General features: G+C 41.7%; 1 protein-coding gene across 3 annotated transcripts; it reads left to right on the top strand.

Annotated features, from left to right (window-relative positions):
• The first annotated feature begins 19,690 nt into the window (after positions 1-19,690).
• Positions 19,691-42,360, top strand: Upp1 (uridine phosphorylase 1). 3 transcript variants are annotated; one of them, XM_047561580.1, is made up of 9 exons: positions 19,691-19,942; positions 20,749-20,859; positions 28,837-28,907; positions 33,054-33,171; positions 35,265-35,423; positions 36,988-37,102; positions 40,685-40,894; positions 41,169-41,315; positions 42,079-42,360. In XM_047561580.1, the coding sequence occupies exons 3-9, from the start codon at positions 28,861-28,863 to the stop codon at positions 42,216-42,218; spliced, it is 936 nt and encodes a 311-aa protein (XP_047417536.1). In that variant the 5' UTR covers positions 19,691-19,942; positions 20,749-20,859; positions 28,837-28,860; the 3' UTR covers positions 42,219-42,360. The 3 variants fall into 3 exon arrangements, with proteins under 3 accessions (XP_047417536.1, XP_047417538.1, XP_047417539.1); XM_047561582.1 differs by lacking the exons at positions 19,691-19,942; positions 20,749-20,859 and adding an exon at positions 28,440-28,555; XM_047561583.1 differs by lacking the exons at positions 19,691-19,942; positions 20,749-20,859 and adding an exon at positions 28,448-28,551.
• Positions 42,361-72,089: the final 29,729 nt, after the last annotated feature.

A 72,089-nucleotide genomic window follows, 5' to 3' on the forward strand; every position in this document is an offset into this window, starting at 1 on the left:
AGAAGAACTAAATAAATGGAGAGATATTCCACACTCATGGATAGGAAGACTGAATATATATTAGGTGTTCTCAACTTGGTCTACAGATTCTACACAATCTCAGTAAAATTCCCAGCAAGTTATTTTGTGCATATTGACAAACTGATTGAGGAGAGGCAAGAGATCTGTTATGGTTTGGTTGTGAGGTGTCCCGCAAAAGCTCACATGTGAGACAATGCATGAAGGTTCAGAGGACTGGGTTGTAAGTGTCTTAATCCAATCAGTGATTTAACCAAGTGGTAACTTAAGTGGTAGGTTGTGGCTGGAGATAGTGGGAATTGGGACTTAGCTTTGGGGTGTATATTTGTATCTGACAAGTGAAGATGTATCTCTTTGCTTTCTGATCATGATATGAGCCACTTCCCTTCACCATGATGTTCTGCCTCACCTTGAGCCCTAAGGAATGTAACCTGCTGTCTATGGCTTGAGACCTTTGAAACTGTGGGCCCTCAAATAAATTTTTCCTCCTCTATAATTGTGCTGATAAAATCCTTTTAGTCACAGCAGTGAAAAAGCTGACTAAAACAAGATCCTATATAGGCAACACAATATTGAAGGAGAAGGTAAAGTCAGAGGACTGACACTACCCATTATAAAGCTATAGTAATCATGACAATGTGTTATTGGAAAAAGAACAATCCATCAATGGAACAAGTTGGAAAGCCCAGAAATGGACCATGCAAATATAATCAACTGATTTTTGACATAGGAGAAAAGGCAATTAATGAAGAAATGACAAACTTTTTCAACAATTTGTACTGGAATAGTTGACATTCATTTGCAAAGAGAAAAAAAAATCTAGACACAAAACTTACACTGTACACAAAAATTTATTCAAAAAGGATCATAGACCTAAATGTGAAATGCAAACCTATGCAACTCCTGCAAAATAGCAGAAAAAAATCCAAGTCACATTAGTGATGACATTTTAGATATAACACCAAAGGTGTGACCCATGAAAGAAAGAATTGATAAGCTGAACTTCAATAAAATTAAAAACTTCTGCTTCATCAAAGACACTGTGATGGTTAATCTGAATTTCAACTTGATTGGATTAAGAGATGCCAAAGATTAATAGTCTTCTAGGTGTCTCAATGAGGGTGTTCCTAGGAATGATTGGCATGTGGGATATCAGACTGAAGCAGAGACCACTCTAAGTGTGTGCAGCACTGTCCAATAGGTTGGAGCCTTGGATGGAACAAAAAGTTGGAAGAATAAGGAAGCAGCAGGAGGTGCAAGCTCTATTCTTCTTCAGCAGGTTCTTGATTGCTGCTGCGATTGCCTGAGGACATCAGATTCTAGCTCCTTCAGTCTTCCAAAGCAGACTCTTCCCAATGACTCTCCAGGGAGTTTCTAGGTTTTCAATCTGGGGCCACACCATTGATTCCTCTTGTTCTGAGACTTCAGTTTCTTGGACTGAGAAGTTACTGGTTCCTCCAGCTTTCCAGCCTGCAGATGACCACTGTGGTACTATCCAACTTCTGGTTGTATAAGCCAATCTAATAAACTCCCTTTCTATAATCATATATATATATATACATATATATACATACATATATATGCACAAATATATGATACTGTTGACTTTGTGTGTGTGTGTGTATATATATACACATACAGTACACACACACACACACACACACACACACACACACACAGTGTTATTTTGTTCCTCTAGAGAATCCTAATACACATGCCAAGAGAGTGAACAAAAAGGCCACAAGGTACAAGAAAATATTTTCAAAAGAGATATCTGATAAAAGACTATTATCTAAAATATATGAAGAACTCTTAAAACTTAACAGAAAAAAAACTAACAACTCAGTATAAAAATGAGTTGAAGACCTTAACAGACACCTCACTAAAAAAGATAGACAATTGGAAAGTAAACATCTGAAAAAATCCTCCATATCATATGTCATCAGGTAAGTGCAAAATAAAACAACCACCAGATATAATCATATACCACTGTATACCTATTAGACTGGCCAAAATCCAGACCACTGATGACACAAAACACTGGTGAAAATGTGGAGCAACAACAGGAATTCTTTTTTTTTACACAAAGGAGTTGAAAATTTTTCTATACAAAAATCTGCATACGGATGTTTACAGTAGATTTATCCATAATTACCAATATTTGAAAACAACCAAGACCTCCTTTGGTAATGGATAAATAAGCCACGGTACATCTAGATAATGGAATATTATAAAGAGCTAAACGAATGATCTAGCCCTGAAAAGGCATATGTATTCCTTAGTGAAAGAAACCAATCTGAAAAGGCTACAGTCTGTGTGACTCCAACTATATTTATAAATTTGGTTCAGGATGTTAAGAGTAAGGAGAGGCTGTGTCTATTTGGGAGTGGGGAGTATATGTAAACTATTCATACTTTTCATTTAATTAATCAGGCCCACCAACGTTATCCAGGATAATCTTTACAAAAAGTCAAGTGATTATGGATTAATCACATTACATCTCCCAAAGACCTTCAGAGAAATATCTAGATTAATGTTTGGTTGAATGATTACACTCTAGAATAACTGCCCTGGCCAAGCTGACACACAAACTGACAGTCACAAATAGTAAGTGGTCCTTTAAAAAAATGTTTGAGGGTTTTGTTTTCTATCTTTTCACTTTTTACATTTAGAAAATAACACATACAAAATAGCACATATTGAATAGCATCTAACCCATAAATGTTCAAATCAATAAATATTTACAAGTTAAACTCCCCTGCAATTGCCATTAAGGTCCAAAAATAGAATAGTGTAGCCCCCCAGGAGCCCTCCCATCCCTATACTCCTTAGTGACCATCCGCCCCTCCTGACCCTGACCCCAGGAACCACTCTTGATTTTTAGAAACTCACCTTCTGCTCTTCTTTATAGTTAGCCTCTTTATTATGACTGTTAGACAACATATTTTCTTTTTGTTTTGTTTTTCAATTTTAAAAAATTATAGTATGTGTTCATGTCTATCTTTTTCACCAACATTACATGTTATTACACATATTGGCTAGATATTCATTTCTTCTTTTCTTTCTTTCTTTTTTTTTTATGGTACTGGGGATTGAACTCAAGGGCGCTCAACCACTGAGTCACATCCCCAGTCCTATTCTGTATTTTATTTAGAGACAGGATCTCACTGAGTTGTTTAGCACCTCGCTTTTGCTGAGGTTAGCTTTGAACTTGCAATCCTCCTGCCTCAGCCTCCCAAGCCACTGGGATTACATTTATGTTCCACTGCACCTGGCTTGTTCCATTTTGTTATTTAAATGTACATTATTTTATTAGATGAATGAATCCTATCTTATCTGTTCTGTTTTTTTCAGCTAGTGGTTTGAGTCAATAAATCTTTTAAAATACTTTGAACTTTTTGAAAAATTGCAAAGATAATTTTACCATAAAAATGTTTTAAATCTTAGGATTGGAATTGCTAGGTCATGAGATATAGATATTGTTAATTTTACCAGGTAATGTTTATTTTTCAAAGTGGTACAACATTTTATTTTCCTACTGGCAATATAAGAGAGTTGGTCCTCATCTTGGTCAAAACTCAGTTTCTTCACAATGTTTGCCAATCTCTTATTACAAACATTAAAAAGGAAGAAAGAAATCAAATATAAAAATGTCAGCAGCCTTAAATATAGTCTTCTCAATATCATTTAATGATCAGTAAATGTCTTAAAGGATGCTCAGTATCATTAGCCATTCAGGGAAATCTAAATCAAAATTAAAATCACAATGAGCTACTCCTATTCACACACCAGAAAGCCTAACATTAAAAACCCAAACAAAATTGACAGTACTTAGTGACTATGATGTTCTTGTAATATTCCAGAACTACTGGAAGCCCCAAACTGCGCAAGCTGAAGTCCACCGTTTTGTAAAATATTTGATACCCTGAGGCCAATGTGCTTTGGAAAAGAAGGGATAAAGCCCCCACGTTTACTGAATGCCTTCTCAGTCTTGCCCTGTTCTACTTCCTTTATTCACTTTACTCCTTGAATGTGCACTACTATCTAGTGAGTCAGGCATGTTATGATGATCTAATTAAACCTCTGTTGAATAGTTATTAAATGGTCTGTCTTACTCAAAATATATTTACATGTATTTATTTAGCAGCATAGTTTGAGTCACTAGATAGATATACAGTAGCAATTAAAACAAAGTTCTTACCCTCATGGAGTTTGTATTATAGCCTAAGTGATAGACATATACATAAATAATGTAAATTCTTTACGAAAAATTCTCCATCAATATCAAAATGGTACACTTTCATTTAGACAAGATGGCATATAAGCATTTTTTCTATTCTTTCCCAATAAGTATGACTGTAGAGCTTGGAAATGTAGGCTTGCATGGTTTTGGTCAGTGATGGATTGGTTTTAGATCAAATCACATATACAATAGTGGTCCTATTAGATCATATAACCTGGTGATGCTGTAGCTGTATTAGTTCACACAACAAAACTGTGTAATGATGCAGTTCGAAGAACAGATCCTTGTGGCTAGGTAATGGGGTACCCCATAACTCAAGAAACAGTCGAACAGAATCTGAAAGACAGTATAAAGGTGGTGAGCTGGGGTGGGGCCCCGGAATGGAGGAAAGACACTATGGTGAGTATAATATAAAGCTGCTCCCCTGCCCTTTACAGCGGCAGTCATTTCCCAGCCTCCCAACTTCTTGTTAGTCTGTGAACATCCTAGCTAGCTATTGGTTCATCAGTCAGCTTGCAAGTATCCTTCTCCGTTATTGGTACCCTGTTAACCCGTGGAATTCAACTGCTTAAGGATAGCTCCCCCGCCATTTTTTTCATGCTCTCTCCTCCATTTCTCTCTCTCTCTCTCTTGTGTGCGTGCCCCCTCTCTTTTCCTCTCATTTTGTATCTTACCCTGCAGGGAGACACTCTGTTTGCTTAATAAACTCTCTTTTGTGAGTTCCCCTGTCCAGAGTGATTTCTGGGTTCTTACAGTGAGACATCTCAGTTCTCCCCATTCACTAGGAGAAGAAATATAAGACCGTAAGGTTTCTGATTCCCAAACTAGCAACAGAAGGCAGCTGAGGCAGGCAATATTACCCCTGTACTAAAGGTGAGCTCCACAGGTGAGAAGCGGAAGAGGGCTAATAAGGAGTTCCAACAACCACAAATAGCCAGAGGGTGTGGTCTCCTTTTCTCCCTAGCCTGAGGCCCTCCTTCCCAAGGACAGCTGCTGAGGCAGAGAGCAAGTAACCTTAAGGAAGGAAAGAGAAACAGAGGAGTGAGACATACACTGCAAACAGAATAGAAATAGTCAAATGGTTAATTAATCATTTACATTGATAATTAAACATAAGTGGTACATATATACTGACCAAAAACAAACAACAACAACAACAACAAAAACAGATTGGCAAAGAGGATTAAAAAAGGGAAAAAACCCAAAAACTAAAAAATCCTATAACCTTAATATATGCTATTTATGAGAGACTCATTTTAAATTCAATGTGAAAATTGTAATACATCCAAGTCTGTGAGATGCAGCTAAAGCAGTGCTGAAAAGGGGATTTATAGCATTAAAATGCCTACATTAAAAATAAGGAAAGGTCTCAAGCTTTTTATCTTGAGAAAAATTAATCCAGAGGAAGCAGAAGGAAGGAAGCAAAGATTGGAAATAAAGTGAAATCACAGAGGAAATCAAGGAAACAAACGCTTGTCTTTAAAAAAAAAAAATCAAAATTAGCAAGCTTCTAGAAAGACTAAGATAAAGAACAAGAAGATAGCCAGGTGCGGTGGCACATGCCTGTAATCCCAGCAGTTTGGGAGGCTGAGGCAGGAGGATCTTGAGTTCAAAGCCAGCCTCAGCAATTTAGCGAGGCCCTAAACAACTCAGTGAGACCCTGTCTCAAAATTAAATATTAAAAAGGGCTGGGGATGTGGCTCAGTGGTTAAGTGCCCCTGAGTTTAATCCTTGGTACCAAAAAAAAAAAGAACAAGAAGATATTCATCACCAATATAAGAATGAAATGGGGAATATCATGACAGACCCTGCAAGTCTATTCAAAAGGTAATAAGGAAATATTAAGAATGACTTTAGCTTCATAAATTTAACAATAAGAAATAGACCAATTTCTCAAAGGTTGCAAACTACCAAAACTCAACTAAGGTGAAGTAGACAGCTTGAATAGTTCTATAACCATTAAAGAAATTGAATTTATAACTCAAAAGCTCTTTAAAGAGCAATCTCCAGGCCCAGATGGTTTTAGTGGAGAATTCTAACAAATGTTTAAAGAATTAACACATTCTTGTATATTCACTTTTAGAAATAAAGATGAGTGAATACTTCCCAACTCATTTTCATCTCATTTTATGAGGTCGATATTATTTATCATGCAACCCTTTAGGGCTCACTGATTCTAGGCATTCACTTATTCTGAGACAAAGACAAAATAAAAAGAGAAAATTACTGACCAATATTTCCCATTAATTCAGATAAAAAACTCTTTAACTAATTCAAACAAAACCCAACAATTATATACGATTATAAATATATTCTACAATATATTACTATATTGTATTATGTAGTTATATAATATGTATTTGGTACATATTACAAGTGGAATATACTGCAAGTCTGGTCCAACATTAAAAAGTTAATCAATGTAATTCACCACACAATCATCCTAAAGAAGAAAAATTATCTTTCTATGAAATGACACAGAGCATTGGACAAAATTTAACATCTATTTATGATTTTTTAAAAATTCACATCAAATTAGAAATAGAGGGAGAATACCTTAACTTGATAAAGAACATTTAAAAAAAAAAAAACCTAGTTAACATTATTCTTCATGGTGAAAGATCGAATACTATATTCCTTCAATGATCAAAAGCAAGGCAAAGATTATCACTCTCACCAGTCTTATTTGGCATAGAGAGAGAGCCAAGACAGCCAGACTTACATTATAGCAACCTATTCTTGGGAAAACTAATGAGCTCTGTGGAGCAGCATTAATCCCTTCCAAGGGCATTGCTTTCAGGATCTGATTATCACCTACCAGGCCCCAACTCTTAAAGGTTCCACCACCTCAACATTGCTACATGGGGGACCAAGTTTCCAGAACATGAATCTTTTGGGGACAGACTCATACAATTTTGAAACAATAACACCAACTTTGCAGGCTTCTTGCTATAAATTGACTAAGTTGGTAAAGACTCTGGACTAACGATAGGTGAGAACCCAGTCAGAGAGAGGACTCAGAGCAACATCTGTTTAAAAGAGAGAGTTTGGGCATCGCCCAGATTGATCTATAGGTTTAATGCAATCCCTATTAAAAAGCCAACCACGGTTTTGTATAAACAGACAAGTTTATTCCAAAATTTATATGGAGCCAGGCACAGTGGGGCACACCTGCAATTTCAGTTACTCAAGAGACTGAGGCAGAAAGGTTGCAAGTTCGAGGTCAGCTTGGACAATTTAGCCAGACTCTGTCTCAAAATAAAAATAAAAATTGGTTGGGGATGGAGCTCAGTGGTAAAAGTAATAAAGCTCTTGTCTAACACCCAAGCCTTTGGGTTCAATTTCCAGTACTGCAAAAGTAAATGAATGAATGAATAAATAAATAAATAAATAAATAAATAAATGTATATGGAGAAACTCAGATCTTAGAAAAGCTAGAACAATCTTAATAAAGAAGAATGAGAAAATCACTCTATCCAATATTTTTTTTTTTTTTTTTTTTTTTTTTGGGTGCTGGGGATCGAACTCAGGGCCTTGTGCTTACAAGGCAAGCACTCTACCAACTGAGCTATCTCCCCAGCCCCCCAATATTTTTTGATTCCTGACATAGTGTTAGTAATCAAAAGTACTACATTGAGAAAGGAGAGATAGTCACATTGATGAGTGGAACAGAAAGGAAAACCCAGAAATAGACACACACTAATATGCTAAACTAAATCCTAACTAAGGTAAAAACCACAGTGAGAAGTCACTGAACACTTATAGGAATGATAAAAATAAAAAATAAGACAACTGGATTTCTCATACATTGCCTATGGGAATGGAAATACTACATCAATTTTGGAAATGTTTGACACCTTCTCATAAAACTAAACTAACAATTACCATAAACCCAGCATTATACTCTGGGCATTTATAAAAGAGAAATAGAAAGCATACTCATTCAAAAATAGGGACATGGAATTTCATGCCAACTTTATTCTTAATAGTCTTAAACCAAAAGCAGCTTAGATGTCTTTCATCAGGTGATGGAATACTGCTTAGCAGTAAAAAGTAACGTTAAGCACAATAACACTGGCGAATCTCCAAGCAATTACACTGAATGGGGAAAAAAAACCCAACCAATTCTATCACCTTAGATGCTGTGTATTTCCATGTTTGTAACATTTCAAAGTGATGAGATCTTAGGACTCAAAAACAGATTCACGGATTTAGGGGTTAGGAGTGGGTGTAGGGGAAACTGAAGGAAGATGGGTATGAGATATCAAAGGGCAACATGAGGGATCCCTTGGTGATGGAGTTGTTTACTGTCTTGACTGATGGCATCACACATGGGGCAAAACCTTCTAGAATGAAATCCAATATGAAAATGAGTATAGGAAAAACTCAGGAAATCTGGATTATGTTAATATAATATCCTGGGTATGATGCTTTCCTAGTTTTGCAAGATGCCACCACTGGGGTGAAACAGGTAAACCTACGAGGGTTTACTCTGCATTATTCCTTACTTCATAATCTACAATGACTTCAATCAAAATTCTTTTAAAAATCCAACTGGGGCAATGAGGGCGCGGTAATGAGTGTACTGGGAACAAGGAAGGCTCTCTGGGAGATGACCTTGAGATCCAAATGGGGAAGGAAGAGACAGCCTCTGTGGAGTAAGTTAGCCCCACATGGATAGTCCCTGAGCAGGAGCTTGGTCATTCAGAAGACCGGAACAGATGGAAGGGGGTGGTTGGAGGGTGCCTGAAAGAATCTGTGTGTGACATTTTGTCACAGGTTGCTTGGCTATTTCCCAACCAAGTACTATGCTGGTTTCCAGCACTTCCAGAACATGATCAGCAAATCCCTTAGTTTATACCAACACTCTTGAGGATTATCTGTGACAACATAGTATTGCATTAAATAATCTGAATTATTTTTTTAAAAAAGTAACCATAAAGCAGGCATGTCTGTATTCTCAGCAACTTGGGAAACTCAGGCAGGAGGCCAGCCTCAGTGATTTAGCAAGAACCTAAGCAACTAAGTGAGACCCTGTCTCAAAATAAAAAAAATGAAAAGGGTTGAGAACTTAGCATAGTGGTAAAGCACCTGTGGGGTTCAATCCCTAATATCAACAAAACAAAACAAAAACCTCAGTTACAAAGGAGGCATCTCAAGGTACTGACTCGTTCTGAATAATGAGTGAGTTAACAGGAAGGAGTAATGTGACAAGAATCTGTCCACACATTTTTTTTTGTTGTAAACAAATGGGATACATGTTGTTCTTCTGTTTGTACATGGTGTTAAGGTGTACCATTTGTGTAATCATACATTTACATAGGGTAATGCTGTTTGATTCATTCTGTTATTTTTTCCCTTCCCTCCCACCCCTCCCACCCCTCTTTTCCCTCTATACAGTCCTTCCTTCCTCCATTCTTGCCCCCCTCCCTAACCCTAACTCTAACCCTAACACTAACCCCTCCCACCCCCCATTATGTGTCCTCATCCACTTATTAGCGATATCATTCGTCCTTTGGTTTTTTGAGATTGGCTTATCTCACTTAGCATGATATTCTCCAATTTCATCCATTTGCCTGCAAATGCCATAATTTTATCATTTGTTATGGCTGAGTAATATTCCATTGTATATATATACCACAGTTTCTTTATCCATTCATCAATTGAAGGACATCTAGGTTGGTTCCACAATCTGGCTATTGTGAACTGAGCAGCTATGAACATTGATGTGGCTGTATCTCTGTAATATGCTGATTTTAAGTCCTTTGGGTATAGGCCAAGGAGTGGGATAGCTGGGTCAAATGGTGGTTCCATTCCAAGTTTTCTAAGGAGTCTCCACACTGCTTTCCAGAGTGGCTGCACTAGTTTGCAGCCCCACCAGAAATGTATGGGTGTCCACACATTTTTGTACTGCATCTGACTGTTGGCTGTCCCGCAGAGCAACATTATTCCCTTTTTCTTAGACTGGGTGGCTCAGTTTCATTAATTTAAGTCATCAAAATGCAACTTGGCTAAGGACACCAATGTCATCTCGTATAAGGGAAAGGTCTCCAATCTGAAATGATCTCTCATTACTCCTAGGTGGAATTTGTGGAGACTGTCAGGCTGAGAAAGTGTTTAGAATAGAAATGCTCAGCTAGAAGAGTGTGTGGAAACCCAGAAGGCAGAGTCATGTGGCAGCAAAGGGTGAAAGGAGGTGAGGGTGCGACTGGCTTCCCAGGCTGGACAGTACCCAGAGGCCCTGAGTGAGAAATGCTGCATCCTGACAGTTCCTCTTCCAAAGGTGAATACCCAGAGGCAAGAAGACATCAGCCCTCAGCTGACGTCCTGGGTGGACGTTTTTTGCTGAAAATTCCATTGCTTCTTCCTTTGCTGTAAACATGAAGATGCGATGCTTGTGCACATATTTCCTTTAGGTTCAAATGTGCAGGCCTAATCATGGGAAATCCTCCCATGCAAACAAGGAATTTGATGCTTTATCATGAAGTAGGAGAGAAGAATTTTTTTTTTTTTTTTAAATTAGGTAGAAAGGAGACGAAAGGAAGAGCAAGTAAATATAATTTAATTTGTTTCCACAAAAAGAAGGTATCGGGGCGATCCAAGATGGCGGCCTAGAGGGAGACTGCACCTCCGGTCGCTCCACAACCCAGGAGTTAAGAAGGGGAGGCATTGAGAGACTCGGACTGAAGTGGAGCCACGGGTGAGTCTGCCCACTGGGTAAAGCTCGGCCCGGGTGGCAGGCCCAGATAGAGGTGGCTTATCGGAGCCGGGCAGGGCAGCTAGAGTCATCCACAGGCAGTCCTGCGCACTCCGGCGGTGGGCCCCGCCCACACAGCCAGCTTCTCCAGGTTCTCGGAACGGAACTGGCCCCCTAGTGAGAGCCTGTCTGAACAGAGCACGCTCCGAGTCCCGGAGCCCCTGCAGTGCAGTGTACTCCTGCAAAGAACCAGCGGAGAGCCTCGATCTGCAGTCAGCCTCAGGGATAAGAGCAGAGCAGCCGGAGACCTCTTCAGGCGGCTCCGCCCACTCCGGCTGCGGGCTCTCTTCACGGGGCGATCCAAGATGGCGGCCTAGAGGGAGACTGCACCTCCGGTCGCTCCACAACCCAGGAGTTAAGAAGGGGAGGCATTGAGAGACTCGGACTGAAGTGGAGCCACGGGTGAGTCTGCCCACTGGGTAAAGCTCGGCCCGGGTGGCAGGCCCAGATAGAGGTGGCTTATCGGAGCCGGGCAGGGCAGCTAGAGTCATCCACAGGCAGTCCTGCGCACTCCGGCGGTGGGCCCCGCCCACACAGCCAGCTTCTCCAGGTTCTCGGAACGGAACTGGCCCCCTAGTGAGAGCCTGTCTGAACAGAGCACGCTCCGAGTCCCGGAGCCCCTGCAGTGCAGTGTACTCCTGCAAAGAACCAGCGGAGAGCCTCGATCTGCAGTCAGCCTCAGGGATAAGGGCAGGGCAGCCGGAGACCTCTTCAGGCGGCTCTGCCCACTCCGGCTGCGGGCTCTCTTCACGGGGCGATCCAAGATGGCGGCCTAGAGGGAGACTGCACCTCCGGTCGCTCCACAACCCAGGAGTTAAGAAGGGGAGGCATTGAGAGACTTGGACTGAAGTGGAGCCACGGGTGAGTCTGCCCACTGGGTAAAGCTCAGCCCGGGTGGCAGGCCCAGATAGAGGTGGCTTAGCAGAGCCGGGCAGGGCAGCTTGAGTCTTCCCAAGGTAGTCTTCCACACTCCGGCAGTGGGCTCTTCCCACACGGCCAGCTACACGGTGCAGGCCCACAGTGAGAGCATTTCCGCACAGAGCCAGTTCCAAAACGTGGAACCAGTAGGAGGCTAGGGGCAGTATTCTTCGAATGAGCTGCTTTATCAGATTCCTCCAAGATATCAGGCTACTGAAGGCTGGGAGGTGATACACTGGAAATCTACTGGGACACTATAAGCCAATAGTGGAAAACTGCAACATCTCAGGGTCCCACTGACAACTGACCATTATGAGAAAACAAGGGAAGAAAATGTCCCAAACAAACCTAGATACTACATCAATAAAACCCAATGACAGCACAGCAGAAGAAATGTCAGAAAGGGAGTTCAGAATGTACGTAATTAAAACGATCAGGGAAGCTAATGAGGAGATGAAAGAGCAAATGCAGGCATTGAAGGAGGAGATGAAAGAGCAAATGCAGGCATTAAATGATCGCACCAATCAACAGTTAAAAGACCAAATACGGGAAGCAAGAGATCATTTCAATAAAGAGTTAGAGATACTGAAAAAAAACCAAACTGAAATCCTTGAAATGAAGGAAACAATAAACCAAGTTAAAAACTCCATAGAAAGCATAACCAATAGGATAGAACACCTGGAAGACAGAACCTCAGACATTGAAGACAAAATATTTAACCTTGAAAACAAAGTGGAACAAACAGAGAAGATGGTAAGAAATCATGAACAGAATCTCCAAGAACTATGGGATATCATGAAAAGGCCAAATTTGAGAATTATTGGGATTGAGGAAGGCTTAGAGAAACAAACCAAAGGAATGAACAATCTATTCAATGAAATAATAACAGAAAATTTCCCAAATCTGAAGAACGAAATGGAAAACCAAGTACAAGAGGCTTATAGAACTCCAAACATACAAAATTACAACAGACCCACACCAAGGCACATTATTATGAAAATACCTAACATACAAAATAAAGACAGAATTTTAAAGGCCGCGAGAGAAAAGAATCAAATTACATTCAGAGGGAAACCAATAAGAATATCAGCAGATTTTTCAATCCAGACCCTAAAAGCTAGAAGGGCCTGGAACAACATATACCAAGCCCTGAAAGAAAATGGATGCCAACCAAGAATCTTATACCCAGCAAAACTTACCTTCAAATTTGACGATGAAATAAGATCCTTCCATGATAAACAAAAGCTAAAGGAATTTACAAAAAGAAAGCCAGCATTACAGAACATTCTCAGCAAAATATTCCATGAGGAAGAGATGAAAAACAACGATGCAAATCAGCAACAGGAGGCGCTAGCCTAAAGGAATAGCCAAATAAAGGAGAAACCAAATCATGTCAAAAACAAATATGAGTCAATTGACTGGGAATACAAATCATATCACAATAATAACCCTGAATGTTAATGGCCTGAATTCATCAATCAAAAGACACAGACTGGCAGATTGGATTAAAAAGAAAAATCCAACAATATGCTGCCTGCAAGAGACACATCTCATAGAAAAAGACACCCATAGACTAAAGGTGAAAGGATGGGGAAAAACATACCATGCACACGGACACAGCAAAAAAGCTGGAGTATCCATCCTCATCTCAGATAATGTGGACTTCAAACCAAAACTAGTCAGAAGGGATAAAGAAGGACATTACATGCTGCTTAAGGGAAGCATAAATCAGCAAGACATAACAATCATAAATATCTATGCCCCGAACATTGGCTCATCCACGTACGTCAAACAAATCCTTCTCAATTCCAGAAATCAAATAGACCACAACACAATAATACTAGGCGATTTTAACACACCTCTCTCATCACTGGATAGATCGTCCAAACAAAAATTGAATAAAGAAACTATAGATCTCAACAACACAATCAGCAATTTAGACTTAACGGACATATATAGAATATACCATCCAACAAAGAATGAATACACTTTCTTCTCAGCAGCACATGGATCCTTCTCTAAAATAGACCATATTTTATGCCACAAAGCTACTGTTAGTAAATACAAGAAGATAGAGATACTACCTTGTACTCTATCAGATCATAATGGATTGAAATTAGAAATAAATGACAGAATAAAAAACAGAAACTTCTCCAATACCTGGAGACTAAATAATACACTATTATATGATGAATGGATAACAGAAGACATCAGGAGGGAAATAAAAAAATTCTTAGAAGTAAACGAGAACAAAGACACATCATATCAAAATCTCTGGGACACTATGAAAGCAGTACTTAGAGGAAGATTTATTTCATGGGGTGCATTCAAAAAAAGAAGTAGAAATCAACAAATAAACGAGTTAACACTACAGCTCAAAGCACTAGAAAAAGAAGAGCAGACCAATACCAAAAGTAGTAGAAGACAGGAAATAGTTAAAATCAGAGCCGAAATCAACGAAATCGAAACAAAAGAAACAATCGGAAAAATTAATAAAATAAATAGTTGGTTCTTTGAAAAAATAAATAAAATTGATAAACCCTTAGCCACACTAACAAAGAGAAAGAGGGAGAAAACTCAAATTACTAAAATTCGGAATGAACAAGGAAACATCACAACAGACACGAGTGAAATACAAAACATAATTAGAAGCTATTTCGAAAATCTATACTCCAACAAAACAGAAAACCTTGAAGACATCAACAAATTTCTAGAGACATATGAACTACCTAAACTGAACGAGGAGGACATACACAACTTAAATAAACCAATTTCAAGCAATGAAATAGAAGAGGTCATCAAAAGCCTACCAACAAAGAAAAGTCCAGGACCAGATGGGTTCTCAGCCGAGTTCTATAAAACCTTTAAAGAAGAGCTCATTCCAATACTCCTCAAACTATTCCATGAGATAGAAGAGGAGGGAACCCTACCAAACTCGTTCTATGAAGCCAATATCACCCTGATACCTAAACCAGACAGAGACACATCAAGGAAAGAAAATTTCAGACCAATATCCTTAATGAACATCGATGCAAAAATTCTCAACAAAATTTTAGCAAATCGCATACAAATATATATTAAAAAGATAGTGCACCACGATCAAGTGGGTTTTATCCCAGGGATGCAAGGTTGGTTCAACATTCGGAAATCAATAAATGTCATTCACCATATCAACAGACTTAAAGTTAAGAATCACATGATTATTTCAATAGATGCAGAAAAAGCATTTGATAAAATACAGCATCCCTTCATGCTCAAAACACTAGAAAAAATTGGGGTAATGGGAACATTCCTAAACATTATAAAGGCCATCTACGCTAAGCCCATGGCTAATATCATTCTAAATGGTGAAAAACTGAAAGCGTTCCCCCTAAAAACTGGAACAAGGCAGGGATGCCCTCTTTCACCGCTTCTATTCAACATCGTCCTTGAGACTCTAGCCAGAGCAATTAGACAAACCAAAGAAATTAAAGGGATACGAATAGGAAAAGAAGAACTCAAACTATCCCTGTTCGCTGATGACATGATTATATATTTAGAGGAACCTGGAAATTCCACCAGAAAACTTTTAGAACTCATAAGTGAATTCAGTAAAGTAGCAGGTTACAAGATCAATGCTCATAAATCCAACGCATTTTTATACATAAGTGATGAATCTTCAGAAAGAGAAATTAGGAAAACTACTCCATTCACAATAGCATCGAAAAAAATAAAATACTTGGGAATCAATCTCACAAAAGAGGTGAAAGACCTCTACAATGAGAACTACAGAACACTAAAGAAAGAAATTCAAGAAAACCTTAGAAGATGGAAAGATCTCCCATGTTCCTGGATAGGCAGAATTAATATCATCAAAATGGCTATACTACCTAAAATTCTATACAGATTCAATGCAATTCCAATTAAAATCCCAATGATGTACCTCGCAGAAATAGAGCAAGCAATTATGAAATTCATCTGGAAGAATAAAAAACCTAGAATAGCTAAAGCAATCCTCAGTAGCAAGAGCGAAGCAGGGGGTATTGCAATACCAGATCTTCAACTCTACTACAAAGCAATAGTAACAAAAACGGCATGGTATTGGTACCAAAATAGACAGGTAGATCAATGGTACAGAATAGAGGACATGGACACAAACCCAAATAAATACAATTTTCTCATACTAGACAAAGGTTCCAACAATATGCAATGGAGAAAAGATAGCCTCTTCAACAAATGGTGCTGGGAAAACTGGAAAACTATATGCAATAGAATGAAACTAAACCCCTATCTCTCACCCTACACAAAACTCAACTCAAAATGGATCAAGGACCTCGGAATCAGACCAGAGACCCTGCATCTTATAGAAGAAAAAGTAGGTCCAAATCTTCAACTTGTTGGCTCAGGATCAGATTTCCTTAACAGGACTCCCATAGCACAAGAAATAAAAGCAAGAATAAACAACTGGGATAGATTCAAACTAAAAAGCTTTCTCTCAGCAAAGGAAACTATCAGAAATGTGAAGAGAGAGCCTACAGAGTGGGAGAATATCTTTGCCAACCATACCTCAGATAGAGCGCTAATTTCCAGAATCTATAAAGAACTCAAAAAACTCTACACGAAGAATACAAATAATCCAATCAACAAATGGGCTAAGGAAATGAACAGACACTTCACAGAAGAAGATGTACAAGTAATCACCAGATATATGAAAAAATGTTCAACATCCCTAGTAATAAGGGAAATGCAAATCAAAACTACCCTAAGATTTCATCTCACCCCAATTAGAATGGCGATTATCAAGAATACAAGCAACAATAGGTGTTGGCGAGGATGTGGTGAAAAAGGAACACTCATACATTGCTGGTGGGGTTGCAAATTAGTGCAACCACTCTGGAAAGCAGTGTGGAGATTCCTCAGAAAGCTTGGAATGGAAACACCATTTGACCCAGCTATCCCACTCCTTGGCCTATACCCAAAGGACTTAAAAGCAGCATACTACAGAGATACAGCCACATCAATGTTCATTGCTGCTCAATTCACCATAGCCAGATTGTGGAACCAACCTAGATGTCCTTCGGTTGATGAATGGATAAAGAAACTGTGGCATATTTATACAATGGAATATTACTCCGCAATGAAGAATGATAAAATTATGGCATTTGTAGGCAAATGGTCGAAATTGGAGAATATCATGCTAAGTGAGATAAGCCAATCTCAAAAAACTAAAGGACGAATGATCTCGCTGATAAGCGGATGAGGACATATAATGGGGGGTGGGAGGGGCTAGCATTAGGTTTAGGGTTAGGTTTAGAGTTAGGCTAAGGAGAGCAGTAAGAATGAAGGAAAGAAGGACTGTGTAGAGGGAAAAGAGGGGTGGGAGGGGTGGGAGGGGTGGGAGGGGTGGGGGGGAGGGGAAAAAATATAATAAACATCATTACCCTATGTAAACGTAAAAAAAAAAAAAAAAAAAAAAAGAAGGTATCACTCCCACCCGCAGTCAGTATCCCTCCCAGGTCTGTCATTTCTACATTACTGGGCAATCTGCAAATCTTAGAGTCACCTTAAATTTACTTATTTATAACAATTACCTTGTGCACTGTTAAGTAGTTGTATAATAAATACATTAAGCAAGAGATAGATGATGTTTTAAGCAGCTTATAATTTAGGGGACTCTCCAGTGTTGTCTACCAGACCAGATCATGGAGAACATGTCAGCCGAAGGATCCTGAGAATGACCACCACCCCTCACCAAGATTCCTTTGAAAAAAGAGCCTGAGAACCCAAAGTGTCTCTCACTCTCCAGATGGCCGGCATTCTCCCTTGAATGTGTATTCCGTGCTTTATCCCAAGGCATTTCTCTCTTGAGATTGTCCCCACTCTCCCTTGAATGTGCATCTGCTTTCCGAAACAAACCTCTGTGTCTCTGAGTGGCAGAGTGCTGAAATGAATTCTTTTCCCTCACGTGTACCAAGTATCTCCTGTTGACAATCTGATTGGCTACGTGTCTCCGGGAACATGCCTGTCACTGTGAGCCTCTCTGAACTGGGGTGTGGGCCCAGGCTGTGGCGTTGAGTAATACGGTAAATGTCCATGGTCCCCGAGGAGTGAGCCTCTGAGCTGGGGTTTCTGTTCCTGATGTGTGCCGTCTGAGTAATGCTGTGTATGACAAAAAGGTACGTGCCCTTCTGCATGCAAAGCAGATGGAGGTTTGTCACTCCATTCGATCTCATGGACAATAAAACTGCTGGCTGTGACTCGCCTACTCAGTGGTTTCATGACCTACTACTGAGACCAGTCGACTGTTTAAAAATCACTGTTCTTCAGTCTGTACTCAAGGAGTATGTTCTAGAAACCTTGTTCTTGGGGCTTTCTGCCCTCTCTGAGGGGTGTTCTAGAAAGCTGTATAGTCTCTGGGATGCAAAGGGAAAGTGTCTGGCACCAGGAATTGCCAAGAAAGACCATGTAGGGGAGAAGAAATCTCAGTATCTCTAAAACTGTCATCTGTGGGAGAATTTTAAGTAGTTTGAAATGACTGTCAGGTTTTGTTTTACCTAACAGGCAGTGGGGTGTCATTTACTGGTATACTCAGGGCTTCAATAAGACCTCTACCTCTTAGCTCTCTGTAAATGTCAGAGCTCACAGATGGTGTCCAAAGACCCTAGCAATGTGTAGGCCTAGAGCCTAGGTTTCCCCTAGGCTTTCTGTCTTCAGCAGCTGTTGCCAAGTGGTCTTCCTGTGAGCTGGGTTTGCTCTTGCTGTATGTGGCTGACATAGGGTTTGGGGACAAGGTTTGGAAATGGCCAGATTCCATCTGCAAGGTTATAACTTGGCAAGCAAGTCTTTGGTACTTCTTTGATTTCTGGGTCCCTTGCAGACTCTTGAAAATGAAAGAAAAAGAGCCCTTCATCTCCCCAGGAGGAGGAGACTTTCAGATTCCAAGGACCTCAGTTCCCTATGGGAAGAAAATAATGGTTGTGCTGGGCTACCCTCAGTCCCCTCTTCTTCCCCAGGCTTTTTGTCCTCTTACTTGTTAAGGAAGCAGATAAGGAAATCTCCCAATCTCCCCCCCCCCCCCCCGTGTGTGTGTGTGTGTGTGTGTGTGTGTGTGTGTGTAGTGTGTAGTGTGGGAGGAAGTCTGCAGAGGGGCAGGCTGGCTCACGGGGCTGCCTAGGGTTTGAAGTACAGTTTTGCCACATTAGTTTGTGACTCTGAATGAATGAATCACTTCCCTTTATTAAACAAGCTCTCTCCTGGCTTTCCCTCAACTACCAACTACTGGGGAACTCCCAGGATCAGGAAAAGCCCAGAAAAAACAAACTGGTCTGAGTGTGTACACACAGCTAAAAATGGCCCAGCCACACATTCCTGACCACCAACCCTAGGCAGTTCCACATAGTCATTCCTCTCTGGCATTTTCTCTCAGTTAGTCCCGGCTGGTGGGGGCCACCTCTGGGTAGATACAGTCCCTGGCATTAGTCTGTGACAATGGGTAAGCACAGAGCCGATTCTAGCCAAGTTTCCTCAGGGCTGCAAAACAGGTACAACGACAGTTGGTGAGATTTTATCTGTAGTACATGAGTGACTTAATGAGTAATAGGGATGGCTCCTGGTAACCTAAAACTTCCCAAACGCCCCAAAGAGGAAAACAATAGCAGGCGGAGGTGCCAGGACAACCTTTCCGGTCCTGGGGTGGGGGGTGGGGGAGTTCATTAAGGTGGGGGCGGGGCGTGTTTTGTAGGGCGGGTCGGGGGCGCGGTCAGCCGAGCCCGCCATCTGCACGGGCGGATTGGGTCAGAACCCGACCTTGACCCCCCAGGCGGCACTTGCGGGTGACTGCCGCGAGTAGGGGATCTCGTGGACTGTGAGCTGAGATTCGTCTTGCTTGTCGTTCCCTTCTTTAAGCGGTCGGGCACATAGCCCCTCACCCATGGTCTGAGAGCCTTGTGCCACTGGAGCGAGGTCTTTGTCGCTCACGTTGCTCTGCAAGGATGGCGCAGCATGAGTAGCGGACCCAGGACAGACCGGTGAGTATTCCGCCACTGGGTTCTGCATTCTGTTGCGGCTTTACAAGATACTTTCTCGTCCCGGGTCTTGGTAATTTACCTGTAGGCGAGGTGACTTGAGGCTTGCGGCGACTCGGGCGATCAGTTGCGAAGAATGCGAAGGGAGCCGGGCTGGGGAGGGTGCGCGGTGCAAATGTGCAGAGAGGTGGGCGCGCGCAGAAGAGGGCGTCCCCGGAGGAAGCGCCTGCTGGTGTCTACCCTCTGTCTCTCCCTGGTCAAGGCCACCCGCTGCTCGGTAAGAGCGTGTGAACCCCCGGGTGAGGATTCCACTTCGTTTGGCCGCTGAGAGGGTGGACGCACAGCTCCAGGTTTGGGTCCCGAAGGGCGCCAGCAGGTGCTTCTCTACAGCTGGAACCTAGGCGGGAAGGGAGTGCGAGAACTCTAGAACTACTGGGCAGAAGAAAAAAAGAGTTGATGTTATCAGTCACGAAGTGATGTTGTGTTCCCCAACTACTTTTCATGGGAGCAAAAGAATAACTTTTCATTTCGTAGATTGAACCTTCGTTTTCACATGGATTCAAGTATACATTGATTCAACATTTACTAGAATGTTAACGCATAAACTGTTGGCATCGAGTTGTCTGGCGGCTCCACAGAGAAACTCTACAGTCATACGTGTTAAATGACACATTAATTTGCATAGGGGAGTGCGCCCCTTTGTAATTCCTTTATATGGCAACCTAAGACCTGGTAGGGCCCAGAGAGGGGGAAGGATCTCCACAGTCTCTTTGGCTGTCAGCTGATCTCCTGTCCCTTTCCTCTTCAAGGTTTGACCCCTTGACTTGAGGTCGTGGGTGACACATCGGAAGACTTTGCGGCAGACCTCAGTGCTTGTTTTCCTGCCTCCCTTTGCAGAGTTCTGTCTACAACCAGCTGAGGTGAGTTACAGACAAACACTGTCTGGAATCCCGGCTAGAAAAGAGGCATTTCCCCTGAAGGCATTGGAGGCTATCTTCAGGAGTTTGAAAGACATTCATCTCTCCTTTTGTTTCATTTCTTCCATCTTACCCCACCACTTCTTTCCTCATTTCCCCCTTGCTGATGCCTTCTGGGTTATAAAGACCACTGGTTCCATTCCTAGGCTGTGACCTCCTCTTTTGAAAACCTTGGTGACTTCTTGAATAGAAGGAATGCCTTAAGCTGGGTCTTTGCAAGCCCTGCTGGACCATTCCCAGGGTGTGCCATTGTCTGTCCTGCCTTTCAATTTGTTCAATTTGTGCTCCAACTGTGTTTTGGCCCAAACTTTCCCCACTTCTCAGCCAATCTTCCATTATTTCTTTCCCTTCTTCAGAGGCCAAATTGGCCTCTGGTCCTCCACATAAGCCTCATTATTCCAAATATCTTTAATTCAGCACAAATTTATGGAGCCCAAATTGTATTCTTGTTTCTAGTACTTTCAGCACTGGTGGGCATGAAATAGTTTTAGCCAAACATAAATTTGTTCTTATATACATTGGCTTTTTGTTAAAGTGCACATTTTTGTTGTACTTACCAAACATGAAATTAGTATAAACTTATTGTAAAAAGAACAAAAACAAAACCTATATATGTAACCAAAAGTGAAACTTGGGGATTTTCCTACTCCCTAGAAATAAACACTGAACACTTACTTTCCTTCCCCCCATCTCTTCTTCATTTCCTCTTCCTTCTCTTGCTCCTTTCTCTCTCTCTTTCTCTCTCTCTCTCTCACACACACACACACACACACTTTTAAAGTAAATTCATTCCAAAGAAGTATTATAAACGTTTATATACTAAGCTATTTATATAAGTAGACCACCAATCTGATCTTAGTTTAATGGATTAAAATTAAAAAGAACCTAAAAAAAAAAAAAAGCTTAATAAGTTGGGCCTGACCACAGGTAAGGGAGCCCAGGTGGTCATAGAAAGGGTCCTCCCTGAGGAGACCAAAAGCCATGTGATTGAGTCTGTTACTGAAAGCTTGGTCTTGTGCCTGATGCCAATCCAATAACGAGGACACAGTTTTGAGAAAAAGGGAAAAAGTTTTATTGCTTTGCAAGCAAGGAGAAGCACAGGAGACTACTGACCCAGAGGCTGTGATTCTGCCATAAGGGGGAACAGGGGGCTTTTAAAGAGGTGATTCAAAGGCTACATTCCACCTGTTCTGTCTGGAGTTGTTAATTTGGGAGATTTCTGAGATCTTATGGTACCATCCCCAAAGTCTGAATTACTTCCTTCCTATGATGGGTGTGTGCTGAAGGACAGATAACTCTGCCTAGGTTGGGGAAGAAAAGTAATCTTGTTTCCCTTGAGACAAGGGAGGGGAGGAGATTAGGGAGGAGAAGGGAGAGAGGAAGAGAAAGAAACATGTCTGTTTTAAAAATAAGTCACACACACACACACACACACACAAAAAAGCCAAAGGACGAATGATCTCGCTGATAAGTGGATGATGACACATAATGGGGGGTGGGAGGAGGCAAGAATGGAGGAAGGAGGGACAGTATAGAGGGAAAAGAGGGGTGGGAGGGGTGGGGGGGAAGGGAAAAAATAACAGAATGAATCAAACACCATTACCCTATGTAAATGTATAATTACACAAATGGTATGCTCTACGTCATGTACAGAGAAACAAGATGTATCCCATTTGTTTACAATAAAAATAAATTTTTAAAAATCTACTCACAAAAAAAAATAAATAAAATAAAATAAAAATAAGTCACCCTGGCAGAGCAACAAGAGCTATATTCAAAATGTAAGGTGGATCACTGTTACAAGTCCTCTGGGGGCAGATCTTACCGGTCCAGGGAAATTAGCAGGCTCTGCTTGTGTAGAGAACAGTTTTGGGCCCTGGATGACTGGAGAAGACTTGTTTAGAAGAAATGGGAGGTTTCCCTCCCTCTGTGAAGTTGGAAGTTGAGAGTATCACGACATAATGTTAGAAGAAATGTTTCTGAAGTCCACCCCAGTCTGACATCTTCATGAAGCACTAAGGTTAAATTAACCTACAGAACCTGCGGCTTTGGAAAAGTGACCAACCCGTTCTCCAGGAGGGCTCTTAATGCTTTGGATAAAGGGAGCAGGTCTGTCAGTACCTCCATTCAGGTGACCTGGGATTGTTCTCTGGTTAGACCATATTTTTAAAATGTTGCTCTGTGGTGTCAGGACCCTGCTCTGACTATTGTCTTCCCTTGTTGATCCTCTGTGGTCTTAGTCCTGGTCTTCCCTTCATTGTTGATTCCCTGGACCCCTAATTTTCACCTGCCCTGTTAATTGTTATCTAACAAGTGTTTGCTGCCTGGTATGCATGGAAGATACTACTATGACCTGGTTTTTGTAAAAAGAAAAATCTTTATCACATGGCAACTGGCAAAGAGGTCAGGAGTCTGCCTGTTCCATTGGTTGATCATGGGGGAATTTATCTGAAGGGAGGGATTAGACAAGAAGAGGGGTGCATGTTTGTTTTAGGTGTAGTTGTGTTTTTGTAAAAAGAAAAATCTTTATCACATGGCAACTGGCAAAGAGGTCAGGAGTCTGCCTGCTCCATGGGTTGATCATGGGGGAATTATCTGAAGGGAGGGATTAGACAAGAAGAGGGGTGCATGTTTATTTTAGGTGTAGTTGTGTTCTATGCAGGGAATTTTGAGCTTGTGACATTATTGACTGGAAGACCTGGTTTCTTCTCCTCAGGTCCATTCTAGAAAATTGGGGTTTAGTTTGTAAAAATCATTAGTAAAAGACTACTTGACTCTTCCTGGGGGTGGGGAGGGGAAACTTAATTTAAGGAATTTATATCTGGGTATGTCCAGACCTTCGCTAATTTTGTGTTTTCCCGTGGCCAGATTCTCTACTGTTTCAAACCTGCTTTGTGATAGCCTCAGTTCCTCCCCAGGCTTCAGTTCCTCAGTGGGGTGCTGCCCATAGGTACTTGTTCCAGAATCATGGTACTTCAAATGAAGTTCTGTTAGCATGTTATCTCAAAAACAGCACTGTCTTTTCCAATCATCCCAGCTAGGAATGAAGGTGACCTAAAGCCTGGTTCAGTTAGCCCTTAGGATTTTGTCCCTTAGCACCTTGTCCTACTTGGGTTTTCATTTCTCCTTTCAGTTGTTGGCCATTTTGGCATCCCTGTTTATGCTCTGTGCCCCTCAAATCCAACTGTGCTGGAATTACCTGTGGGGGGAGAAAAGAACTTTCTATACCCTCTTAAGTTATGTTCTGGGAAGCCTGTAAATTAAACTGACAAAAAACAGATTAGCAAAAGAAATCACAGATTTTTATTAATATAGATATGCAGAGTTTATAGAAAAAAAGTGACTCATGGAAATGATTAGAATTTGGGGCTCACATACTATCTTAATAGTGAACAAGGGCAGAAGCGCACTACTGGGGAGAATAAATGACTTTTGGGAAAACAAAATGAATTTTTTTTGAAAAATACATGGGAACTCCAGAGAATAGATAGGAGATATTCTTTTGATAGCTTTTTGAAAATGCATGTTTGGGTGTGTTGTGAATTTTCTCCTAGAATTGCTCCCATGACAATTAAGTTGTTTCAGGGATGGGGTGGGGGGGAGTGGGGTTTGTTTTCAGGCAAAGAAGAGATTTCAGAAACTCAGGTGCCTTCTGCTCAAAGTCATTTCTATGCCCTGTGTTAGTCAGCTTTCTATCACTGTGACAAATATCTTAGATAAATCAATTTGAGGGAGAAAAGGTTTTTTTCAGTCTAGTGTGTCACATGTTCCAGTCTATGTGTTTCTTTGGGTCTGTGGTTAGTATGTCATGACTGGAGAGCCAGGTGGAGGGGGTCTGTTTACCGCGTGGTGTCTGGGAAGAAAGAGAAAGAAAGGAAGGGTCTGGGATACCAATATTCCCTTCAAGGACTTGCCCCAGTGGTGCTTCCACTAGGTCCTGCTTCTTAAAAATTCCATTGCCTCCCCATAATGCCACAGGCCAGTGACCAAGGCCTCAATACGTGGGCCTTTGGGGGTCACTTCCAAACCATAGCAGCCACAGTGATTTATCTGGACCCCTTCATGTGGATCTAACCTGCAAACCTCTGACTTATTTTCTGTTTAAAATATTTCAAGAACCCACAGACACCTCCAGGGCAATGTTCAGGGTTTTTATGAGGCTATAGAACTGCCTGGGGGGACTTGGCTTCCACCTCTCTTGTTGCTTCTCTCCATACTGAGCTGTTGCTGGAGGGATTTCTTTCCTCCCATCTCATGGGTTCCCTGTCTCCATGCCATTGTTTCCTGCCTGGGAGAGCCTCTCTCTATTGCCTCTTCTCCAGGCTGACTCTCAGTCAGGAATTATTCATCACTGCCTCCCAGGAGCATGCTGGGTTTACATTTGTTCTCTTCTGCTCTCTCCTTCCTGGATAAAGCATGAACCTCCCATGGCATTGACACCTTCACTTGGCTGTCCCTGTAGTGGCCTGTGTTGGAGTTAACTCCTGACTTGCTAGTATTGTTACACACCCCAGCACCAGATTCCATGTCCTAGGTCTTCCTCAACCCTCAGTAGGTCACACAGATTGTAGGGGGTGCAGGGAAATCTCCCTTAATGCCTCTCAACATTCACTTTTTTAAAATTTAGTTTTCATTCCCGATAATTAAACAGGAGAAGGGCATTACAAATTTATTAATGCTCCCAAGAAACCACAGCACTTGGGGTAAGAGGAGCAATTTTTCTCTAGAGCAAATTGCCCATGCTAAAATGCACTATTGTTCTGAGACCCATAAGTACCAAGACATACTCTAAACTCTGCAGACACACAACGAGGGTCCAGGGCATGACCTGTCAATCTCTCATTATTTCATAGGAGATTTCAGATTCCTTCAGTGACTAAAGCAGGCAATGTTTAGTGCTTTCTGGTGTCTTCTACTTAATAATGCCATTTCTAATTGTGCTACCAGAAGTATACGGGCAAGCACTGGAATTCACCCTGCTATTGAAATAATAGCTGTAGCTTTTAGCAGAGTGGGGCAGGAGAGCCAAATCACACTTTTCGTGAGCAGGAAGTGGCTGCGGTGGGCTAATTCAGTGAGGACATTTGACAAGATGGCTTTTGCCAGCCAAGCAGCAAACAGGAAGTAGAAGACTGCCCAGGGGTCAGATCTGGGAGAGTGAAAAAAAAAAAGACTAGAAGTGTGTACTGTAAATGCTGATATATCTCATTTGGGAATAAATCATCCGTGTTATCTGTTGGAGGATAAATGTCCAGGATGCACGATAATTGTAATGCAGTAAAACAATTTAAAAGCAATCATCAGAAATAGTCCCTAAAATTGTGTGAATAAAGTTTGCTAGATTAAAACAAGATGTAAAGTTCATCTATACAGAAGGTAATACTTGAAAATGCCTGTCAGCATGTCCCTAGCTGCAGAAGCCTGGCCACTTCCAGCCTTTGTGGGGATGTGGCTGAGGCAAGTTCCCAAAGGGGTTTCTTCCTGTGCCCCTAATTTGTTATTACCTCATTCTCACTCAACATGAGGGTCTCCTCAGAATGAACCCTTTTCACTACTCACTGGGTGACCTTTGGGACCAGATGAGTAATGCATACCCCCGAGGGTGTGTCAGCTCTTGGTTCTTGTCCTATGAGACTCTAAGTGGAGACTGGGACCTCTTCCCTCATCTCTTCTGGTCTTCAACCTTTTTGTGCATGGTGGGATGACCACAGAGTTTATCTTTCACACCCAGGCCCTTTGGTAGTGAAACAGACTTCTGATAATTAACCTGGGTAAACCCTAACACCCCTGGCAAACCTTCATTGTGTCCACCCAACTTCAGTTACTTAGCAGGGAACTTTCCAGAGGAGCATTACAGAGGCCCTAGCTCACCACCTGTGCAGCTGGTTAAACAAAACCTCCCTGAGCGCGGGCTAAGGGGTGGAGAGATTAGTCTGGGAAGTCAGTAAGAGGAGCCTACAAGTGCCAAGATCTTCATGGGAAGCAGGGAGCAGACAGCAGATGTAGGAAAGAGTCAGCAGAGTCAAGAACTGGATGAGGAAACTGATTCTTTGACTGATTTGTCTTGTCTGACAGAAATTGGCCCTGGGGATTCTGAATCTCTGCATAACCCCAAAACTCAGTGAATAAGTTGGTGCTTGTTAGGAGGGCTGTGGGCTAATCAGAATATGCAACCCACTTTGTGTGACCATAAATGGACTGGGAGAGGTAGATTCCAGAGAGAAGTTCAGGTCATCTGACTGCTATTGATGGTACCATTCCAAAGTGCTCTTTTCTGGAAGCCAGATGTGTACAGAAGTCAGGTTGTCTGTAAATCTATTTAATGGTTGCTGTAGAAAGTCTGAAATCATGACCAGACTTCTGTAACCTAGGATCTTTTTCTGAGGGGCAGCATGGTGGGCCATTGCCATCACTACATGATATGGAAAGCCACCTGTTCCTCTCTTCTGCTCATTCATAATGGTCTTTCCCTGCATGGTGCTGGACGTTTGGTTCCTGGTGATACAGGGTGAGGGGTGGTACCTTTTTAAAAACTCATTCCTGGCTGGGGATGTAGCTAGTGGCAGTATTTGCCTAGCATTTTCAAGATCCCCAGCATCACAAAAACAAACATACAAAAACAGAAAAGAAAAGGAAAGGAAAGAAATGCCAAACCCAAAACAACACATTCCTTTTTTTAGCTCCCCTTTGCTGGACTGCAGTAGGTTGGGATTGCCAAAGAAGAGTTTGGCAAATGCCAAGGTAGAACAAAACTAGATGGGGAAAAAAGATGGGTGACAATTGCAGGGACTTATTTTTGCTCCAGATCCAGCTACTATAATTTTCTCCAGTTTTCAAAATTTACTGAAAAGTTTCAGTATCCTATGGTAATAATGGTTATAAATCCCTTTTTAACTGGGTCTTTTTTAGTTTTAATTGGGGATAAGAGACTGGTGAGAATCAAGGGTGAGAACCGTGTTGTGGGAACCCCATCCCTGGGCATTGGAAAATGGTTCTGCCCTGCAAACTTCTACTGACCATCTTTATGAATTGCGGCTCATCAGAGTGCTTCACTTTCCTCCTCTCTGAGGTGATCCTGCCTTTCCTGCAAGGTTGTTGCAGGAGTTGAGGGACCAGGCAGGTGCAAGGCACTCAGATTTACCGCTTTCTTAGCTGAGTCCAACATGCGAGTCTCACCATCCTCAAGTGCTTTGGCAAAGCTGCCCTTATCCTCACAGCAGTGTGGTTTTGAAGTGTTTTATACCCAGTGAGTCCCAATAAAACAGCTGCAGTTCTGCATGTGCAACTCTTTCCTTAGTGGGCTTTGCAGGGGAGGCAGGCCAGCGCCCTGAGGTACATCAGGTCAGACCCTTCCTTTGCCCTCAGGGGGCCTTCACTGACCTGTCACTTGATCTTACTCTTCCCCTTGCTGTCCGTGAAACCTGGAAGAGGATAATAAAAGTTCTAGAAGAGGGAAGCAGAAGGGCGTGGTCTGTAGGGCCAATGACCTGGGCTGGGAAAGCAGGAAGTGGAGACAGCTTCTCTAAAAAAGTGTGAGATCCATCTCTGGCTGTTGGAATCTTTTAGCTATCTCCTTTCTGAAATGAGCTGTCCGTTGAACACGGGTGCAGTACACGTCTGCATCCTCTACATGGTGTAGGTACATGAGGCACTGACTTTCCACATTCTTGGGATCTGCTCATGACCTTAGTTTCTTTCTTTCTTTCTTTCCTTTTTTTTTCTTTTTTTAAAAATTCTTTTTAGTTGTAGACGAACACAATACCTTTATTTTATTTATTTATTTTTATGTGGTGCTGAGTATTGAAACCAGGGCCTCCCGCGTACTGAGTGAGCACTCTGCCACTGAGCCACAACCCCAGCCCATCACCTTAGTTTCTGTCAGGTTGATTGACTCTTTTCTGTGCAATGCTTTATCCTTAGGGTCCTGCCACAGAGCATGAGAGCATGGCGGCTACAGGAGCTGAAGCAAAGGAACCTGAAAATCATCACAAGTAAGACTGATCCATGCAGGGTTGGAAGGGGTCGGGCTGGTTTTATTGTTTGATGTGACCCACTCATCTCTCTAAGAGCTTGGTTTATGTTAACACATTTGATTCTCATGATGCGGACTAAGGACTTGAAAGGCTCTTAATTCAGATGGTCGAGACCTTCAACATGGGTGCTCTGGCCTCTGCTATTAACCCTCAGGACATGTGGTTTCAGAAAACCAGACAGTTCAATGTTAACCTTGTGAGTTTTCTTATGTATGTGGCTACTTTTCTTTAGAAAAATTTCCTGCTTATCTCCTAGCTGTGGGATCTTTTTCTGAATCTTAAATAATTTCCTGATTTCTTTCTAGTTTTTCATCTTTCTATTGTGTGCTTTTAATAACCCCTCTTTTGAGCCTTATAAGTTTGGGCACTGTAGCAAAGCAAAAATTTCTTATCTTTGCCTGATTCCTACATGGACTTTTGTGTGTGTGTCCTGGAGATTAAACCCAGGGCCTTGAGCTTGCTAAGCTCATGTGCAACACTGAGCTGCAACCACAGGCCCTCTATGTGGACTTTAAATCAACTGGCTTTTCAAATTTGCTCATCACCTGGTTGTCTACCATCTTTGCTGGGGTTGCCTGGGGTGGCCTCCTGTCCTGCTTTTGTGGTCTTAATAGTAGATTCTCAATGAATATTTTTTAAATGAATAAAGTGACAGAATAAAGCAAGATAAATTCCCTTGGAGTTGCATAGAGAAATATTTTCCCAAGTACTATGGCTCTGACTTGTTACTTTAAAATCCTTTAAAAAGTAAGTTGGAGAAAGCTCCAATTCATTAGGGTACATATATCATATTATTATTATTAATTAATTTATTTTTTTTGTGGTGCTGGGAATTGAACCCTTGTGCATGCATGGCAAGCACTGTACCAACTGAGCTATATCCCAGCCCCATGTATTATATGTTATATTTTTAAAAATCATTGCTGGTCTTCAAAGTCACACCCTATTTCCTTCTTTTGCTCTTTCCGAAATCAAGAATGAAAGAACATTTTCTGTTTTGAAATATGTGGCAGCGCTGTCACCATCACATCCTGTTGTGTCATTTCAAAGCTTATGCTTGGTCCTTCTATTTTATGCTTTGTATTCATAACATCTTGAGGGAGAAAGGAACCACCGTTACATTAAACATAATTGCCACTAAAGGAGTGTGGAGAATGTGTTATGATGGTCAGAGGTTCAGATTGGCCTATAGAAAAGAAAGGCTTTCTGGGAAAATCTAGGAATACTCTTGGATTTGGTCCCTTGGAAAATGCCCCCTTCCCCATGTAAAGTGAAACCTAGATCTGAAGAATAAGGAAGTCTGTCAGGAAGAGGTGGGCTCAGGGCAGGTGGATCTTGCATAACCTTCCTTCTGAGGCTCCGGGGATTCGAACCGTAGTTCTTCTCCATGAGAGCCGAGAGCTCTCCAAGAAGAGCTATCTCTTCAGCTCTTGCATAACCTTCCTGATCAAGGTTTTCAGCAGCTGTGCCCAGGGTGCCATCAGCACAGTCTCTGCATGTGCTTGGCATGTCAGGGGATCTCGAGCTGACGGTTTATTTATTGGTTATGACTCTCTAATGTATCTCCCAGCACTTGCCATGAAATAGTCAAACCCCCCTGCCCCACCACTCCTTTTATAAAGATCTTCCTGTCTCTCTTTAGTCTTTTCTATTTATCTTTTCTTTATCAACCTTTCAAAAATGTTCACCGGTTGGATTAAGCTGGACACTACTCTAGGGGAATGGAGAGGAGGGCAAATTTGAGAACATGAAAGGAAGAAGCAGTCTGATGTAGGTAGAGGTAGAAGTGGGAACCCTTGGGGTTACCACTGATGCTGACTGCCAGAAAGAAATGGAATTAACAGGTAGAGAAAGCAGAGAAGGGCCTTTCAACCTTGTTTTGCGTGACTGCTTGAGCTATTGAGGATTCAGAAATAAGTAAGACATAGTCATGGCCTGCAGAAATTTTTGTTACTGGAGATAATTATAGTTCTTATGTTAAATGTATAAATCGTTTTTATAATGAAACGTAGGTCAGGTACAATGGGCATCCTCTGGGGAGAGGGAGAATGGATGAGATCTCAGGGGAGAGCCCCCATGGTTCATGGTACAGGTGCTCCTTGACTTAAAATGGGTAATGCACAGACAAACCCATTGTAGGTTGAAAATACTGCAAATTGAAATGCATTTAATACACATTGCTTACCAAACTTTCCAGTGTAGTAACACAGCACACCATATAGCGTGGCTGACCAGGAGCAGTGGAAGCTGTTGCTGAGTGTTGCAAGAGAGAATCTTCCTGTGTACTGTTAATTTGGGGAAAGATCCAAATTCATAATTCAAAGTTTTACTGAATGTGTATCACTTTCACATTATTGCGAAGTCAAACCATCTGCCTGTGATTTGGCAATATGAAACCATGGCTTAATATTTCCAAATCACAGGCAGCTGAGAACCTTGCTCTCTCTCACATCCTTTTTCTTTTCTCCTGAGTTAGAGTGAGGATGAAACATATCACTGGGGTCTGGGCAGTCAGATACAGAAGGAAAAAAAAGGAAGGTGTTACGGTTTGGACGTGAGGTGTCCCCCAAAAGCTTATGTGTGAGACAATGCAAGAAGGTTCAGAGGTTGAATGATTGGGTTGTAAGAGTCTTAACCCAATCAGTGAATTAACCCTCTGATGGGGAATAACTGAGTGGTAACTGAAGTGGTAAGGTGTGACTGCAGTAGGTGGGAATTGGGACATGACTTTGGGTATATATTTGTATCTGGCAAGTGGAGTCTCTCTGCTCCCTGGTCACCATGTAAGCTGCTTCCCTCTGCCTCACTCTTCCACCATGTTGTCTTCTTTCTGCCTCATCTGAAGCCCTGAGGAATAGAGCCAGCTGTCTGTAGATTGAGACCTCTGAAACCATGAACCTTCAAATAAACTCTTCCTCTTCTAGAGTTTGCTGGTCAGGTCATTTAGTTATAGCAGCAAAAAAAGCTGACAAAAACAGAAGACCTGATTGCTCTGAGTTCAGGGGCCCTCTTCCACCTTGGTTTCCTGCAGTCTCAGCACTACCACACAGGATTTCCCAGCTATGTTTGGAGATGTGAAGTATAAGGCAGGCTTTTAATTCTAGGAATTTGTCTTAGGATCGGCCTTTATGATACATAGACCTGTTCACAAATGCTTGAGAGATGATGGTGACAGGTTCAAGATATTATGTGTTTATCCAATTTTTGCAAAGTGTTGCTTTTAAAGTGTGTTCTTACACCATCTCTGGGAATCAGAGGTAGGCATTGTGAGGGAGTCCTTTGGAAGATTGACTCTGAGGGACTTTGGCAGGCAGTAGATGGAACTGTCGAGTCCTGGGACACCTGTTTTTGTATATAAAACTTCATTGGAACACAAAGACACTCATTTGTGTGTTGTCTATTGGGCTTTCGTGAGACAATGGTCTTGAGTCTGACAGAAACTTAGTGATCTGCAAAACCATATTTACCATCTGGCCACAAAAGCTTGCTGGCCCCTGTTCTACACCAGCAGTGTGCTGCCACAAATAAATATAATGTGAATCAACATATGTGTTCTCTAGAATGGCTTCTAAGCCATTCTGAAAAAAAGCAAAATGGATGGAGGTCTTATCTCTACTCCTAGTAGACACTCCATGAAAGAAGTGGTAGCTAGTGCCACAAGAAAAGAAAAAGAAATTCAAGGCATCTTTGGGTGGTAAAAAGTAGAGCTTTTTTTTTTTTTTTCTGTCTCTGTCCATATTTCTTATGGTGAACATATTACTTTTAAAACAAAGTCATTATGTATTAGTGAGCTGCATTAGAGTAGCAACTGGCAATACTCTTTTATGAGGTGATTTAACATTTTGATCTTTATGTTGTTGTGTACTTTTCTGAATATTCCTAATTGTCTTCTAACAGGGGCCCTGGGAACAAAGAGGAATTAAGAGGAAGGAGATGGGGAAGTGGGGACCCTGATAGTGTAGTGTTGTCTTATTCCCAGGGTCTGCCTGTGCTCCTTCCCCAGGGTGGGCCTCACATATCTCACTCACATGTGGCACTTCTGTGATGATGCTGGTCATTGGAACTGGTGTTATATAAACTCTCTATTTTCTTGTTTTCTAACAGCAACTGCCTTGTCCAACTATCAAATCCACATGTAGCAACAATGAAGGAAGATATTCTCTATCATTTCAATCTTAGCACTAGCACGCATGATTTCCCAGCTATGTTTGGAGATGTGAAGGTAAAAAACCAGGCTTTTAATTCTAGAAATTTGTCTTAGGATCAGCCTTCTCTTATATGATATGTAGACCTGCTCACAGATGATTGAGAAGTGATGGGTGACAGGCTCATGAGGTCATATTTATCAAATTTTTACAAAATGTTTCTTTTCAAGTATATGAACTAGCAAGTAAAAAAGAAAACTATTCTAAATACTTTCATACTGCCTTTTAATTCATCTCTTAGAAGTCAATATAATTGAAACAGTATATAAAATAAACTTCATGCCTGTAGTTTTGCTACTTGGGATGCTGAGATGGGAGGATCACTTGAACCCAGGGGTTTGGAACCAACCTGAACACAATAGTGAGAACCCACATCAAAAATGTTGGCACATGCCTGTAATCCCAGTGACTGGGGCGACTGAGGCAGGAGGGTCACAAGTTCAAAGGCAGCCTCAGCAATTTAGGTCCTAAACAACTTAGTGAGACCCTCTTTCAAAATCAATATATATATACATAAAAAGGCTGAGGTATGTTGCTCAGTGGTTAAGTATCCCTGGGTTCAGTCCCTGGTGAAGGAAAGGAAGGAAGGAAGGAGGAAAGGAAGGAGAGAGAGGGAACTTCTTAGTGCTTCATTGAGAGAAGAGGGAGATATGAAACATTTCCAAGAGATAGTAAGTAAAGGTAATTTATATTGCATCTGTTGGTAACTTAAGGTGCATATTGGTTTGTAAAGGCTTATTTTGCTGATTGCAGTTTCCACTCCATTTTCCCTACAAAATCTTAAAAGTTCCTCAGTGCTGCTTTATTTCAACACAGGCACTTTTTAAAAAAACAGTCTTAGTTTTTAGTTTTGAATCTATTTTTAATTCACACACACAATAACTGCTTGTTTTCATAGGACGCAGTATGACATTTCAGTACATGTATACAATGTGTAATGATCAGATCAGGATATTTGGCAGATCCATAACTCAGACATTTACCATCTCTTTGGGTTGAGAATATTTACAGTGCTCTTTATTATTTTTTTTTAAAATATACGGTTAATTGTTGTCAACCATAGTTACCCCGCTGCTAACACAGAACTTTTCAAATGTCTAATCCCCATGGGTAAAGGTGAACTAACTTGTGAAATTAAAAATCAAAATAAGCCAAACTTTAGAATCCAGTACTGCTTCATTGGGTAAGAATTTAGCAATAGTTATGTTCCATTTGCCATTAGTATTGGTCTTTGGTAGTATTGGTTTCAGAGTGTGGAACAGCTATCCATGTGCTTTTAATTTAGTCAATTTCCATTCATCCCATTAAGCCTAGTCTGTAATGATTTTGATTCCAGGCTATGCATATTTTTTTACAAGTTTAAAGATTAAGAATTCGTTCTGATGATATAACCCATCACGTAGAGTGCTTGCATTGCATGCGCAAGGCCTGGGTTGAATTCCCAGCACTGTGGGATTGTGGAAAAACAAACAAACAAATGAAAGATTAAGAATTCATTTTTTAAATCTTCATACTCCTTAAAACTGGCTTATTTACTTTTCTTTTTCAAAACAAATTATTTTCTTACATGATACTTTACAAAATAAAGTTTTTACTTCTCTGAGAGATACCCACCCACAATAGCTAAGACTTCCCAAGTTCCCACTAGATCCCTGACTCTTTTTATGCTCATTTGACTTTCAGGGGACCAGGTAAGAGGGAGTAGTTTGTAGCCTGTTTTACAGGTGGGTTGTGAGACCCTGGTCACATGAGAAGGTGGAGGGACAGTGGTGAGCTCAGACCATCTTAGTCCAAACCCACGTTCTCTGTACACCTGAACTGCCTTCCACAATGTAGGGAGGCTGAACATGCTTGTGCCTATAATTGCCCTCTCAGAGCAAGAGTCTGGGCTCTGCATTTGTGGAGTAACTGTGTTGTGCTGCAGAGCTTCCTGTGCTTAGCCCCAGACCAGTGTTTCAGAAACAAGATGCCTCAATAAAGCAGATTTCTGGTTCCTCCAGGTCCACGCAGGGTCAGAGAACTTGGATTGCTAAGTTCCTAGATGACACCAAGTTTAAGGACTTCTGCTATACACAGTGCACTCATGGGGGTCTCTCTTCTATGGTTGCAGTTTGTGTGTGTTGGTGGGAGCCCCTCCCGGATGAACACCTTCATCAGACATGTGGCTGCTGAGCTGGGCCTCAACCATCCAGGAGATGAATACCCCAATATTTGTGCAGGCACTGACCGCTATGCCATGTATAAAGTTGGACCGGTGCTATCTGTGAGTGTGAGTATCTGGAGATTTAGTCACCTAAATGAAACTTGGACTTTGTCTCGAGGCTCTGCAAGGCCCTGCCCCTGTGCACACATAGCCAGCTGGCATCTAACATCCGCTCAGTGTAAAAGCTGGGAGCAAGTTGAACCCTTAGTAGCTGGGATACAGAGATGAACAGAAGGCGCTCAGGCTCCTGCCCTTGAGGCTCAGTCTCTTGGAGAGATTACTTACATAAATGCAAATACAAGTGCAAATACACACAGCTGTCCACATTGTGTGGGGGTGGCAGGTGCAGAGGGTGTGTGAGCACAGTGTATGGGAGACATAGAAGGGGTGTGCAGCCTGAACCAGGGTGGTAGGGAGAGCTACAGACAAACACCAGGCTTTAGAGTGAGTAAGTTACTTCATAACAAATTTTTGCTTATCAGAACAAACACAGAGATCTCCAATATTTTACCAAAGAAATCGTCTCATTTTCCAGTTTTGATTTCCTTGGTCAGTGGCAATATAAATGGAGAGCTACAGAGTTAGCAAATGATAGCCCTCCTGTTGAGACGTGCATTCCTAAAACTTTGGTTAAAGCTGAGACCTCTAACAATATCGTCTGTCTAGAACACATCAGACATCATTTAGTTATAGAGAGTTTGGGAAAGCATTTCCTTTGTGTAGATACTGATAAATTCTCAAATGGACCCTTCTCCCATAGGCTTCTGTCAGAGGAGCAGCATCTGCTCCTGTGCCAAGTGCATCCCAGGGAGGGGTAGAAGACACCACCCCAGAAGGGTCTTGAAACGTGGGAGGGAGGTATGCAGAGACCCTGAGAGGAGGAAACAACACAGTGCAGATTCAGCAAGTGGTCTAGGGTTGGGGACTGAGGGACCAGCCAGTTACCTAATTTGATTGAAACAGAGGCTAAGGAGAAAACCAAAGAGGTAAAACTTTAAGAGGTGTGTGCGTGGTGGGCATTTGTGCAGGGTTTCAAATGTCAGAAGTATATTTGTTACTTAGCAGTAACAGCTGTTATCTTCATGTGCACTTCTGGTTCTTCAGCTACTCCTGCTTAACAGATTTTTACAGATCACTGGGTTCACATATAAAGAGCTCTCTGCACATTTTAAGTTTCCTGAAGTGTTAATAGTGTTCATCTTATTGCCACTATGATGAGTTTATTAGATTGAAGTACATGACATAAAAGGTCAACCAGAATAAAGTAGTCCCCCCTAACTCACAGGGGATATGTTCCAAGTGAATGCCTAAAACCCAGGGTAGCACCAAGCCCTACATGTACTGTGCTTTTCCTACGTATACACAACTATGATAAAATTTAGCTAATAAATTAGGTGCAGTAAGAGATTAACAGCAATCACTAAAAATAAAATGAAATAATTATGATAATATTCTGTAATAGAAGTTTTATCAATGTGTCTCTTTCTCCAAATATCTCATAATACTGTACTTTTCTTGTTAACCTCTGAAAATGAAACTATGGTGCGCAAACCCTCCAATGGGGTGGGGGTGCTGCTGTAATAACAAAAGTGCAGCTTGGGATTCACCTTTGGCTTCTCTCTGATTCTAGCATGGGATGGGCATCCCTTCCATTGCGATCATGTTGCATGAGCTCATCAAGATGCTGTACCATGCCAGATGTTCCAATGTCACCATCATCCGTATTGGCACTTCTGGTGGAATAGGTAAGGGCTATGGAGGGTCCTCTTGCCCTGTCCTGTGAATGGCAAGGGACCAGGATCTCTGTAGCAGCTCCAGCATGGTTTGAGGTTTGGTACAAAGGGTTCTTATCTGAGATTTGTTCAAGGATTGATTAATAGGAGGCAAAGGAAACTTGTTTTTTTAATTTTGTCTCAGTCATGCTCCCATCCTGAACTCAGAGATCATAGCAGGGAGTCACTATGTCAGGAACCTGCAGAAGTGTGTCCTTCTGAAGCTACACAATTCGTGTATTTTGTTTGCTTGATTCTCTTTTTATTCTTTCTAATAAGAATAGGAGCCCTCTCTGCCTCTCTCCTTATTTTTGCTCACTGCTCCTCCTCCTTATTCCTAAAAGAATTTGAAGCACCTTATGAGAAAACCAGCAAAAACTCAAAGAGGGAAAGAGAGGAGCAATGCAAAACTCAGACAAAGGTCCTTAAATTAGTCCAAAAGTTCTCAGTCCTCAACATGTTTAAAACAACAACAACAAACAAACAAACAAACAAACAAAAAACCCAAAAAACAGGATTTAATGAGAAAGCAAAATGGCAAAATTGTTAGTCTCTTAGTCCCTTTTCTGTTGCTAATAACACAATACCATGGATTGGATGAATTGTAAAGAGAAGAGGTTAATTTGGGCTTAAATTATTATTGTCCAAGGTTATTGTCCAAGGTTGTCCCAACATGGTGCAGAGCATCATCATGAGGTGAGACACAAGGAATAGGAGAGAGACCTAGCCAAACTAGGTCTTGAGATGACTCATTAGTCCATTAATTGCAGTGAAGGGGTTAATCTCTTTAGAAGGGCAGAGCATTAATCACCTCTTAAAGGCCTCACCTGATGCCATTTCAACATGGGTTTTGGAGTTTTGGAGGGGATGCAACATATTTAAATTATAGCAGTAAGCAAAAGTTCATTAGGCTGTCCTACTCTCTGATGTCCCAACGCTGTGCCAGTCTTTCTTCTTTCTAGCAATTACCACTCCCAAAAAGGAGATGGGGCTAGTGGAAAGAACCTGAATTCACTGCAGGGCAAGTTTACCCTTATGTTAGCAACCAGGCCCCTGAAGATTGTCCCTGACTGTCTAGCTCTGACTTCTCCTGGGTTTAGGGTAATGTGAGAATTTATTTATTTTTTTACTTAGATAGGAGAATTATTTTAGACCCCAAATCATCTGAATATACAATTGTTTCTTGGTATATGAGAAGGATTGATTCCAGGATTCCTGACATATACCAAAATCCCCAGATGCTTCCCTTAAATAAAATGGCATAATATTTGCATGTAATCTACATACATCCTCTCATATACTTTTTATCATCTCAGGTTATTTAAAATACTGAATACAATGTAAATACTATGTAAATAGTTGTTTATACTGTGTTGTCTAGGGAATAATGACAAGAAAAAAATCTGTAGATGCTCAGTATAGATGCAATATTTTTTCCAACATTTTTGATCTGCAGTTGATTGAATCCATAGATGCGGAACCTAGGGATATGGAGGGCTGATTGTATTATTTTTTTCTTTTCATCAGATAAAGAGATGTGCAAAATCTGTGTTTGCATGGTTATAATTCCAAGTTTAAAGAAAAGCATACCAATGGCCATGAGCATCTCTGTCTTACAAAATTAATCTCTGGTGCCACCATCCAGATATTTGGGACCATGCATCTCATACCAAACATCTACTAAAAGCTCTAGCAAGTTATTTTTGAGTTTCTTATACAGAGGGATTTTTAAAGTTGATGATCAGAGACTTTTCTGTGGGAAGTAGTGTAAAATATTTCCTAAATTACCCCATAAAAGTGGAAATTGCAACTAGAGAAAAAAACCAAAAGTATTGGACACCATTGATATTAAAGTGTGAGGTGGTATTTTCAAAAATCTCAAAATATGAATGGTAAAAACAAATATCACCTGCTTAGGAAAAATCTCAGGACTGCAGGCAACTGAAAAACCTGAGCACAGAGAAATTCCAAGAGAGCCAAGCAGAGTGTCTAGGGAAAGTGTGGGTCCAATATGGAGACTAGCAGCTGACATGAGAGGAGGGTGATACTGAGACCTGGGGGGTGCAATATTCCAGGCCCTGTGAACAACCAGTGTTCAGGGTGCTTTGTTGTAGCTGCAATCTCAGAGCTGAAAGAAACTGCTGAATGGAAGCTCAGCACTGACCGTCATGGACAGGAGAGCAAGGGGAAGATCTGATATGTACGATGGGGAAGCAGAACAGCCAGAATTGGCCACGTTTTCAATGTATTTCATGAAAACAGCCAGTGTGGGAGCTTAAGAAAAGTTCTCCTGATTCATTTCTGCTTCCAGTGTCACTTCAAAATAAATAATCAGGAGAAGATCATGTTTGTCTTAATCTATTGGATTGCTGTAGTAAAAATAACCAGAGTTGTATGGTTTAAACAAAAGAAATTTCTTTCTCACAACTCTGAAGGCTAGAAGTCTAAGAGCAAGGCTCTGGCAGGCTGAATGTCTGGTGAGGGCCCGCTTTCTTCTTCATAGGTGGTGCCTCTTGGCTGTGTCCTCTCATGGTGGAAGGGCGCTATTCCCATTCATGAGCACTCCACAATCATGACCTAATCACCTTTCCAAAGCCTTACCTCCTCAATACATCATTGCCTTGGGGTAAGGATGTCAATATACAGATTTTCGAGGGAGACAAGCATTCACTCCACAAGGATGGTCAAATCTCATGGAAAGCCAGGTGTGGTGGCGCACGCCTGTAATCCCCGTGGCTTGGGAAGCTGAGGCAATAGGATTACCAGCCAGCCTCTGCAACTTAGTGAGACCCCGAGCAACTTAGCAACACCCTGTCTCCAAAAAAAAAAAAAAAAAAAAAAGGGGGGGGGGACGAGGGATGTTGTTCAGTAGACAAGTGCCTCTGGGTACCAAAAATATGAAAAATAAAAAAGTAAAAATCCCATAAAAAAGCTATTATAGGACAAAAGAATAATGAGCAGAATATTATTCTTAAAACATAAAAATTTTCCAGGAAGGTATGCCCCAAAACAGACACAAAATAGAACCTAATGCCGCATGGATCATAGAGGAAAATCAAGTTGGTCAGGAACTGGTAATTGCTGATGCTAGGTTTGGGATGTATGGGGAGTTTCTTTACTATTATTTACTTTTGTATTTGCTTGAAAGCCTATATAATAATAAAAAAAAAACTACAAAACATTAATTTGTTAATGTTAAACATTAACTCATTAATTTATGAATTAAACACATCATAATCACCCATGTTGTAGAGCCCAAACAATGGTAAAAAATAGTAATTCCTAGAAGATGCAAACGTTTGACAAAGGGTGCAGAGGTTCCTGGCAATGTCTATGTTTTATTTTGTGCTTCTCTATATGATTATGTATTAATTACTTACATAGTCAGCAAAAGCTTTCAGTGGGGAACGTGGGTTGTAGTGTATTTTTGAGCACTTTAGCACTTTAGTGCTTTAGTACTTTCATGGGCCAATGGATCATATTCTTTTCTCCACATTTCTTCTGCGCACTGCTCCATCTGCCATGCGGAGCCATGACCTCTGTTTCTCTCCTCAGGTCTGGAGCCTGGCTCTGTGGTTATCACCCGGCAGGCAGTGGATGCCTGCTTCAAGCCAGAGTTTGAGCAGATTGTCCTGGGGAAGCGGGTTGTTCGGAACACGGACATGGATGAGCAGTTGGTGCAGGAGTTGATGCAGTGTTCTTCAGACCTGAATGAATTCACCACAGTGGTGGGAAACACCATGTGCACCTTGGACTTCTATGAGGGTGAGACGACATGAGGGGTGCCTCTGGTCCAGGGAGCCCTAACCTGTCCCCTGAGCCTGCCTGTGGACTGTGGGCTGTTCTCTTGGTGGGGGTATCCTCACATGGGCTACTGTCCTAGCTGCAACATTCCCATGGTGGCTACCATGGTAGATTTGAGTGGGCACATGGGTGGAGAGTGGGTAGGCCCCCATCCCCATGTCCTGGTGGTGGCACGCTGCAAGAATGCAGAGGTGCTGACACCTCTGTTTGGTTCTCATGTCTCTGTGTGCTGCAGGGCAAGGTCGTCTGGACGGCGCCATCTGCTCCTACACGGAGAAGGACAAGCAGGCGTATCTGCAAGCAGCCCATGCTGCAGGCATCCGGAACATCGAGATGGAATCTTCAGTCTTTGCCGCCATGTGCAGTGCATGTGGCCTCCGAGGTAAGAGGGCAGGTGATGGCTTTGGTGTCCTCCTCTCTGTTTCTATTCTGCTGGCTCATCTTGAAGCCCCACCAGGGCCCCTCCTCCCAGGGCTCCCAACACTGTTTTCTGACTTCTCCTAACCTTGTCGCCAGTTTCTCACTAAGGTGGCATCCCTGGACCCCTGTGTACAACGTCCTTTGATTGTCAAGCAACAGAATGCAGGTTCCTCGGTGTGTCTGCATTAACCCCCCTAACTACTGAGAGGGATAAGAAAGAGATCCACCCACTTTAGCCCAGATACTGTATTACCATCTAATGTGATCCTTCCAGCCCTACCAAGAGCTTGGCTCTGGAAGCTTTTTAGCTTTCTGATTATGGCTAATCCACCCCCACATTCCTAGTCATCTTCAAGTCCAACTCTGCCTTCTAGAATGTCCTGCATCCCTATCGCCAGGGATAATATGCCCTTCAAGGTGGTACAGGGCAGCCAGAATATGGCGTGTAATTGGCTTGGGAATTTCTTTTGGAAACAATGGGAAAAGGAGAATGAAGAGACAGTGCAAGAGGTGGATGAGAGGGAGGAGCTTCAGGAGCACCTGGACCCAGGACCTTTCCTTCTCCTGCTCCATCTGCCAGCATTTCACTGTGACTGGTGCTGGAATGTTCCCATCTACCTGGTGGATAGTGCAATCAGCTCCTCCAAGCTCCCTGGTTCTTCCTTCATGTCGTGAACTAACCCAGAGAGTTGTTGCTTTTCTTTAATCGCCTTTGCTCTTTGCAGCGGCTGTGGTGTGTGTTACCTTCCTGGACCGCCTGCAAGGGGACCAGATCACCAGCCCCCATGATGTACTTGTTGAGTACCAGCAGAGGCCACAGCGACTGGTGAGCTACTTCATCAAGAAAAGTCTGGGAAAGGTCTGAGGCCCCCTCCCTTCCCGTCGAAGGACAAACTCCTACAATTACTGGACAATAAAACTGTTGTCCACAATCCTCTTCTGTGTAACTTGGAGCATGCTTTACATAAGTATTAGGGAATTGGGTTGTAGTTAGGAGGTAAGGAATCATGGAGATATATATATATATATATATATATATATTTTTTTTTTTTTTTTTTTTTTTTTTTTTTTTAATTTCATCAGAGTATTTTTAAAGATGTTTTCCTGCTTTGGAGTTTTTTTTTTTTCCCCATTCTCATGAATGTTTGAGCTCTCTCTAGAGAAAATTTTCAGACTTATAGATTCTAATGGAGGGTCAGATTTCATGTCACTAAACAAGAAATCTGATAATCATGCCAGAAAACTCATTTCTGGGTATTTTTAAACTTCAGTTCAGTTGTCCCTTGATACCTCATACCAAAATCCAGGGATGCTCATGTGCCTTTTATAAAATGATGCAGCATTTGCATATAACGTACACAAACTTTCCATATACTTTAAATCATCTCTAGGTTATTTACATTTAATACAATGTAAATACTATGTAAATAGTTGTATTATGTTGCTTAGGGAATAAAACAATAAAAGTATTTTCATTATAAAAAATATTGTTTTCCTAAATTATTTTCAATTCTTTGTTGGTTGAATCCAAGGATATGAAGGACGGACTGCACACCACTTGTAAGGAGAGACTACTGAAAACCAAAGAGCAGATAATGGGGGTTTGAGAAAAAAATACATATCTAAATATATGCACATGCACAGTTTCCAAGTTCCATTTAGGCAGATTTCTGGAGGCTTCTACATTGGTCTAATTGTACTATAGTAATTCTCCAACCCATTCTCTACTCTGTGGTACTTGGGTGGATCTTTTTTTTTTTTTTTTTTTTTTTTAACTTGAGTGGATCTTGATCCAAGTACCTGCAGCTAGATGATGGCTTGGGTTCAGGACAGGATGTCTTTTTGCTGCCAGGGCTTATGAACCTCTAATCACTACTGGTCTCTTGCTGGCTCTTATGGTTTGGATGTGAGGTATCCCCAAAAAACTCATGTGTAAGACAATGCAAGAAGGTTTGAAGGAGAAATGATTGGTCTATATCCTTAACCTAATCAGCTAATTAATCCCGGATGGGATTAACTGAATGGTAAAGAAGCAGGTGGGGTGTGGCCGGAGGAAGTGGTTCATTGGGGACATGGCTATGGAGTATATATTTTGCATCTGGAGAGTGGAGTTTCTTTCTCTCTGCTGCCTGGTCATCATGTGAGCTGGTTCCCTCTGCCACACTCTTACACCATAATGCTCTGCCTCACCTCAAGCCCTGAGGAATGGTTCCCAGCTGTCTGAACTGGGAACCTCTGAAACCATAAGCCTCCAAATAAACTTTCCTTCCTCTACAATTGTGCTGATTGGGTTGTGCTGACTCAAACACTGACATTCCTAGACCTTGTGTCCCTTAGCTTCCTCCCAGGTACGGTCACTGGGATAAGACTGGGTGGAAGGGGAGTCCAAGGTGTCTCCTCTGTCCTGGGTGAGTGACAGCAAGCCCAGGTCATCCAGCCCATGATCATTAGATCTTAGGGTATCCATCCCTGGCTCCTGGGTTGTTCTGCATTCTCAGTGACTTTCAATTCTCCCATCTCAGAGTGGCCTCTTTTTCTTTTTAACTTTTTTTATGTTTTTAATTTCTTGTTTTTAGATATATATGACAGTAGTGTGTATCTTGACCTATTATACATACATGGGCTACAACCATTACAATTTTGATCCCATTCTTGTGGTTGAACATGATGTGGAGTTACATTGGTCATGTATTTATTCATATATAACCATAGGAAAGTTATGTCCAGTTCTTTCTACTGTCTTTTCTATTCCCATCTCCCCTCCCTTCCCCTCATTCCCCTTTGTCTACTCCAGTGAACTTCTGTACTTTGCTCCTTATCCTCCCTTATTATGGGTTAGCATCCGCATATCAGAGAGAGCATTTGACCTTTGGTTTTTTGGGACTGGCTTATTTCACCTCTTTCAGTGTTAAATCCTGTTCTCAGGCTTGAGATGGGTGTATTTCCTGTGGAAACTGAGGCACATCCCTGTGCTCAGAAGCTCTTCTTGGCAGTTTACTGTGTGACTCTGAGGGGCACAGGGAGATATGTGAGTGGGAACCTATGTGAGGTCTGTGTGTTCTTTAAAAGCCACCTTCCCTGTGGGTCTGAGATTCTTACCAGCTTGAGGGTTACCCAGCATGTCCTGAACCCACAAACCTTTCTAGGTGTTGAGAAAAGCTCCTGCTCCTAAACAAAAACCTTGTCCTTCCCACCTTTCTCATGCCTAGGGGCTGTTATGAGGACCAGCTGAGTAGAGAATGAATTGCCTCACATTTCTCCATTGGCACCCCTTATCTGAGAAAGTGAAGCCCCTGAGAAGGCTGGCAGGGTCCTGGGCTATGGCCTCCCAGGCGAAGGCTGGTGCCCTCAGCTTCCCACCCCAGCACAAGCTGAGGAAGCTGGACTCACATCCTTTGTCCCTAGGCTACCCTCATGTGCTCCCCTGTCTCTTCCAATTCCTGAATGCCACCAGACTTCAACTGAACATCACCATGCTCCTTTGGGTGCACATCAGTGTGACCAGAAAACCAGGTAATGTCCAGTGTGGATGGCTCCCTGCAACCTCAAAACCCATGGACCCATTCTACTGTGTAGCTCCTGCCACCTGCTGTCTGGGCTAGCTTCCAGTGTCCTGTAGACAGCCCTTGTTACATTGTGTTTCACCAGCCATCCTTGGGCTGGGCTGAGGATGCAGATGGGGTAGAATCACCCCAACACTTAGGGGACCCTCCAGGCTATTTCTTTTCACACCTCAATCCATGCAGGTGTAGCCGGAGGTCCCTGTGCCCGTCTTCCACCACTTCCTGGGAGAATATCTTGGATCAAGCAGAGAAAAAAGAAAAAATCAAAAAACAAAAAAATACAAACAACAGAGATGATTTAAGACTAAAGGGGAAGCTGTTATTAGCAGGCGAAGGGCTGGGGAGTCATCGCAGAACGTGTTGATTGAGCGCCCTCCTCTGGAGTGGGGCGGAAGGTAGAGTGACTTCTGTAATAAGGCTTCCTTCTGGTGTCAGCCTGCCTCCCATTCCTAACAGGTGTTGATGACCCAGCTCAGGGTGGCCTCAGCTGACCCCATACTTCCCTCTGCTGGACACTCCAGGTAGTGCAAATCACCTGCCTAGTGATCTCCGTAGATGCTAAGGGGGGTGACATCCCTGACCTCAGAGGTGTTGAGTGGCTACGTGAGGACTACGCCAGGAACTGACAGTGCCTACCAGGCAGAAAAGGCAGCAGAACAGCACATTTTGTTCATATTGAATAAATATAATGACTCTACGTCTACTGTTAGTACTTGGTTACTGACATGTCTCTGTAGCTGACATTATAAAGATCCTCAAACTTGTCATCAGAATTCCTCCAGAAGCCACCAAAGACTAGGTCCCCTCCTTCTTTTTACAATGCCTATTTTAAATTTTGGGCCTGTCCACCCCTCTGGCCATTGACCTGGTTTGCTGGGCTCTTTTCCCACGACCTGGGCTCTGGTCCTTGCCACCCCTTCCTCCATTCCAGCAGTGACAACAGAAGTTAAATGACACCAAAATTTTACTTTCAATGCTTTTAGCAAGCTGGAGAGAATTAGGACTATAATTGAGGTCGTTCTAATGAAAACTAATTACCCTGACTTTGAAAACGGTGGTCAGAGACTTCACTGTGCATTTTCATTCTTATATAATATGTGCAGAAGGGCTTCCACAAATGGGAAAGCCAAACTGTAATAATTGCCAAGCACTTTGCACATTGGAACATAAGAATGCCACCAGTGAGTTGCTAAGGAGTCACTACCTGAAGTCAGGGGCATTCTCATTTAAATTGAGAATTGTAGAGGTGGCATCCACATATCAGAGAGAGCCTCTTCTAGCCACCTCACCTGGTCCACTGCCTCCTGTTGCCCGCTTCCTCCTGTCCAGGCTGACACACTGACAACAATGCCACCCACCCCAACCAGAAAGGAACAGAATGCCTGTTTGTTTTTATAAATGTCAATAGAGAAATATGAAACATTTAAAAAGATTAGCTATGGGTCACCTTCGTCATTAATCACAGCAATAACTTATGTTTTAAACTCCTGTTTAAATCCAAGCGTTAAAGCCTATGATCCAGTAATTCCACTCCTGCTCCTAGTCCTGCTGGCCCCATCACCTGGAAAAAGCCCTGGGGGCCCAGCAGACATGGACAAGAATGTTCGTAGGAGCTATGTGTTCAGTAGAAAAAGCCAGAAACTCCCACACATCCCTGTGCCAGAGAACAGATGCGTCCAGTCTGGTGTACTCAATTTGCAATGTTGTGATACTGAATGCAGACAGCTTCATCATCAGTACAGATAAAATCTTAAGTGGAAGAAGCAAACTGCAGAATAGTGCATACGTCACGATTCCACTTACACAAAGTTCAGAAACCAGAATAACACCTTGTTTAGGAATAAACACATTGTGTGGTAAGACTAGGGGAAAGAAACCCCATCATGGATGGAAAAGTCCCCAAATCAGGGCAGGAGTCTCCTGTGAGGAGATGGGGTGCATCTGGAAGGATCAGGAGTTCTCAAAGTCACTATCAATACTCTGTCTCCCAGTTAGGCTCTGTACATTTGGGCTTTTTGTGTCCTTTGCACCCTGCTCATATTTAAAAACTCTTTGCTGTGTAATTGTTAATAATATATCATCTAATTAATCACAACTTGGACTTTAGGCAGTATTTATAAAGAAATAATGCTAGTGTCAATATTTCAATTACCAATCACATGAGAGAGTTCTGACTAATTCTTATGTGGTGGGTTCAACTCTGCAGATGTGAGCTTTTAAATGATAATAGCTGATATTTATCAAGCAATTATCGTACGGAACTTTCATGAATGATTCTGTTGTACCCTCTTCCCAACTCCCACTGTCTCCGAATGCCAGATGAGGACACTGAAGCTTAGGGCTGATGAAGCCTGGGTTCAGGGTCTGCATGGAGCTCAAACTCTGCCTAGTGGCATGTTCTTTACATGGGTACACACCTATACCCCCCTGTGTGTCTGTGCACACAGGTACATGTGTGTGCACCTGTGTATACATACATAGATGTGAAGACCTGTGTGTGCATGTCACATGCATACACACTTACAGACATAAGTTTAATTAATAGGAGAATAGTTCCCTTGACTTCATGGGGAAAGGAGAATTTAGGCACAGATCTCAGTCCTTCAAATCGTTCTTGCAGTCTGTGTTGCAGGGGTGGCATATGGCTCTCCTTTCATGGTCTTCTTCAGAGTGCTTTGTTAAAAGAAAAACTTAAAAAGGGTAAAATCACGACTGTCAGAGAAATATACAAACGTGTGTTGTGGAACTAAAAGAATCCTGCCCACGTCGGACCCTTGCATGCTAATAATAAGAAAGCCTGTTGTACTGGAGTGAGGGCTGTGTAGGGAGGGGAAAGCATGGACAGAATCTCATGTTTACCTAGTAAAGTGCGGGAAGAACAGAGAGTATTTCTCCCTCTCTCTGAGCGATGACTGTGAACATCCTGTGAACGTCTCCTGGATTCCCCGAAGGCCCCTGAGTTGTTTTGGAGGATGTGTTCCTGGTTCTGAAGTGCAGAGGCCCTTGACTTCACATTGTTAAACCAAAAGGTTGGATCTCTACATGCTGATTCTGGACACATTGAAAGTGGAGAAGAAAGAAGCAGCTGCCTACCTGGAGGAAAGTTTATCATTTTACCTTTGTGCATGTTAAAGACTTGATCTCACTCCTAGAAGGGTATTAGCAGAGTTGGTTGGCACAGCACAGGGCTTTCCCTGATTGAAGTTCATTCTAGTGTCCTGAGTCAGTTTCAGGAGGACTGTGCCAATGGAAGGTCAGGGACACAGATTCCTTAGCTCACTCCATCTCATTTTCTCCAACAAAATTGCATCACAGGATCCTAGTGACGTCTGGATGAGGGACCCGCAGGTATGAAGAATTTGTGATAAGGTTCCAATTTTTTCCCAGAGAGCTGACCTCTCAGTCTGTTTTAGTCAGCTTTTTCATCACTGTGACAAAAAGATCTGGCAAAGAAAACTTAAAGGAGAAAAAGTTTATTTGGTTCACAGTTTCAGAGTTTCAGCTGAACCTCCATAGCTCTGGGCCCAAGTGAGGCAGAACATCATGGCAGAAGGGTGTGGTAGAGAAAAACTGTTCATGACATGGCAATCAGGAAGAAGGGGCAGAGGGAGAAGAAGGGATATTAGGTTAAAGTTCTCATGATCTAATAATTTTACCTGTGAATGTCTTATATTGTCTCACACCTGAACTTTTGGGAAATACCTTATGTTTAAACCATAACATTCTATCTCTTGTCCCCAAAACTTATGCCCATCTCACAATGCAAAATACATTTAGTCCATTTACAGGAGCCTCCATAGTCTTAACAGTTCCATCATTCCCCAAAAGTCAAAATTCAAAATCCCATATGAGACTCAAGGCAAACTCATGGATGTTTTCTCTTGCAAAGATCGAAAGCAAGTTACATATATCCAATATATAATGGCACAGAGTAAACATTTTCATTTCAAGAGAGAGAAATGGGGCATAGAAAAGAAAGGATAGGACTAAGTCAAAACCAAAATTCTGCTGAGCAAACTAGTTCTATAGTTTCATGTTCAGCATCTGGGACGTGTGGCATCAAGGTGTCTCTCCCTGGTACCAAAAAAAAAAAAAAAAAAAGAAGAAGTAAATGAGGTCATTAGGGTAGGCCCCATCCAATATGACTGGTGTCCTAATAGGAAGAGATCAGGGCATAGAAACACAGAAGAAAGACCATGTGAAAATATAGTGAGAAGGTAACATTTGTCATGGAGAAGGGACTCCGAGGAACCAACCCTGCAGCACCTTGACCTTGGTCTTCTGACCTCCAGAATCGAGAGAAAATAAATTTCTGTTGCTTAAAAAAAGAAAAGAAAAAGAAAAAGATTTTTTCTCAAAAGGCTTGTGTAGGTCTATCCCTATAGCCTTGCTTGGTTGCAGCCCATGTGGCTTATCTCTTGGTTTATTTTTTGTTTGATTTTCACAGTTTTCCTTGGCAAATATCCCACATTGCTGGTATCTCTTAATTTGGGGAGTCTTCACTACACCTTTAAATTCCTTCTCATATCTTCATGAATCACCTTTCATGGGCAGCCCTCAGGGACACTGATCCTGCTTGCGTTTGTCTGGCCTCCCAGACCTTCCTTTGAAATCTTGGTGGAAGTCTCTATGAACTCCTAACTCCAGCATTCTGCATTCTTACAGAACTAGCACCACATGATTGATGCCAAGTCTCCTGGGACCATGGCTGCAGTGACCACTGAGTGCCTGGGTGTCTGAGTACAGTGAAACAACTCTCTACGTCCTCCTGTGCAAACAGGGCACCTCCATGGTCTCTTCTAAAGAAAATTTTATCCTTGAGCCTGAGATGGGTGTGGTCTTGCAAATTTCTGAGAGGCTCTCAAGTTATCTTTCCTATTGTTTCTGGGTATTTCACATTTCTTTAGTGGCTATAATCTCTTTTAACAACCACAACTTTCTTAGCCCCAGTTTTACTCTCACTTTGTCCAAACTGTAAGTTTTCAAATCTTTCTTGTTTGCTTTCTAAAGTTCCTGATTAAACAGTAAACTTGGCTAAAAGCCACCAGGAACCACCTGAATGCTGTGCTGACTTGAAATTTCTTCTACCAGATTAATTAGTACATCATCTTTAAATTCAGCCTCACAAAGTCTCAGGACATGTGTAAAGTGTGATAACTTCTTTGAGAGAACATAACACAAATAGCCTCTAATCCAATTTGCAATAGAGTCCTTCTCTTCTGAAACCTCATGAGCCCAATCTGTACTGTCCGCAGTCTTATCAGCATTCTGGTCTTTTGAGCTCCCTCTAGAGTCACCCATTAAGCTCCATTTACAACATTCTAAAGCTTGTATTTCTCAACTTTTTTTCCAGCTTGCATTTCTAAACTTTTCAAAATTCCTCACCCTGCAATCCAGTTCCCAAGGCTTCTGAACCACATGGTCAGGTTAGTTACAGCAACAACTGTTTTAGTCAACTTTTGCATTGCCATGGCCAAAGACCTGACAAGAAAAATCTGTTTTCTCTGGGTTCTGTTTTTGACTCCCAGTGTCTTCTTGGGTAGTACCCTTGGGTCAGTAGTCACTCTCTTCTGAGGACTGGTCCCCACACTGTTGCCATCCAGCTTGCCAGGGACACAGTTGGCGTCCTTTTTCTGTGCACATAAGTTCAAGTGCAGGGTCCATCTCTGGACTGTGTTTCAGGTGTTGCCCCACTAAGGCTTGCATTTGGCAGTTGAGCTCTCCCCAGGGACAGGATACAGAGCTTTGTGACTTGGGAGGGGCATCCAGTCCTCCAGGGAGGTGCAGGTAGCAGGAGGGAAGCAGCCAGGATAGAAGTCCCATGGGAGTCCCTTTGTGTCACCAAGCAAATCAGCTGGTGAAGAGGTAATCAGAGGAGACAGAGATGAAGTTGGTGGGGAGTCACTATGGTGGGGTTAAGATGATACTGTTCAAATGAAAGGTCATGGGTAAGAATGCCCTGGTTGCAGGGCAATGTGAGATGATGACCATTCCCACTGGGTACCTCTTAGGGGATTATTGGTCAAACAAAAGGTCAAGATGGAGACAACCTGGACCTGTCAACTGAGGCTGCCTCTTGCTCATCCTTTCTCTTGGAAGAGGTGGAGTTCATAAAACACCTGCTTTAGGAATTTGTGCATGATCGGGACAGTGCTGGGCTCAGGGAGGAGGAGCCCCTGACACCCTGCAGCTCCTTATGCACAGCCCAGCTCTTTTCGGTTTCCTCTGGTGTTTCTCAAGTCATACCCGATTGCTGAAATTCTCTCACATATGCTATCTCTCTGGTGGTTGGTGAATATCTTTGTCAGTGCTGCTGTAATAAAGCACCACAAACCGGGTGACCAGAAACATCTCACAGTCCTGGAGGCTGGAAGTTCAAGATTAAGGCACAAGAATGTTTGGTTCCTCCTAAGGTTTCTCTCCTGGGCTTGTAGATGGTATTTTCTTCCAGTATCTTCTCTCTGTATCTTCAAAGCGTCATCCCTCTGTATGTGTCTGTGTTTTAATCTCCTTTTCTTATAAGGATGTTAGTCAGATTGGATCATGACTGACTTTAATGACCCTACTTTAGTTAATCGCCTCTTTAAAAAAGACCCTGTCTCTAAATACAGTCACATTCTAAGTTTGGGTCTACAAGATAAAAAACTTTGGGGGATGAAGTTCAGTCCATAAACCCAATCCCATTGGCTTGGTAGGCTGAGGCAGGAGGATAGAGAGTTCAAAGCTGGCCTCAGCAAAAGTGAAGCACTAAGCAACTCAGCGAGACCGGGTCTCTAAATAAAATGCAAAATAGGGTTGGGGATGTGACTCAGTGATCGAGTGCCCCTGGCTTCAATACCTAGTACCCCTCCCCCTGAAATATAGTTACTCAAATAATAGTACTCTGCTGCCTTTGAGGTATTATACAGGTACATCTAACTCTGGTCCCAAAACTTTCAATCAGAGGTACCTTTTTAAATGGAAATTTCCATGAGAGAGCAGGTTTTAAAAAATAATTTCTGCTCATCTTGTTTTTCTCCTTGTATATTGTCACCCTTCCATTTGTAACAATAATGATGCTCTTGTCACTGGGGTCCCTGTGTGGGTTGGTTACTTTGGCTGACATGGAACCTCAGTCCTAGTGATAAGAGAGAGACCACGAATAATCAAGTAGTTGCATAGAGAACTTCAGATCATGGTAAGGATGTAAAGAATGGCAATAAGGTGGATGAGAGGATGTCATCCTTTGAGGGATGACATCTTCATGGTGGTTGTTTGGGTGATATCATGCCCAATTGATGATAAAGACAGGAATGGGGGAGGGGAATGAGGAAGCATGTGACTCAGGCTGAGGAAGTAGCTAGATAAATGCCAAAGGAATCAGTTTGACATGTGAGAAGGTCTGATAAAGGGGACTTGGGATTTGCAGTCCCAGGAGGTTCTGAGCTGCTGAGGCCAGACCACACAAGTCCCTATAGACCATACAGAACTCTACAGATCCCTGTGGACCACATAGTTCTCTCTAAACCTTATGGATTCCCATGTACCATAGAAGTCTCTGTAGCATCTCAGTAGACAGCATAAGCTCTTGTAGATCACACAAGTCCCTACAGACCACATAGGTTCCTAAAGAACACACAGGTTTCTGAAGATAGCTCAAGTCTCTGTAGACACACAGGACCCTGTAGATAACCTTAGTCCTTGAGGACCACAAAGGCCCTAATAAACCACATAGATTCCTGTAAACAGTATAGGCTCCCATGGAACACAAAGTTTCCTAAAGATCACACAGGTCCCTGTAGAACACATGCACAATTCCCTTTTGACAGCACATGACTCTGTAGACAGCTCAGGTCCCTATAGACTACACAGGTCCCTCTAGACAGCACAGGTCTCTGTAGAAAGTTCAGGTCCCTGTAAGATGACTCTGTCCCTGTAGACCACAGATCATTATAGATCACTGTTCTGGTTTGGATGAGAGGTGTCCCCCAAAAGCCCATGTGTAAGACAATGCAAGAAGGTTTAGAGGAGAAAAGATCAGGTTATGAAAGCATTGATCCAATCAGTGAATTGACCTCATGATGGGATTAACTCCTTGGGGACTGAAGACTGGTAGTGTGTGGCTGGAAGAGGTGGGTCACTGGGCACATGCCTTTGGAGTGTATATTTTGTATCTGGCCAGTGGAGTCTCTTTCTGCTTCCTGATCTTCATGTGCACTTTGTGTCCTGCTTCACCTTGAGTCCTGAGAAATGGAGCCTGTTGTCTATGGACTGAAACCTTTGAAACCCTCAGCTCCCAAATAAACTTTTCTTCATCTACACAGATGACCCTTCATCTGTGAGGGTCAGGTCTTTTAGTGACAGTGGTGGAAAGGAGGCTGACCAACAATCACACAGGTCCCTGTAGACAGCTCAGGTCTCTGTAGACCATACAGGTCCTTGTGTGTAGATTTATCCCAGCTTCGTTAGGAAGTCAGCTCAGCAAATTTCCCTGGACTCTGCAAGGGAGATGTACCACCCCAGTTTACAGATGAGAAAACCAAAGCTCTTAGTGATTGGACTTAGAAAAGGCTGGGTTTTAGCAGTAAAATGAAGTTGGAAGGGAGTGTAGTGAGATGTAGGCTTCAGAGTCATTGCAGAAATTTATTATCAAACTCCACTTCATTAACTGTCATTTATTACTTTTTATAGTTATAATACATTGAGAATAACTTGTCTTATCTAGTTTCCTGTCAAGCCCTCTTCCCAGTAAGGAGTAAGAAACCTAAACCCCAACCACTGGAACAAGAGGGCAGCGTGGAAACAATAGAGGAATTTTGTAGAAGCCTGTTTAATTTCTTTTTAGCCCTGAACAGGAAGGGTAGTGTTGATTTTCATAATTGATGTTAGCATTTCCTATCCACCCACTCAAGGCACAATTTAAATATACATATGTATGAGGATGGCTCTGTGTTGACCTTGGGCAGCTTGTTTAATTGGAATTTACTCATCTGTAATATTAGGATAACAATGTCTTCTCTCCTTGATTGGTGTGAGGATTTACCAGGAACACGGAAAGGGAAGAGCTTTTTGCCTTAGCTCCACATAGAAGGGACTCACTCTATCATTTATTTCTATTCCACTTTCCCTGACATTTTATGATCCTTATAAAACACTTGCACATATGTAAATGAGAGGATGATGGGAGTCTTTCCTTTCATATGGGAGACCTTTGTTATTCTTTAGGGGTCCTGAGATCCCTTGGCTAACCTAATTGATTTTCCAAGGTTCATTTCATGTTGTGGCTGCCATTATCTCAGATTTGGGGTCTTCTCTACTGGACCCCTGAACAGGGGAGTAGCACAGTGCTTCAAGTGTCTCCTGTCCTGACTTTCCCAGGTCTAGTCCAGGAATTCTAGGAATGCAGGATGTCTGTGAAGATGCTGATTCACTTGGATGGGTGCTGAGGGCTCCTCTAGCTCTTAAAGGTTGTCCAACTTTCCCAGACTCAGAGAGGTTTTGTGGTTTGCCTAAAACACATGGTTTAAAAAGTGACAATGTAAAATGATGCATCCACTGTGAAAAACAGTATAGTAGTGTCTCAAAAAATTAAACAGAATTACCACATGATCCAGGAACTTCTAGGGTATATGCATTAAAGAACTGAAAGCAGAGACAAGTACAGATATTTGCATAACCGTGTCATAATATTATTCACACCAGTCAAAAGGTAGAAATAACCCAAGGTCCTTCAGCTGATAAATAAATATAAGCAAAATGTGGTATATATATAAAATGGAATATTACTGAGTAAGGAAAGAAATTTTGAGACATGCTGCAGTACAGACGCACCTTGAGGACATTGAGCTGTGTAAAATAAGTTGGTTACGAAAAGACAAATACATGGCTCCATTTATATGAGGTCGTATAAGTGAGGTTGGAACACCTACAATAGTCAAGCCCATAGGGACGAAAAGCAGAATAGTGGTGGCCTGGGACTTGGAGTTCGTGCTCAATGAGTTCAGAGTTTCAGTCTGGGAAAATTAAAAAAAAAAAAAAATGGAGATAGATGGTGGTGATGCTTTTACAAAAAGTGTACTTAATGTCACTGAAGTGTACACTTAAAATGGTGAAAATGGTAATTTTTTGTGATGTGCATTTTACCACAGTAAAGCAAATGTAAAAAAATCCAAAAAGATAAATATAAAGAATCATGAAGCTGGCTTCAAACTTTCTAGGTCTTCAAATTCTCGGAACTTTTCTATGACCCATGCAGTGTATGAAGGTAAAAACTCCAGTTCTCTTTATGGGTATTGGTCTAGGCTAAGTCAGGATCCTGCTTTACAACAGATGGACCTGCCCTTACACGGGCAGTTGGCAGAGTTAAGGAATCAAACCAAAACACTGGCTGGATAGCTCTTCTTCAAACAGGTGATCTTCTCTAACCCAATCAAGGAAGGTCACTGATCCCCTGGGTCGTGTAAAAGAGAATGAGGGAAAGTAAAAGCAGCACAATGTTGAATTTAAATCTATCAGTTATAAAATTAGGTAACGCCCATCCTTTCCTTACTGTGTCCTAATTAAATCCTTACAACCATGTTATGAGAAAGTAAGTTCATTTGTTAGGCTGAACCTCTGTTTTCTCATCTTTGGAGCTAGGAGAAGTGAATAGACCCTTCCTCACAGAGTTGGTTTGGGTCCCTGTGACGGTTAATGATATGTGTCAATGTGGTTGGACTATGGATCCCAAATGTTCAATCAAATGCCAGTCTAGATGTTGATGCGATAATGTGAATAGCAGGTACATGCAGTTTACTTGTTTCATGGAGAAAATGGCAGAAGTAGGACACATGTAAAGCAGGTCACAAGACCTAGGAAAGATTTTCTGACCTTCCCCTGAAGGTCTCATATGAGAGGTTTCCTTCTTATACCCAGAGGACAAGAAAATCCTTATCCCCAAAACATGGAGATGCCAAGAAGAATCTGAACAGACTATTTTCTCCCCAATTTAATACCATTAGATCATTCTCTTTTGCCCTATCACATTTCCTTATGATTTTAAATTCTTCATCAAACCTACTGTCAGTCAGCTTTCTGTTGCTGTGACAAAATACCTGAGAAAAACATCCAGGGAGGAAAGATTTATTTGGGCTCATGGTTTCAGAGGTTTCAGTTCATGTTCACCTGGCTCCCTTATGTCTGGGTCTGTGGTGAGGTAGAACACCATGGCTGGGAACAAAGGCTGAACCAAAGTTGTTCAACTCATCATGGATTCTGGGAAGGAAGGGGAGGAAGGGAAGGGTTCCAGGATAAGATATTCCTAGGAATAGCTATTGCTTTCCTGTTTGTCTCTTTTTGTGTCCTGAGAATTCTGCCTAGCTCTCTATCTGTCAGGGTATACAAGTAGTCATTTCTGTGTTTATAGGCAGCCAGCTTCGGGCTGGGGGCCCTAAGTATATGACTGATCATAAATATGTGTTGTACACCATTTGTAACTAATATGCTGATTATTGTTGACTCAAGGGGTGGGTATCTGTGCCTGTCATTCTAAGGTTGAATTTGGGTGTGGTTCTGGGTCTTTTGAGGACTGCATCTTCTGTACCCTTTTTGAGGATGCTTTTTGTAACTAAGTAATAAAAGGCTTATTGGTTTTGGTTCTGAAGTCATTTGATAGGCAAATCTTTGACTTAAAAACAAAGTAAAAAGTATTAATATACCTCAGTACTTCCAAGAATATTATTTGTCTCAGCTGAAACTGATGTTTGAAAGAGTTAAAATAAAGAAAATCCTAAGATTTCATCTCACTCCAATTAGAATGGCTATTATCAAGAATACAAGCAACAATAGGTGTTGGCAAGGATGTGGGGGAAAAAGGTGCACTCATACATCATTGATGGGATTCAAATTTGTGCAACCACTCTGGAAAGCAGTATGGAGATTCCTTAGAAAACTTGGAATGGACCCACCATTTGACCCAGCTATCCCACTCTTTGGCCTATACCCAAAGGACTTAAAATCAGCATACTGCAGTAACACAGCCACATCCATATTTATAGCAGCTCAATTCACAATGGCTAGATTGTGGAACCAACCTAGATGACCTTCAATAGATGAATGGATAAATAAACTATGGTATATATACACAATGGAATATTATTCAGCCATAAAGAAAAATGAAATTATAACATTTGCAGGTAAATGGATGGAACTGGAGAATATCATACTAAGTGAAATAAGCCAATCCCAAAAAAACAAAGGCTGAATGTTATCTCTGATAAGTTGATGATACGTAATGGGGTGGGGAGGGGTAAAGGAAGAATGGAGGAAGGGTGGATTGTGTAGAGGGAAATGAGGGGTCAGGAGGAGGCCAGGGGAAGGAAAGATAATGGAATGAGGCAAACATCATTACCCTATGTACATACATGGTTACACAAACAGTGTGACTACTTCATGTACAACCAGAGAAATGAAAAGTTGTACCCCATTTGTGTACAATGAATCAAAAAATGAAAAAAAGAAAAGAAAGAAAAAGGGTGGGGGGAGTTCTCCGGTCAGAAGCTCCCCTAATTAGAATACGATATTCAGAGTTGGATAGGAATTATTTTTAAATTCTTTTCTCCAAAGCTAAAATGGATATATGAAAAAATAATCCTGAAGACTTTGTGGAATGATACATTAAAGCACTCCAAAAACAGTCCTAAATCGAAAATAATATAATTAGATCATGAGATCAGCCCCTTGATATCACTTGGGCTACAACCCAATTCTTTGAGGAATTAAAAAATAAAAATTGTACCTGTACTATAACTAAAGGCTTCAGAAAATCAGAAGTGTGATTCTAAAAGAAACTTGCAGCTTACCCTCCTTCATACCCATCTCTAAACCTGCCTTATTCATCTTGAAATACATATAGATGCTATAAAAAAGTCAGGGACATTGGGAATGTAACTATCCAGTACTTAAGGAAAAGACCCAGACCTAGAATAATAGGCAGATACACCTCCAAAAGCTTCTTGGAGAGAACTTCCATCCTTTCTCTGTGACTGAGACATCAATCTTCCACTCCGTCCTCTCTTGGACCTTAGAGCCATTTCTCGGAAATTTCTAGGGAGATGACTCAACTCTCAAACTGTAGGTGAAAAAAAGTGGGGAACTATAAAGAAATAAACTGGCAAATGAGAAATATATATATATATATATATATATATATATATATATATATATTTTTTTTTTTAACCCAAGAGGCGCTTAACCACTGAGCCACATCCCCATCCCTTTTTTTTTTTTTTTTATATTTTATTTATTTATTTATTTATTTATTTATTTATTTTTTTTTTATTGTGAACAAATGGGATACATGTTCTTTCACTGTTTGTACATAGAGTAAAGGCATACCATTTGTGTAATCATACGTTTACATAGGGTGATGTTGGTTGATTCATTCTGTTATTTTTTTCCCCTTCCCCCCACCCCTCCCATCCCTCTTTTCCCTCTATACAGTCCTTCCTTCCCCCATTCTTGCCCCCCTCCCTAACCCTCACTCTAACCCTAAAACTAACCCCTCCCACACCCCATTATGTATCATCATCCACTTATCAGCGAGATCATTCTTCCTTTGGTTTTTTGAGATTGGCTTATCTCACTTAGCATGATATTCTCCAATTTCGTCCATTTGCTTGCAAATGCCATAATTTTATCATTCTTTATGGCTGAGTAATATTCCATTGTATATATATGCCACAGTTTCTTTATCCATTCATCAACTGAAGGGCATCTAGGTTGGTTCCACAATCTGGCTATGGTGAATTGAGCAGCAATGAACATTGATGTGGCTGTATCTCTGTAGTATGCTGATTTTAAGTCCTTTGGGTATAGGCCAAGGAGTGGGATAGCTGGGTCAAATGGTAGTTCCATTCCAAGTTTTTTAAGGAATCTCCATACTGCCTTCCAGAGTGGTTGCACTAATTTGCAACCCCACCAGCAATGTATGAGTGTACCTTTTTCCCCACATCCTCGCCAACACCTGTTGTTGCTTGTGTTCTTGATAATCGCCATTCTGATTGGGGTGAGATGGAATCTTAGGGTGGTTTTGATTTGCATTTCTTTTATTACTAGAGATGTTGAACATTTTTCCATATGTTTGTTGATTGTTTGTAGGTCTTCTTCTGTGAAGTGTCTGTTCATTTCCTTAGACCATTTGTCGATTGGATTATTTGTAGTCTTGGTGTTGAGTTTTTTGAGTTCTTTATAGATTCTGGAGATTAGTGCTCTATCTGAAGTATGATTGGCAAAGATTTTCTCCCACTCTGTAGGCTCTTTCTTCACATTGCTGATAGTTTCCTTTGCTGAGAGAAAGCTTTTTAGTTTGAATCTATCCCAGTTGTTGATTCTTACTTTTATTTCTTGTGCTATGGGAGTCCTGTTGAGAAAGTCTGGTCCTAAGCCGACATGTTGAAGATCTGGACCTACATTTTCTTCTATAAGATGCAGGGTCTCTGGTCTGATTCCGAGGTCCTTAATCCATTTTGAGTTTAGTTTTGTGCACGGTGAGAGATATGGGTTTATTTTCATTTTGTTGCATATGGATTTCCAATTCTCCCAGCACCATTTGTTGAAGAGGCTATCTTTTCTCCATTGCATATTTTTGGCCCCTTTGTCTAGTATGAGGAAATTATATTTGTTTGGGTTTGTGTCCGTGTCTTCTATTCTGTACCATTGATCTACCTGTCTATTTTGGTACCAATACCATGCCGTTTTTGTTACTATTGCTTTGTAGTAAAGTTGAAGTTCAGGTATTGCAATACCCCCTGCTTCATTTTTCCTGCGAAGGATTGCTTTAGCAATTCTGGGTTTCTTATTCTTCCAGATGAATTTCATAATTGCTTGCTCTATTTCTGCAAGGTACATCATTGGGATTTTAATTGGAATTGCATTGAATCTGTATAGCACTTTTGGTAGTATGGCCATTTTGACAATATTAATTCTGCCTATCCAGGAACATGGGAGATCTTTCCATCTTCTAAGGTGTTCTTTAATTTCTTTCTTTAGTGTTCTGTAGTTCTCATTGTAGAGGTCTTTCACCTCTTTTGTGAGATTGATTCCCAAGTATTTTATTTTTTTTGAGGCTATTGTGAATGGAGTAGTTTTCCTAACTTCTCTTTCTGAAGATTCATCACTTATGTATAAAAATGCATTGGATTTATGAGCATTGATCTTGTATCCTGCTACTTTACTGAATTCACTTATGAGTTCTAAGAGTTTTCTGGTGGAATTTCCTGGTTCCTCTAAGTATATAATCATATCATCAGCAAATAGGGATAGTTTGAGTTCTTCTTTTCCAATTCGTATCCCTTTAATTTCTTTGGTCTGTCTAATTGCTCTGGCTAGAGTTTCAAGGACGATATTGAATAGGAGTGGTGAAAGAGGGCATCCCTGCCTTGTTCCAGATTTTAGGGGGAATGCTTTCAGTTTTTCACCATTAAGAATAATATTAGCCATGGGCTTAGCATAGATGGCCTTTACAATGTTAAGGAACGTTCCCACTATCCCTATTTTTTCTAGTGTTTTGAGCATGAAGGGGTGCTGTATTTTATCAAATGCTTTTTCTGCATCTATTGAAATAATCATGTGGTTCTTGACTTTAAGTCTGTTGATATGGTGAATTACATTTATTGATTTCCTGATGTTGAACCAACCTTGCATCCCTGGGATGAAACCCACTTGATCATGATGCACTATCTTTTTAATACATTTTTGTATGCGATTTGCTAAAATTTTGTTGAGAATTTTTGCGTCGATGTTCATTAAGGAAATTGGTCTGAAATTTTCTTTCCTCGATGTGTCTCTGTCTGGTTTAGGTATCAGGGTGATATTGGCTTCGTAGAATGAGTTTGGGAGGGTTCCCTCCTCTTCTATTTCATGGAATACTTTGAAAAGTATTGGAATGAGCTCTTCTTTAAAGGTTTTGTAGAACTCGGCTGAGAAACCATCAGGACCTGGACTTTTCTTTGTTGGTAGGCTTTTGATGACTTCTTCTATTTCATTACTTGAAATTGGTCTATTTAAATTGTGCATGTCCTCCTCGTTTAGTTTAGGCAATTCATAGGTCTCTAGAAACTTGTTGATATCTTCGAAATTTTCTATTTTGTTGGAATATAGATTTTCAAAATAGCTTCTAATTATGTTTTGTATTTCAGTCGTGTCTGTTGTGATACTTCCTTGTTCATTCCGAATTTTGGTGATTTGGGTTTTCTCTCGTCTTCTCTTTGTTAGTGTGGCTAAAGGTTTATCAATTTTGTTTATTTTTTCAAAGAACCAACTATTTATTTTGTCAATTTTTTGTATTGTTTCTTTCGTTTCAATTTCGTTGATTTCAGCTCTGAGTTTAACTATTTCCTGTCTTCTACTACTTCTGGTGTTGGTCTGTTCTTCTTTTTCTAGGGCTTTGAGCTGTAGTGTTAGTTCATTTATTTTTTGAGTTTTACTTCTTTTATTAAATGCGCTCCATGAAATAAATCTTCCTCTAAGTACGGCTTTCATAGTGTCCCAGAGATTTTGATACGATGTTTCTTTGTTCTCGTTTACCTCTAAGAATTTTTTAATTTCCTTCCTAATATCTTCTGTTATCCATTCCTCATATAATAGCATATTGTTTAATCTCCAGGTGTTGGAGTAATTTCTGTTTTTTGCTCTTTCATTTATTTCTAGTTTCAATCCATTATGGTCTGATAAAATACAAGGAAGTGTCTCTATCTTCTTGTATTTGCTAACATTAGCTTTGTGGCATAATATATGGTCTATTTTAGAGAAGGATCCATGTGCTGCTGAGAAGAAAGTGTATTCACTCTTCGTTGGATGGTATATTCTATAAATGTCTGTTAAGTCTAAATTATTGATTGTGTTATTGAGATCTAAGGTTTCTTTATTCAATTTTTGTTTGGAAGATCTGTCCAGTGGAGAGAGAGGCGTGTTAAAATCACCTAGTATTATTGTATTGTGGTCTATTTGGTTTCTGAGATTGAGAAGGATTTGTTTGACATACATGGGTGAGCCACTGTTTGGGGCATAGATATTTATGATTGTTATGTCTTGCTGATTTATGGTTCCCTTAAGCATTATGAAATGTCCTTCTTTATCCCTTCTGATTAACTTTGGCTTGAAGTCCACTTTATCTGAAATGAGGATGGATACCCCAGCTTTTTTGCTGGGTCCATGTGCATGGTAAGTTTTTTCCCATCCTTTCACCTTTAGTCTTTGGGTATCTCTTTCTAAGAGATGAGTCTCTTGCAGGCAACATATTGTTGGATCTTTCTTTTTTATCCAATCTGCCAGTCTATGTCTTTTGATTGATGAATTCAGGCCGTTAATATTCAGGGTAATTATTGAGATATGATTTGTATTCCCGGTCATTTGACTCATTTTATTCATTTATTTGCTTATTTTTGACACGACTTGGTTCCTCTTTATTTGAGAGTTCCTTTAGGATATCTCCTCCCTTTGCTGATTTGCTTCTTTGTTTTTCATTTCTTCTTCATGGAATATTTTGCTGAGAATGTTCTGTAATGCTGGCTTTCTTTTTGTATATTCTTTTAGCTTTTGTTTATCATGGAAGGATTTTATTTCGTTGTCAAATCTGAAGGTAAGTTTTGCTGGGTATAAGATTCTTGGTTGGCATCCATTTTCTTTTAGGGCTTGAAAAATGTTATTCCAGGCCCTTCTAGCTTTTAGGGTCTGGATTGAAAAATCTGCTGATATCCGTATTGGCTTCCCCCTGAATGTAATTTGGTTCTTTTCTCTCACAGCCTTTAAGATTCTGTTTTTATTTTGTATGTTAGGTATTTTCATTATAATGTGCCTTGGTGTGGGTCTGTTGTAATTTTGTGTATTTGGAGTCCTGTAAGCCTCTTGAACTTGATTTTCCATTTCGTTCTTCAGATTTGGGAAATTTTCTGAAATTATCTCATTGAATAGGTTGTTCATTCCTTTGGTTTGTTTCTCTAAACCTTCCTCAATCCCAATAATTCTCAAATTTGGCCTTTTCATGATATCCCATAGTTCTTGGAGATTCTGTTCATGATTTCTTACCATCTTCTCTGTTTGTTCGACTTTGTTTTCGAGGTTAAATATTTTGTCTTCAATATCTGAGGTTCTGTCTTCCAGGTGTTCTATCCTATTGGTTGTGCTTTCTATGGAGTTCTTAATTTGGTTTATTGTTTCCTTCATTTCAAGGATTTCTGTTTGGTTTTTTTTCAATATCTCTAACTCTTTATTGAAATGGTCTTTTGCTTCCTGTATTTGCTCTTTTAACTGTCTATTGGTGCGTTCATTCAATGCCTGCATTTGCTCTTTCATTTCATCGTTTGCTTCCCTTATCATGTTGATTATGTACATTCTGAACTCCCTTTCTGACATTTCTTCTGCCATGCTGTCATTGGATTTTATTGATATAACATCCAGATTTGTTTGAGGCATTTTCTTCCCTTGTTTTCTCATATTGTTCAGGTATCAGTGGACTGCAGAGATGTTGCAGATTTCCTCTATTGACTTATAATGTCCCTGAAGATTGCTAGTGTATCCCCTCTTATCCTTCAGTAGCCTGAAGTCTTAGAGGAAGTTGATACTTCGGTGTTCCCCTAGGTAGCTGCCTCTCTAGGGGTGGTGGTCTTCAGGTGGGGTATATTCCCTGCTAGAGGGCAGAGGTGCCTCTACTTGTTGACCAATGGTCATCCAAAGGGGAGCTAGACTGCGGGCTAAGGCAATGCCTGTTTGGGCCTGTGTCTCTGGTTTTACTGTCTTTGTGGGAAAACCTCACTCTGCGGGGAAGACCCACCCGGTGGGGAGGTCTCACTAGTCCGTTCCCCTCCTAGAGGTTCTCCTCAGTCCACAACTACCGCCTGTGCAGGGCAGCCTTCCCAAGCAGCGTTTCCAGGGGCCTGGACCTACCTCCTGGGCTTGGGAGCCCTGCCCTTCGCAGACGAGTCTCCTTTGGTGGCCCCTCCTCAGAGAAGCTGCCCACAGTCCTGGAACCTTCGCTCCACCCCTCAGCTGGTCTCTGTGTAGCTCTTTCAAGAAAAGGTGCTTAGATCCCCGGCTCAGACCGTGCTTTGCACCTAATCACTTGGCTATGCGACCCCTCCTCTGAAGAGTCACTTGGAGCCTCGTACATATGCTCCAAGCCCCAGTGACCCGTCACTCGTCTCTTCCTCCAGGCAGGTGTTCTGTGTGGGCGCTTGGAGACCAAGCCACTCACTGCGCACCTCCACCTCCTCAGGACAGCCCCCTCCCCGTTGTTCAGGCAGTTGCTGAATCCAAATAGTTCGCCACCCAACTCTTTCTCTGGCAGCCCCCGGAGCCCTGGCAGATTGGTCCAAAAAACCAAAACACCAAGCGGTGTGCTGCTCGGCCTCCTCTGCAAGGTCTCCCACTTTCCGAGCTCACTGTTCCAATGAGGGTAGATGTGTCTTGCTGCCTGGGCAGGGCAGCCTTCCCAGGGGCCCAGACCTACCTTCTGGGCCTGGGAGCCTCACCCTTCGTAGACGAGTCTCCTTAGGTTGTCCCTTCTCAGAGACGCTGCCTGAAGTCCTGGAACCTTCACTTCGCCCCTCAGTTTGTCTCTGTGTAGTTCATTCAAGAAAAGGTGCCTAGGTCCCTGGACCGGACCTTGCTATGCACCTAATCGCCTGGCTATGCGACCCGCCCTCTGAGCAGTCACTTGGAGCCTCGTACATATGCTCCAAGCCCCAGTGACCCGTCGCTCGTCTCTTCCTCCAGGTGTGGGCGCTTGGAGACCAAGGCACTCACTGCGTACCTCCACCTCCTCTGGGCAGCCCCCTCCCCGTTGCTCAGGCGGTTGCTGGATCCTAACAACTCGCCGCCCCACTCTTTCTCTGGCAGCCGCTGGAGCCCTGGCAGATCGCTTCAAAACCAAGCAGTGTGTCGCACAACCTCCCTTGCAAAGATCCCCGCTTTCCGAGTTCACTGCTCCAGCAGGGGAGGTGTGTCTTGCCGCCTGGGCAGGGGCAGCCTTTGCAGGCAACGTTCCCAGGGGCCCGGACCTCCCTCCTGGGCTTGAGAGCCTCACCCTTCGCAGACGAGTCTCCTTAGGTTAGAGAATCTGCCCGCGGTCCTGGAAACTTCAATCCGCCATTTTTCGCTCCGCTTCGCTGTCCGTTTTTACCGCTCCGGCGGGGGAGGGGCGACCCGCCGAGTCACTGTACTTCACAAAGTTCTCTGCGTTCCAGGGCTACTGCCCCTTCGGGGACGCCTCCCCTATGGGAGAAACTCCCCGGGCGGCTTTGAGTTGGTCCCAAGTCACTATCTCCTCTTTTGAATCTTGAGTCCTGGAGCAACATGAAATGCAGCCGCCCTCTAGTCCGCCATCTTGAACCTCCGAAAACTTGATATTTTATTTTGAAACAGGGTCTTGTTGAGTTGCTCAGGACCTTGCTAAGATGCTGAGACTGGCTTTAAACTCTCAATTCTCCTACCTCAAACTGCCAAGCCCCTATGATTAAGGTGTGTATCTCCATGTCCAGGAACAAATCTAAAAAGTTTATTCTGTGAATGTTAACAAAAAGATTTAGCCATCAGTGTTTGTTCTATTAATTTATTCTATCTATAGGAAACATAATTTGAATCTAACTATATATTGTTTTATAAACTAGTGAGGTTTGTATTATTATATTTGATGTATGGCTAAAATTTTAAAATCAAAGATATAAGATTTCTGTGTACTTCTGTCTGCCTATTTATGCACTTGTGTATGTTTATGTTATGTATATATGGATCTTTTCTAACTCTGGATGATGTTATCAAATAAATTTATAAAATCTCTCAAGGGAGTTCTATTTAATTGACTTGAAGAAAATAAGTGCTTATTTAGATTAATTATACCTAAAACTTTCAGAGTTATGCAAACCAACCCATTTTTTAAAAATTCACATGACCTGGGATAATTTTTGGTAAAGAAAGCTAGTTTTAAGATTGTTGATTAAGTAAAATGTGGAATGATTTCAGAGATGTTAGCATTGGGTATAATGCAGACAAATTTTTTTCTTCCTCAATTTACTAGTCAAAGTAGATTGTGTTATCTTCATGAGATGTTTAAGTGGATAAATTAAAAATCCAACCTGAGAATGAAATGTACAATAAAACCAAATTAAACAAATTACAATAAAATTACTTTTTATAACATATCTTCCTGAAAACAGTTTTCAGCCTTTTTTTTTTTTTTTTTTGGTAACTTACAACTTTAAAGTCATACTAAATTAAAGTAAGTGATATTCATTAAATGGGTCATTTCCAATGAGATAAACTACTTAGATGTTAATTAGTAAGCCTAAGTCCATACTTACAAATTTTGAACTTTTGTATACTTAGGGTTTTTTTGTTTGTTTGTTTGTTTTTAATTGTCAATGGATCTTTTATTTTATTTATTTATATGTGGTGCTGAGATTTGAATCCAGGGCCTCACACATGCCAGGCAAGTGCTCTACCACTGAGTCACAACTCCAGCCCCTATATACTTAGTTTCTATGTGGTATAGAGAAACCAAATATATTTGAGTCTGCTAATAAACATGACAAATGGTATAACAAGGAGATGGCTAATGCCTATAAAAATGTTAGTGGCATGAAAGAAAGATATTTTGGTAAGGAAAGATATGAAGGACACATTTTTGTTTAGAGAAAAAGAATAATTTTATTCTAAAGCAGAATGACTGGTAGTTCTATTACTGAAAGCTCTGTCTTTTTAAAATTATTTTTAAATTAATTTTTTATTTGTTCTAATTAGTTGTACATGAAAGTAGAATGCATTTATACATTTTGATAGATCATACATAAATGGATCATACATAATCTCTTGTTTTTCTGATTATACATATTGTAGGATCACATCAGTCATATAGTCATATATGTACATGAGGTAATAATGTCTGTTTCAATTTACTATCATTCCTACCCCCTTACCCCTTACCCTGCCTTCACTCCCCTCTACCTTTGTCTTCTTGATCTTTGTTCATGATGCCAATCCAATAAAAAAGGAAAAAGAAGTTAAATTGCTTTGCTAGCAAAAATAAACACAGGGGACTACTATCTCAGAGGCTGTGATTCTCCGCATTAGGGGGAACAGAGGGTTTTTTAAAGAGGTGATTCAAAGACTACATTCCTTGTGGGCCCTGATAGGGTTCAGAACTCACTTGTTAGTTTGGGAGATTTCTTATATCTTCTGGTGCCATCCCTGAAGTCTGAATTACTTCATTGCTGTGTGGGTGTTTGGTCAAGGAGAGATAACTCTGCCTAGTGGGGGAAAAAAGGGTAATTAGTTCCCCCCAGATTGGGGAAGGGAAGAGATTGCATTGGGGTGGGGACAGATTTGCTTTTAAAATAGGACGATATTCAAAGCATGATGTGGACCACTGTTTCAGTTCCAGAATGAAAAAAACAAACGAAACTTTAGTGGATATAAAAAAGTAAACAAAGTTGTAGAAGGTTTGCAGAAAAGGAATTTTATGTGTGGTCACAATCAAATGGATTTATTTATAAGTTTAAAAAATGATGTGCTGTGATGTTTGGATATCATATATTCCCTCTGAAACTCTTGTTGGAATTAGTTCACCCTTGTGATGGTGTTGTAATGGTGTTAGTGTTAGGGGACAGAGAGATGTGAATGGTGGGAACATGAGGTTCAGAGAATAATTCTATAAAGTGGGCCCACTTGTGCTGACCCCCAAATGCTTTTTTTTCCAAGAAGCACTTTACCTGCAGTTCTTCATGGCTTAAATGGACAGGATATGTCACATTTCTCAGTAAACTACCTTTTATCTGCAGGAGAAATGCAGGCCCAAAATAATGTTAAGAGGAACCAAGTTACCCTTTGGTGGGGGGGGGCACTTTTGTGACCCTTTTCATAGACCAGATCCCAAAACTCAGGGAGATGAGGATAATTCCTCCTCATCTTAAAAACCTATAAGAGGGTATGGTTAAGAATTCAATTAGAACTGGTCAGCATAGGTCAAGGTGACTTAGAGTTATCATGGTAACAGGTACTTGAAAGTCTGATGTCATCCTGCTGTCAGTCAAAAGTCAAAGAGGTGGACCTAGGTGGGACTCTCTGGAAAATTCTCTAGGATGTCCAATAAAACTGGAGTGTAGGAGAGGCATGTTGAAATCACATGAAAGAAAATACAAAAAGAAAGAAAAAGAAGAATGGAGGGAGACCTCATGGACCAGAGATGCTTTATTTAACACCGAAGGGGAACATCTTTAGGAGCAAAATGGCGGTGGGTCATCATGAGGGTCTAGGTTTTATAGGGTTTTAGCAGAGCCAGGTCATAGGAGGAGTTACTTTTGGAGGGCCCTCTCAGTTGGCAGGATCAGCTAGTGGGAGGAGTTTAGGATGGGACAGGAGGATAGGTAGGGAACCATATCCTTCACACATTTTCTCTCTTCTCTTTGGGAGGACCCACACTCTCCCTTGAGAATGTCCCCTTTGTTTTTTTCCTATCCCTTCAATAAACTCATTTCTGTTACTCTGAGCAACATGTCTGAAATCTTTCTGACTCAGTCACAAGAAGTGGGGTTTGAAGGAGGAGTCTTTGTGTTGCCTCAGTTACCTAATAATGTTACAGAGCTGGGGCCTTCTCTGAGGATTAGTACTGCCTTCCTTGTGGGATTGGGTTAATTCTTGCCGCTTGCCGCCGACCAGCGGGACAAACGACAGGTACTCTTCAGAAGTTCATGAAGCAGCTTCCGCTTTATTCAGATAACACCCTCAATATATAAGCAGTCTCATGCATAAGCAATTGTAACCAGATATGTCCATCCAATCCTATTAAAGGTCAAGCGATCACGAGCTCAAGCATACATGTAAGATATAACTGTCCACACGCTAGGTGGCTGAACTAATTATTATACGGCCAATGGTAAACGCTTCCTTTTTCTCAAGGTGCATTCAGCAGGCCCTTTGGCTCTCTGCCAGTCGCCATCTTAGATGCATGTGGCGTAACCCTGGGCCCCGGGTCTCGCCCGCCACAAATTCTCAAAGTGGTGAGTTCTCACTCTCTTGGGACAGGCTTATTTATAGAAAAATAGGTTGTTATAAAGCAAGACCACTCACTCTGCTGACTTTGCTGCTTCCTCAGGCACCAACTTGCTCTCTTACCTCTTTCCAAGTTATGACATAATGTAAGGCCCTTACCAGATGCACCAGCCAGATGGTGAACTTTCCAATCTCTAGAAACATGAGCCTCATTAAACATCTTCCCTTTGAAAATTACCCAGTCTCTGGTCTTCTATTATAGCAACAGAAAATGAGCTAAACCTTACCATTGAAAGTGTACTTGAGAGAGATGTAGAAGGGTGTAGGCAGCTTGGGCAAGATGGTGAATGAAGTTAGGGATAGGGCCAGACCAAAGTGTTATAGGAGAAGAGATGTCTTTGGACAAGGGTCCAAGGAGTTCCCAGAAGAAAGGGGGAACTCAACTGGGGATCAGAGGGCTTCTTGGCATATGTGACAGAAAAGAATTTCAGCACAAACCAGACACAGTGTTGTGGACATCACATTCAGCAAGAGACGAAGCACCACTCAGAAGGTTGGAGAACTCAGGTTTATTATGCCCACAGACCCAGATGAGCTTATGCTCTGAAATTCTGGGTCAGAGCTTAGGTTCCACAGGGTTTTACAGAAAATTCGACATCATTTCCTAACCACTGCAGCATTGGGAGTTTGAAATCTTGGCCCACATGACCAAAGACCATGAGCAGGAATTCTTGCGATAAGCAACTGACTGAATGAAGCAGGACACAGGCAGAGGAACAGCTGCAAATGATATCGGGAAGTAGTTCCCAGCAACAGTTTTTCAAGCTTACACTCCTAAGAGCTATAATTCAAACAAAACTGTGCTTATACATTTATAGTTCAAACAGCAGGTAAGTGACATTGTGACCTATAACTCAATCTAACAATTAAGTGACCCAGCTACATTTCTGATACCGGTGATGAGAATCAGGGCCGAGTCCCATTTACCCAGAATGTTAAAGATTGAACACCTGAGAAACGCTGAGGCAAGGGTAGGAAGCAAGTTTTATTTAAAGGATAGAATGGAGATAGGCTTCTCTGAAGAGAAGCGGCGCCAGAGGTTGGTGACTGAGGAAGTGGGAGTGTCCTGCTGAAGCCAGAATTGGGGACAGGCAGTTAGTGTAGAAATAGGGGATCGGGTCAAATTGAGGAAATGGAGGCCATGAAAGATATCTGCCTCTAAAAGTTGGAGACTGCCCCTGGGAGAATGGAATGTCAAGGATCTCCGGAGCCCATTGATTACCAATTACCTGCCCTTATCAAGGACTGCAGGGAAGGAGCTGCTAATTAATGCCCCCGGGGCCCTTGCCTGACTGAATCACTTTGGCCCTCCCCCTGCCCATTTGATTCTCACTTTCTGCAGCTCACCTGCAAAACTAGGCCTACCTAGTCACTGAGGCAAGAAGGAGAGATAAGGGGGGAGAGAACTGGAGAACAAAAGAGACCCTAACCTATAAAAGATGTAGGGTGCACTCACTTCTTGGAACTTTAGAACATCAGCCATGGCCCCCTTCTCCCCCCGGGAGAAGTCTGTATTATTATCTTTAAATAATACCTGCTTCATATGCTTGCCTTGGTGTGCTTCTCTAGTGTCCAAACTTCAGCATTAGAGGGAGCAGAACTTGTCACCGGTAAACGGGTATCACTCCCACTGTTATACATTTTCTTTGTTCTCATGCTTTCTCCTCCCCACATCCCACATCCTGCCTACAGGACTAGTGACCATAAGGTGGGCTCAAAGGTGGAGTGATCCAAATGTGGAAACGAAGCTGCCAGGGTACAGGCAGGAAGGGAGGACCCAGGGGCATTCCTTAACAATCCCTTGCAGGGAGGAACAATTCCCTGGAGGCAGGTAACCTTGGCAACAGGTGGAGGGAGAGAGGGAAGTGCTCTGGAGGTATTAGTATTTTATTTCCTCTTGAATCAACCCCCATCTTCTGACCCAATCATTCATTACCTACACTGACTCTCCTTTTGCCACCACTCCCATTCCTACAAAGTTCAAAGTTACAAGGTGCCATTTCATTCTTCAAAAGGCATAGACTGAGGCTTATTTAGAAAGGTGGATACACACTCAAGGGAGAATGCAGTGTGTCTTGAGAGTGAGAAGCAGCCCTGACTTGAGCTGGGTGTCCGATATTTATGGAAGGGCCGTGTCAGGGGCTAGACTGGAGGTGATTCAGGATGGAGCTGTACAATTACCAGCCCTTGCATATTTCCCTCATTTTACAAGGGTATGGGCCAAGGGCGCATCGCAAGATTTATAACTATACTTTCTGCATCTCAATGGCTTGTAGGTATTTCCTTGCACTTCAGTATCTCTCTCTATCCTAAATCCCTATCTCAAAAGGAGCATGGTGAGGATCTTTTAATGAGGTTAACTTCTGGGTTGACAAAAGTGCTTGTGGACTCAAGCAGGGGGGCCCCAATTAGACACTTCTGTACTTGTGCTCCTAAGTGGGGAATCCAATAGAAAAACTAACATATATGTGTGGACGTGGCAGGAATAAGGAAAGGAGAAAATCCCAGGAAACATAAAAAGAACAAGCCAAAACTTCCCCACTGAACTCCTGGCTCCAGAAGTCCTTCTCTTCAGAGAAGGTCTGTTACTGTTGGTCTTGAAATAAACCTGCTACTTGCTTGCTACCTCTGTGTCCTGTTGGTCAATTCTTTGCTGAGCAGACACAATGAACCCAAGACCCTTTAGGGATCGAACCCAGAGGTGCTTAACCACTGAGCCACATCACCAGCCCTTTTTTTATATTTTATCTAGACAGGGTTTTGCAGAGTTGCTTAGGGCCTCATCAAGTTGCCGAGGCTGGCTTTGAACTTGTGATCCTCCTGTCTCATTCTCCTGATCCTCTGGGATTACAGGCAGGCACCACCATACCTGGACAGACCCCTAGACAATAACACACGGATACCACACTAGAATGGCAAAGTTTTCTTACATTATTGTTTTTTCTTCACAAAAAATTGTGAAAGTTTTTTTTCCTTACTTTTTACCTTGTAGAAATATGCTAAAAAACAGTTTTGTTTTGTTTTTAAACAGTGCTGGGGTCTGAATTAGTATGTGCAAGAGCAGGTGCTCCACCACTGAGCTATATTACCAGCCCCAAACCAAAGGTGTCATCAAA

Source organism: Sciurus carolinensis, chromosome 8, assembly GCF_902686445.1.
Source record: "Sciurus carolinensis chromosome 8, mSciCar1.2, whole genome shotgun sequence".
Lineage (NCBI taxonomy): Eukaryota > Metazoa > Chordata > Mammalia > Rodentia > Sciuridae > Sciurus > Sciurus carolinensis.

What these genes read in the sequence shown, in the direction of transcription:
- Upp1 (XM_047561580.1), top strand. Translation starts at nt 28,861, where the DNA reads ATGGCGGCTACAGGAGCTGAAGCAAAGGAACCTGAAAATCATCACAA. An exon ending in GACCGGTGCTATCTGTGAGT is followed by an intron (nt 35,424 to 36,987) that starts GTGAGTATCTGG and finishes CTCTGATTCTAG; the next exon opens with CATGGGATGGGCATCCCTTC. An exon ending in CAGTGCATGTGGCCTCCGAG is followed by an intron (nt 41,316 to 42,078) that starts GTAAGAGGGCAG and finishes TGCTCTTTGCAG; the next exon opens with CGGCTGTGGTGTGTGTTACC.